Below are 72,089 nucleotides of genomic sequence, written 5' to 3'. Positions count from 1 at the left end.
ATATAGCCCATCAAAGGATGCAGCATTTTGCTTTTACTGCTGTTTCTTCTCCTCTAATGATGCAGCAAACAAAGGTCACACTGATCCAGCATTTATTGATAAGGGATTCAGAAACTGGCATAGGGCTAGCAAATGTTTTAAAAACCACCAAGTGTCAAAATCTCATGTGTTGAGCTGTTCTTCATGGTCAAGTTTTAATGAAGGGAAACCTATTGATGTATTGTTGGATGAAGGCAAGCAGGCTTATCTGTCTAAACAAGAAGAAGAACGGTGCCATAACCGAAGTGTAATGGAGCGGCTGATTGACAGTATTCTGTGTTTGGTGAAAGGTGGGAGACCATTCAAGGGTCACAATGAAAAAGCTGACAGTTTTGGAAAGATTCATAGATACTAAGGTCAGAAGGGACCATTATGATCATCTAGTCTAACCTCCTGCACAACGCAGGCCACAGAATCTCACCCACCCACTCCTGCGAAAAACCTCACCTATGTCTGAGCTATTGAAATCCTCAAATTGTGGTTTAAAGACTTCAAGGAGCAGAGAATCCTCCAGCAAGTGACCCGTGCCCCATCCTACAGAGGAAGGCAAAAAACCTCCAGGGCCTCTTCCAATCTGCCCTGGAATAAAATTCCTTCCCAATCCCCAAATATGGCGATCAGCTAAACCCTGAGCATATGGGCAAGATTCACCAGCCAGATACTACATAAAATTATTTCCTGGGTAACTCAGATCCCGCCCATCTAAATCCCATTACAGGCCATTAGGCCTATTTACCATGAATATTTAAAGATCAATTAATTACCAAAATCATGTTATCCCATTATACCATTTCCTCCATAAACTTATTGAGTTTAATCTTAAAGCCAGATAGATCTTTTGCCCCCACTGGTTTATTTCTAAATCTTGTCAATATGCTCCAAAAATATGATCCTATAATGGCAAAGCATGTGCAACAATCTCCTCGAAACGCTACCTATCTGAGTAATCGCATCCAAAATGATTTAATTGTGGCCTTGCACAACGTTGTGTAACAAAAGATTGTGTCTTCACTAAATGGAAAAATGGTCTCAATAATTGCTAACGACACTACTGGCTGTGGACACCATGAACAGATGTCCATTGTGGTGCGGTATTTTGACAATGAAAAACATAGTCCAGTTGAACATTTTGTGTCTGTTCAGAAACTATTAACAGTTGATGCTCAGTTTATTTTTGACCAGTTAAATGACATCCTTGGTATTCTTAAAATTGACTGGTCATCAGTGATATCTGTCTGTTTTGATGGCACATCTACTACGTCTAAATGTACTGCAGGAGTTCAAATGAAATGTAAAGAAAGAAACAGTGAAATACACTATGTACACTGCTATGCGCATTGTTTGAACCTCGTCCTAGTAGATGCATGCACTTCAAGTAAACAAAACAGAACTGTCTTTGATTTTTTTGGTGTTATTCAGACTCTTTATGCCTTGATGGAGGGGAGTCCTGTGTGACATGCAGTAATGGAGAAGATTTCACAAGAAGTAGGATCCCAGTTGAAAACTTTTAAGTCACTATCAAACGCAAGATGGGCATGCAGAGCAGAAGCAGTGGCTGCTGTAAAACAAAACTACTCAATCATTTTACAAGAGATTATCAAAACAACTCGCTTTGCTGATGCTAAAATAAAAGCCAGGGGCCTTATCCATTAACTAAATTCATTCAAGTTCATCTTTGCCCTTCACATGATGCACCCTATTCTCCAGATGGTGGTAAAAGTGAGTAAGGCTCTTCAAGCTCCAGATATCAACTTACTTACTGCAATGACGGGTGAAAAGCTTGCATAACTCTTTGGCTGCAATGAGAAGTGGCCCAGAATATTTTCAATCTATTTTCAATGACAGTACAAAAATGTGTGTAGACAATGATATATCAATTCCCCCAGTTAAGAGAAAAACGTCCACTCATATTGATGACGCGTTTGAGTCCCAGCATCACTTTGATACAAAAGAGGAGCAGGAGAGAATAACTTCATTTTACCCACTCCTAGGCTCAATGATTACTGGCATTTACCAGCGATTTGAACAGGAGACTTGTAAAATTGTGACTGCAACGGGAAAACTGCTGAGCTTAGACGTTGGCAGGGACGATATGAGAATCATTGCCAACAATTTAAAGTGCCCTTGGATGAGTTGGAAGCTGAAGTGGGATTGCTTCGGGGTTATGACGGATCTGTTCCTAAAAGTAGCACTACGAACACCACCAGAGAGTGGCTTGATTGGCTAAAGGAATCGAATCGGTCTTCCATGTTCCAGGCCTTTTACAAATCTATTCAATACTTTGAAGTCGTACGTGTTACAAGCTGTGCATGTGAAAGAGCCTTTTCAAAACTAGCACATGTAAAAAACTAAGAAGTACAATGTCCCAACAGCACCTCGACTCACTCATGATTTTGTACATTGAACAAGAATTGGCTTCGTCAGTTAATTACAATGATGTGATTGAGGAATTTAAGTCCATAACACCTGGTGAGCAACGTCTCATTCTCTAGGACAGGAAGATGAAGAAATCTTAATCTGTTCTGGTCAATTTGGGTTAGCTCATTATCTGGTTAAAGATAAAAATCATGAAAATTGACTGTATCTTTGTATACGCCTTGTTATCATCAAAGCAAAAATTTGGTATTTTGTGTCTCATTTTCTAAGTTTGTGTTTTTTAAGTAAAGTTTAGCTGTTAATTTTTTAAAAATTAAGTTTAGTTACGTTTTAGTTTCTTTAGTTTGTTTGATGGATAAAAATAATGTCCTTTATGATTGAGTATTCAATACATTTTTGCCTTTAAAATAAATAATTAATATTCCCTGGGTGCACACCCTAATGAAATGTGCTGTGCATGCCTATGATGCAGACGGAGGAGTGCTGTAAAGCAATATGTCTATGGCATTAGCTTGCATACAGGCACAAGAGTGGACCAATGATGTGATAAAAATACATCATAAAATATGGAATGAATGGTATTCTGCCTTTAGAAATAAGAAGTATAATGTGGAAACATGCTACTGTATTCCTGGTGGAAAATGTCAAACTTTACCTATGATTTACAGTTAAACCACATTACCACATATATAATAATGATGTCAAATGCTCAGATAAAATGAATATCCCCTACTGAGGCATTAGGATTAAATGTCAATAATAGTGTAATGAAACAAAAATTATGAATGAAAAAAATGAAAAAAAAATGAAAAAAAAAAAAAAACCTCTGTATGTAAAACAGTAGAACTTGAAGCTTGTACAGAAGAAAGTGAAATTGGATATGTTTGTAATAATCATGTTATATAGCCATGTGATATATGTTTGAATTCAGAAAAAAGGGAAATGTCATTACCAATTAGTTCCTTTTCCATTTCATGGATCTGTCGCTATATACATGGGAAGCATATGTGTATGTATTAGAAATTAGTGTAAACTGAAGTTAATCATTTGTCCAATGTAACTCATGATCCTCATGATAACCAATGGTTGTGTAATATAACTGTTGTAAAAGTATCTGATTTTAATTTTACATGACCTGAAGTTAAATATGGAAAAAAATTAAGGGTCAGAATCAAATGTATTCAAGTGTTAAGCCAGTACCATTAGGTACAAATATAAATTTAGCTAAACATTTACTTACTCATCTGTATTGCAGATGCAATTACAAAAAGAATGCACACAAAAAAAGTTATGGTCACTGTGCATCACTCAGTTAATGAGATTGAACAAATTATGGAATGAGTAAAAAGAGATGCTAAACATAAATGGTGGGAAGTATTTTTGGGATGGTCTCCCACAGCAACAGGATTCTTAAATGGTATTTTACATCGTGTTATAATAATTTTGCTATTTTAGGTTTTGGTGGTTTGTACACTCATCATCTTACTGTGTTGGATCAGAAGAAGGTTTAAGCAGCTAAAGTATATATAATCCTTGAATGTTCAACCTTAGTGAGGCAGAATCAGGGGAAGTAAGGCATTGTACCAACAAGAAAAGCTTGCTTGGTCTCGGAGGAGAGCCTTGAACTAATATTGGACAAAATCGAGCACCCACTGAACTCACGAATAAGATTAAGATGTGATGGTTAGATAGATTTATTTATTAACTATTAAGGAATGGAATGATACTGGAGATTTTAAGCAGCTCTATACTAAATCTTGAACATAGCACTAAAAGCGTTATGCTGGTACGATTAGCTGAAGATAGGGGAAAAATTAGTAAAAAAATAAACTGAACTGATAAAGAAATAGAGGGGTAGCAATAAAGCATAACATTGAGTTGAAGAGGGCAACAATTGGAATGTGAATGTGCATGCTATGGGGGGAAGTAATTGTTTACATTCTGGTAGGTGTGGAATGATGGCACACAGCCAAGTAGAATGAGTAAGCTGTTTGGAATGTTGCTGTGCAACATGCAAGAGAGAGGAGCATGCTCAACAGAAAAATGGGCTAAAGGTTGCTTGGGCACTAAGAGCAGAGTAAAGGCTGATCTGCTCAGTAGAAATCTAGAGGAAAGGTCACTAAGTACGTCAGGCAAGCTTGCTCAGTGTGACTACAGAGTAAAAGTTACAGTAACAGTCCAGACCATAATATTTGGCAGAACATAATAGTAAAACACGCCATAATATTAAGAAACAGGCCCAAACCATAACAGTCACTAAATATATCATAATAAATGTGATACCATAATATTTGGTATGATTGACAGCTGAGGGCCTGGACAAATATGACTGGAAAATAAAGTATGCTAATATCAGGATTGAAAAACAAGCCAATCAGAAAGGGTCTGATAGCTGGTGAAAATAAATATAAGGCAGAGAGCCTGAAGGGATTTTTCTGGAGTTATTCAAATGGTTGGAGAAGATGTTAGGGAGGAGATAGTGAAACAGGAGGTTTTGCTTTTAGCTTCTCTGAAAAACCTTGCAGCACCTTGGACAGAGATATGAGGAGAACAAAAATACAAGAGTCAGAGAGGTTTAAAACATCTTGAAAATCACCTCTCCAGATTTGAATAACAAGGGTGGTGGCAGTATCATAGTGCTTTAGCTTGCATTAAACAGTAAGTTTTAGGAATAAGGCTTTAGATAAATAATAATTAAGAATAGTTTATAGGAAAAAATCCAAAATGGTGGTTGCACTGATTTTATATTAGAAACTTCAAAAATGGAGAACACAGACATAATTGACCAAAATCAGATAGGAAATTGAGGTGAAATACAGTTCAGTAGCTATGACTCAACTCACTCCAAAATACCTGAAGGGTAGGAGGATGATCAGCTTGAATGACAGGCAGAGCTGATTCTTGAACAGTTGTCACCCATGCAGGGAGGATCCATGCTAATTACTAAGCTTGAGACAGAAACCAATCCGAGAAGGCCAGAAACTGAATATAAGGGGATAGCTGGCAGGCTGTTGTGTGTGAGTGTGAGCTAAGGAGAAGGAAGAAGCAGAAGATTGAGAAAGAACAACAGCAGTTGGAGAAGCAGCAATAGAAGCTGAAGAAGCTCCAGCAGCCACGGCACCTTGGAGACATAAAACCCAGCTTCTTTTTTATGACAGAGCAGAAGGACCATTAAGATGAATCAGAGGCAGTGTGAAGGAGTGTCAGTTTGATTATCTGTCTAATTTTAAGGAATAACTCGGTTGTTACCCACAAAAAGTCTAGGGCACCCTGCCTATACCCTACCAAGGGTTCAAGGCATGATCCAATCAATTTAGGCACCCCCACCCTTTCCCTTTCAAGGACTCAGGATGTAAGGCACCTATCCTTACCCACAGGGCTCAGGAAGAAACCTGGTCAATTTAAGTACCTGCCCTTTCCCTCAGAGCTCAGGGCTCTACAGGTCTGTTGAACCCCTTCCCAGTGAGAGAGCCTTACACAGCTGTGCTCTAAATATCTATTTATTAGCAACACACACATATACCAAGCAAATATTTTATGCTCACCACTCCCAATATACAGACAAAATTCACCCGATGGCCAGTCAGTCAGGATCCTCTCATCTGGGGGTTTCCGGCGATGCCTCTGCAAGTTACGGTCGTGCAGAGGAGTCAAAGTTCTAGCAGCTTGATGTTAAATTCCAGTCTGGAGATGGTTCCCAAATACCATTGCTTTTTTGTTACATTATATAGGTAAAAGTAGCTACCTCCTTTAACTTCAATCTATCACAGTATTCAGTACCCCAGGCAACAAAATGTAACCAAGCACACACTATGTTTTCTCCTCCCTGCTCAACTCTTTTTATATTGTATCTCTCGTGCCCAAATTGTAACTTATTTGTGACCTTTGTTTGTGCAGATGGTCAGCGTAAATTCACTGGTCAGAGCTTATTTTATCTATTTTACCAATTCTGGAGGTCTCTTTGTTTCCTCCCTAAACTTCCCAGCACCTGGGTGTCTCTACTTTACAACCGTTGGTATTATAACTCTTGTTAGGGGCATTCCTGAGGGGAGGGCACCTTAGCTGCAGTGGAGCATTTTTCCCGTAACTTTAGTGATAAAATCCCTGAGTTTCACCTAAGGCTGGTTTAGTAGGGGGTGAGTTAAATCTCAGGCCTACAGGAGTGGCTGTAAATAAAGCTGGATGCCTGTATCTGAGTGAGACTCACCCCACTCATCCTGTAATCGTTTGGCTAATGCTCCCAGGATGTTAACAATAACAAGTAATTATTTCTTTAACATGTAATACTGTAATGATTCTCCTGTGTTTATGTATGAAAGCCTTATATGCTATATTGTATCAAGCTGAGTACTACTGCAATGTTACATTGAGGCTTCATACATAACTGACTGGGTTTATGTGCCTTGAGTAGTACATTGTAACTGCTATGTGGCCTATGTATGCTATGCTTCCCATATCATCTATGTCTTTGTTTTATTGCACCACTTTAATATATAATTTCTAAATAAGAATTAATAGTACTTTACGATGCCTTATGTATTGCAATGTATACCTTCTTGCTTTATTAAATGTATTGTTACTGCCTGTTTCCTTTAAATAAATGATACTTTATTTTTTAAGAATTATTGCTTGAGTATCAATCCTTTCAGCGGAAGGCTGTATCTGTGTCCTCCCACAGGTTAGTCTGCTCTGCAGAGTGCTCTGAAGGTCAGAGACAAACCCCCTGGTAAAACCACAGCAAGTCTTATAGGGCAAGCCACCCCTTTATTACCCATTTGGATGGGGTTAACTGACAATTAGCTTATTGTTATAGGCAAGCCATTATTGAAATGCCTTTAGTCCAACCTTTGGGGTAACAATAAGAGTGGAAAGAAGAAATTAAATGAGAAATGTAAGTGGAAAGAAGAAAGTAAATGAGAATTAGAAGGGTCTGGGTGGTTGTGGTTTTTGCAACGGATCAAGAAACCAGCGAAAAGCAGCAGCCCTGAGAGCAACAGCAATTGCATCAACCATAGCAGCAGTAAGAAAAGGAGTACTTGTGGCACCTTAGAGACTAACAAATTTATTTGAGCATAAGCTTTCGTGAGCTACAGCTCACTTCATCGGATGCAGCAGTAGCAGCTACACTGACAGGGAAGAAGGTGCATTGACAGAGCAGAGGGAGAGAAGCCTATGTAGAATAAGCATGCTAGCTATAGTGTAAATATAGAATAGAAATAGTATTAATGAGGATGTGAATGTATGTCTGGATTAATACAGATGAGTGTTTATGTTATGAATGTCACATTGTTTTACATTGTATAAAGTTTAAACTCTAACACTGCTGTCAGCAACTGCCCATGGCTGATCACCGTATGCCAGGTGCAACACTTAGTACCATTCTAATTGTATGACATTGCAATTGGGATATTTTAAAATCTGTATTAAGGAATTATCTTGTTTAGAGTACATTATAGCCAGGGATCATCAGTGTGCTACTGTAATAAAAGATAGTTTGTTTTGGAAAAGTACTATCTGTGTGTCAATCAATCATATCGGAAGGCTATATCCATGTCCTTCCAAGAGTACTGGTCTGAGGAGTTTTTCTAAAAGGGAACCACTAGTAAACCCAGGTAATTCTTCTAGGTTGGACCTCCTTTCACCCTGCAAAAACATATTAAAAGTTTAGTAGGCTACCTTGAGGGGAACCTCTGGTAAACCCAGGAAGGGACCCTATATTGATGAGCTACTCTGGGGGTACCCTAGATCTGTTTTTGGATTTAGTGCCAATCTATAAAAAGGGAAATAAGGACAACCCAGGGCATTACAGACCTGTCAGCTTAACTTCTGTACCCAGAAAGATAATGGAGCAAATAATTAAGCAATCCATTTGCAAACATCTAGAAGATAATAAGGTGATAAGTAACAGTCAGCATGGATTTGTCAAGAACAAATTGTGTCAAACCAACCTGATAGCCTTCTTTGGCAGTATAACAAGCCTTGTGGATAGGGGGGTAGCGGTAGATGTGGTAAAACTTGACTTTAGTAAAGCTTTTGATACTGTTTCGCATGACCTTCTCATAAGCAAACAAGAGAAATGCAACCTAGATGGAGCTATAAGGTCGGTATAAAAATGGTTGGAAAACCATTCCCAGAGAGTATTATCAGTGGTTCACAGTCGCGCTGGAAGGACATAATGAGTGGGCTTCTGCAGGGATCAGTTCTGGGTCCAGTTCTGTTCAATATCTTCATCAATGATTTAGATAATGGCATAAAGAGTAAACTTATAAAGTTTGTGGATAATACCAAGTTGGGAGGGGTTGGAAGTGTTTTGGAGGATAGGATTAAAATTCAAAATGATCTGGACAAACTGGAAAAATGGTCTGAAGTAAATAGGATGAAATTCAACAAGGACAACTGCAAAGTACTCCACTTAGGAAGGAACAATCAGTTGCACACATAGAAAATGGGAGATGACTGCCTAGGAAGGAGTACAGCAGAAAGAGATCTGGGGGTCATAGTGGACCATAACCTAAATATGAGTCAACAGTGTAACACTGTTGCAAAAAAAGCAAAAATCATTCTGGGATGTATTAGCAGGAGTGAGTTAAGCAAGACACAAGAAGTAATACTTCCGCTCTACTCTGCGCTGATTAGGCCTCAAATGGAGTATTGTGTCCAGTTCTGAGCGCCACATTTCAGGAAAGATGTGGACAAATTGTAGAGAGTCCAGAGAAGAGCAACTAATATGATTAAAGGTCTAGAAAACATGACCTATGAGGGAAGATTGAAAAAATTGGGTTTGTTTAGTCTGGAAAAGAGAAGACTGAGAGGGGAAATGATAACAGTTTTCATATACATAAAAGGTTGCTACAAGGAGGAGGGAGAAAAATTGTTTTTCTTAACCTCTGAGGATAGGACAAGAAGCAATGGGCTTAAATTACAGCAAGGGAGGTTTAGGTTGGACATTAGGAAAAACTTCTTAACTGTCAGGGTGGTTAAGCACTGGAATAAATTGCCTAGGGAGGCTGTGGAATCTCCATCACTGGAGATTTTAAAGAGCAGGTTAGACAAACACCTATCAGGAATGGTCCAGATAATACTTAGTCCTGCCATGAGTGCAAGGGACTGGACTAGATGACCTCTCAAGGTCCCTTCCAGTTCTATGATTCTATGATTTATTCTAATTTATACTGTAGGACAAACATTAAACTTGTGTTATATGGCTTTACCATATTGTACGCTAATGTCTTTTCAGTACTCAGGTGAGAGGGAAAGTGTGGGCTCTTTCCTTTTTAGGGCCAGAAGTTCAGCTGGTGTAAATTGGTGTAGCTCCATTGAAATCAAGATGCTTAAAACAAAGCATATGCTGGATCAGGGCAAGAGTTCACAACATTTTGAAGGACTGAGGAAGCTTGACCACAGTCACACAGAAGTCTGTGGCAGACCCAGAAATTAAATCCAGATCTCCTGCGTTCCAGTGCAGTGCCTTAACCACATGACAACCTTCCTCTTTGAAGGATATCTCTGAGGTCATCTGTGCTTAAAAAGTGCTGCTTTCACTCAGCTTTCCATCACTTAGCTCCTCTTTAAGTGCTGTCTGCTTCTGCTCTTGGCTAATTATTTTATGTATCATATCTATCTAAATATGACTGTAAACTACTCAGGGCAGGGACCTATTTGTTTGTAAAGTGCCATATATGCCTATGGTACTATATAAATAAATAACAAGACTAATAGAGCTGATTCTATATATAGGATCTTAAATGTAGCACAGTCTTCTTAACATCAATCAACCACTTTATTAGCTGCCAGTGAATCTTGCAGATTCCTGGCCTAATGTGCATACATCAGCCACTTTCAGCTGGTAGCTTAACTTCAGGTGACAAAACATCTTTTCTGAGTAGCATAAAAATAAATCTGAAAGCAAAGAAAAATCAGAAGAAATATTATCTGCTAAAAAACCAAATAATACAATCCAAAAAAGAGATGTAGGACTGGGGGGGATATCCATCAAGCTGGTGATGATTCAGAAGTGCTGAAAGATGCTGGATTCACTGCTACTGAGGGTGATATACTGGACATTAGGCAACATGCATGTCATGTCATTCCAAGCTGGGTGTCTGAACTCCTATTCCTTTTGCCTCCTTCTTTTTTAACTTGTCAGTGGTGGGACCATGTGAAGAGAAACTGAATCCCTGATCTGACTGATAGCTAGAGCTACACCAAGTGGGCTGTGATAACGGGGTAAGCTGTTTCACCAGATGAATTTGTTAAATTACATTAAAATTGGCTTGGTGTTTGATTCATTTAATAGATTCTGGGGTCATTATGATAATCTAATCTGACCTCCTTGAAACACAGGCCAGAGGAATTCCCCAAAATAATTCTTAGGATACACCTTTTAGAAGAAACATCCAATCTTGATTTAAAAATTGCCGGTGATGAAGAATCCACCATGACCCTTGGTAAATTGTTCCAATAGTTAATTACTCTCACTGTTATAAATTTACATCTTATCCAATCTGAATTTGTCTACTTTCAACTTCCAGTCATTGGATTTCTCTGCTAGATTGAAGAGCCCATTATTAAATATTTGTTCCCCACATAGATACTTATAGACTGTAATCAAGTCACACCTTAACCTTCTCTTTGTTAAGCTAAATAGATAGAGCTTCTTGGGTCTGTCACTCTTAGGCATGTTTCTTAATCCTTTACTCATTCTCATACCTCTTCCCTGAACCCTCTCCAAATTATCAATGTCCTTTTTGAATTTTGGATACCAGAACTGGACACAGTATTCCATCAATGGTCACACCAGTGCCAAATACAGAATTAAAATAACCTCTCTACTCCTATTCAATATTCCCCTGATTATGCATCCAAGGATCACATTAGCCCTTTGGGCCACAGTGTCACACTGGGAGCTCATGTTTGGCTGATTATTCACCACAATTCCCAAATCTTTTTCAGAGTGACTGCTTCCTATGATAGAGTCCCCCATCCTGTAAGCATGGCCTACATTATTTGTTTCTAGATGTATACTTTTACATTTAGCCATACTAAAACTCCTATTGTTTGATTGTGCCCAGCATATCAAGCGAGCCAGATTTCTGTGTATCAGTGACTTGTCATCTTCATTATTTACAACTCCTCCAATTTTGTGCCATCTGCAAACTTTATTCAGTGATAATTTTGTTTTCTTCCGGATCATTGATAAAGATGTTAAATAGCATAGGGCCAAGAACTGATCCCTGCAGGAGTCCACTGGAAACACACCTGCTTGATGATTCCCCATTTACAATCACATTTTTAGACCTATCAGTTAGCCAGTTTTTAATCCATTTAATGTGTGACATCTTAATTTAATATCTTTCTAGTATTTTAATAAAAAAAGTTATGTGCTATCAAGTCAAATGCCTTACAGAAGTCTAATTATATTACATCAACATTACTAGTTTTATCAACTGAACTTCTAATCTCATAAAAAATATCTAGTTAGTTTGACAGGATCTATTTTGCATAAACCCATATTGATTTGCATGCATTACACTAGTCTTACCTTTAATTCTTTATTAACTGAGTCCCTTATGAGCCACTTCATTATCTTTCCTGGGACTGATATCAAGCTGACAGGCCCATAATTACCTGGGTCAGTCCCTTGTTTACCATTTTTAAAAACTGTCACACCACTAGCTTTCTTCCATTCTTCTGGAACTTCCCCAGTGCTCCAAGATTTACTGAAAATCAACATTAACAGTCCAGTGATCTCCTCAATCAGCTTTTTTAAAACTGTTGGATGCAAGTTATCTGGACATGCTGATTTTAAAATGTCTAACTTTAGTCGCTTATGCCTAACATCCTCCAGAGATCTAGTGGAATGGAAAGAGTGTTATATGATATGACTTTATCAACTGTTTTTTCCCCAAATATGGAACAGAAATGAACACTTCTGCCTCTTCTGCTTTATTATTGTTAAGTCTACCATTTCCCTCTAATAATGGAACAATAGCATTGTTAGGATTCTTTTTGTTCCTAAAAGACTTTAAAAAACCCTTCTTATTATTGTCAATTCTATGGGGCATAAATTTCTCCTTGTGTCCCTTGGCTTCCCTTATCAATTTTCTACACTTCCTAGCTTCTGATTTATATTCATTACTATCTGCTTCCCCTTTCTTCCATTTGTTATATATTATTAATATTTTATAGCTGCCTTCACTTCCCTTCTAAATTAGGTTGCTTTTTTAACCAATATGCCACCATTAGCACCAGACTAACTGGAATGCAGTTTCAATTTTCAATAAATTGCAAATTCAGGCCACAGTTTCAAAGGCAACTAGTGTTTTGGGGTCACTCAGTTTTGTTTGCCCAAATTGGGGCACCTTTCAAAAAGTGCTGAGATTTTCAGAGTCAGATGCCTGGCACATCATGAAAGTTATTGCAAATTGGGCATCTTAAAACCAAGTCACCTCAAAACGTTACTCAACTTGGGGAAAATCTTGTATACTGACCTACCATCTTATGGGGTGGGGGGTGGGGAGGGCAGAAGTGAAAATGAAACAGGATATTGTTTTACAAGGTCTGTTACCCACATTAGTAGAATAAACACACAAGCCTAATCAGGTTCTATAGCCATATAAATAAGAAAAAAACAAAGAAAGAATAAGTGGGACCGCTAAACACTGAGGATGGAGTGGAGGTTAAGGATAATCTAGGCATGGCCCAGTATCTAAACAAATACTTTGCCTCGGTCTTTAATGAGGCTAATGAGGATCTTAGGGATAATGGTAGCATGACAAATGGGAATGAGGATATGGAGGTAGATATTACCATATCTGAGGCAGAAGCAAAACTCAAACAGCTTAATGGGACTAAATCGGGAGGCCCAGATAATCTTCATCCAAGAATATTAAAAGAATTGGCACCTGAAATTGCAAGCCCATTAGCAAGAATTTTTATTGAATCTGTAAACTGAGTGGTTGTACCATATGACTGGAGAATTGCTAACATAGTTCCTATTTTTAAGAAAGGAAAAAATGTGATCTAGGTAACTACAGGCCTGTTAGTTTGACATCTGTTGTATGCAAGGTCTTGGAAAATTTTTTGAAGGAGAAAGTAGTTAAGGACATTGAGGTCAGTGGTAAATGGGACAAAATACAACATGGTTTTATAAAAGGTAGATAATGCCAAACCAACCTGATCTCCTTCTTTGAGAAAGTAACAGATTTTTTTAGACAAAGGAAACGCAGTGGATCTAATTTACCTAGATTTCAGTAAGGCATTTGATATGGTGCCACATGGGGAATTATTAATTAAATTGGAAAAGATGGGGATCAATATGAAAATTGAAAGGTGGATAAGGAATTGGTTAAAAGGGACACTACAGCGGGTGATACTGAAAGGTGAACTGTCAGGCTGGAGGGAAGTTACCAGTGGAGTTCCTCAGGGATCAGTTTTGGGACCAATCTTATTTAATCTTTTTATTACTGACCTTGGCACAAAAAGTGGGAGTGTGCTAATAAAGTTTGCATATGATACAAAGCTGGGAAGTATTGCCAGTTTAAAGAAGGACCGGGATATCATACAGGAGGATCTGGATGACCTTGTAAAATGGAGTAATAGTAATAGGATGAAATTTAATAGTGAAGTGTAAGGTCATACATTTAGGAATTAATAACAAGAATTTTAGTTGTAAGCTGGGGATGCATCACTTAGAAGTAATGGAGGAGGAAAAGGACCTTGGAGTATTGGTTGACCTCAGGATGACTATGAGCCACCAATGTGATATGGCCGTGAAAAAAGCTAATGCAGTCTTGGGATGCATCAGGAGAGGTATTTCCAGTAGAGATAAGGAGGTGTTAGTACAGTTATAAAAGGCACTGGTGAGACCTCATCTGGAATACTGTGTGCAGTTCTGGTCTCCCATGTTTAAGGATGAATTCAAACTGGAACAGGTACAGAGAAGGGCTACTACGATGATCCGAGGAATGGAAAATCTGTCTTATGAAAGGAGATTCAAAGAGCTTGGCTTGTTTAGCCTAACCAAAAGAAGGCTGAGGGGAGATATGATTGCTCTTTATAAATATATCAGAGGGATAAATACCAGAGAGGAAGAGGAATTATTTAAGCTCAGTACCAATGTGGACACAAGAACAAATGGGTATAAACTGGCCATCAGGAAGTTTAGACTTGAAATTAGACGAAGATTTCTAACCATCAGAGGAGTGAAGTTCTGGAATAGCTTTCCAAGGGAAGCAGTGGGGACAAAAGACCTATCTGACTTCAAGATTAAATTCAATAAGTTTATGGAGGAGATGGTATGATGGGATAGCCTAATTTTGGCAATTAATTGATCTTCAACTATTAGCGGTAGATATGCCCTATGGCCTGTGATGAGATGTTAGATGGGATGGGATCTCAGTTACTGCAGAGAATTCTTTCCTGGGTATCTGGCTGGTGAGTCTTGCCCACATGTTCAGGGTTCAGCTGATCGCCATATTTGGGGTCAGGAAGGAATTTTCCTTCAGGGCAGATTGGAAGAAGCCCTGGGGGTTTTTCGCCTTCCTCTGCAGCATGGGGCATGGGTCACTTGCTGGAGGATTCTCTGCACCCTGAAGTCTTTAAACCATGATTTGAGGACTTCAATAGCTCAGATATAGGTGAGAGGTTTATTGCAGGAGTGGGTGGGTGAGATTCTGTGGCCTACATTGTGCAGGAGGTTAGACTAGATGATCATAATGGTCCCTTCTGACCTTAATATCTAAGACTCTATGAGATCAGTAATCCTGAGGCCTTGTCTACATTAGAAAGCTGTCCTGGTAAAAGTTCTGCTGCATTGTGCCACCACCAAAGCTATTTCAGAAGAGTGTGTTCACACTTGGCTACTTCTGCCACTGGATTGTGTCCACAGAGCACCAGGCTGTACTGGCAAAAAGCGTATTCCATTGTGGGTATGTATCCAAGCTTCTGTGCTGCATTCAGGCTGCACTACTTTGTGCGTAATTGTCACTGTGTACTGTGGAGCAGCCACTGTGTGTTATGGGATACCTACACACTTCTCAGAGAATTGTGGCAGTTGGGGCTCAAATGCCCACAATCCTCTCTGTTATATCCCATAATCAATGGCTCATGTGTGTCATTTAAGAATCTGCTGCTACAAACATGGATGCATCACTGAGGAGCACAGCTCTCTTCTCCATTGTAAGATCAGGGCATACAAAACTGTTGTATTTTGCAAGGATGCAGAGCTCAGACAGACTCAACTGAGAATGTCTGAATAGTGAATAAATGTTTCACTGTTGGAACAGGACTTGGCATAAGACATTCAGACTGTGTCTGGGGGTCTGGCCGAGTATTGAACAGTTCCTGACTTTCAACTGTACTTTTCCATGCTGTCCACTTCCTGATTGATGCACATCCACCATACCTTGAGAGCTTCCTTCCTCCTCTCCAGGATGCAAAATATCTGCAGTGGCTACAGGGGAGGTGGTTATGGCTCTGGAATTCTCCTTCTCCTTCACCTTCTGGAAACCCTGCCTCAGTTCCTTTCCCGTTCAAAGGCACTGGGGCTCCTCTCTTTCCTTTGCTGTGTCATTGCAAATATTCTTGTTCCTATGGGAGTGCCATAGCTGTGTCTCCACATGCTCCTCCTCCCCTCAGTGCATTGAAATTGAGCACCTCCTTCCTGCACCAGTCAGCAGCACGGGATCCAGAGTGAGGAGCCATGCTTTCAGCAAAAAGGTAGTAGGTAACAGGAAAAGAAGGGGCTGAGAAAACCACACCGGTCCTTTAAGAGCAAGGTGGACTTCTGCACACTGTAGCCTGTGTGGGCTATGAGGGCTATGAGAAGGTCACTCCTAACAGCAATGTTGCATTGTGGGATTGCAGCTGGAGGACTGCTAAAACCGGTATGTGTGCGTCGAGACTGTCACTGTCCTGATAGAACTGTACTAGCAGGGGGCTTACATCATACCATAAAGGGGAATAACTGCCAGAAATCTCAATCTCTCCCATTTTATTTTCTAACATATTTACTCCTTTGCCTGGAATTCACCTCCTATTGAGAGTAAAACTTTTGTCAGTAAAACAACATTTTTAGGTAGGATGGCAATCTTTAATCTTAGTGCCCCTTTTTTGAAAGTCATGTCTTGTGTTTGATCACTAATCCCCTTCTGAGCATTTCTTACCTTGTGGGTGGCTTCACCAGTTAGCCCCACAAAGGGACTGCTTTTTAAGGTTTTTTGTTTGTTTGTTTTTGAACGAGGCTTCTCTGCCATTGTCAGACAGCACAGTGGGTCATCCAGAAACACAAGGAAGCTGCTGTGTCACTTTCAGAGCTTTACTTTAACTAGAGCCACACTGCCTACGACATAGGCATACAACTCCTGCATCAGAACCATTCTTTCCAGGTCTCTGCATTCCACTCAGCCTTCAGTTTCTTCTGTAGCCTTTGAAATTTCAGTTAGAAATAGTGACATGGGTATAGTTTCAGAAGAATCCTTTACATCTCTCCAACTAACAGTTGCAGTTTGTTCCTCAGTGGAGGACTTTACCCCTTCCCTTGTGGCTTAATGCTCATCCTACAGAGAAGGACAGTTTAGGTTTAGGGCACTGAACTCTCAAAATCTGAGTTCAGTTCCTAGCTATACTACAGATTTGCCCTAGTCACATAAAGTATATCTACACTGCATAAGAAACCAAGTCAGCTGACTCAGGCTTGCAGGGCTCATGCTAAGAGGCTAAAAAATAGCAGTGTAGATGTTTTGGACTTGAGCTGGAGCCCAGGCTTTGAGACCCTCTGTGACGGGTTGGATCACAGAAACCCCTTTGGGGCTGCCAACTGATGTGCCAAGACTACTTCTGCCCCTGCTTTCCTTCCCTGGCACTGTGGGACTTCAGTGCCCTGCCTGGTTTGAGCCAGACCCGCTTGCCTGCTGCAAATCCAGACCCAGGTCTGAACCACATCCCCTAACAGCTGTAGGCTTAATTGAAAGCAGTTTAAGAAGCGTTCCTGTCTCTAACACTCAGATGCCCAACTCCCAATAGGGTACAAATCCCAAATAAATCCATTTTACCCTGTATAAAGCTTATGCAGGATAAACTCATAAATCGTTCACCCTCTATAACACTGATAGAATAGAATATAGAGAGATATACATAGCTGTTTGCTCCCCCTCACCCCCCTCCCGTATTAATACATACCCTGGGTTAATTAATAAGTAAAAAGTGATTTTATTAAATACAAAAAGTAGAATTTAAGTAGTTCCAAGTAATAGCAGACAGAACAAAGTGAATTACCAAATAAACTAAAATAAAATAAAACACGCAAGTCTAAGCCTAATACAGTAATAAAACTGAATACAGATAAAACCTCATCCTCAGAGGTATTCCAGTAAGCTTCCTTTTACAGACTAGTCTCTTTCTAGTCTGGGTCCAGCAATCACTCACACCTCCTGTAGTTACTATCCTTTGTTCCAGTTTCTTTCAGGTATCCTTTGGAGGTGGAGAGGCTATCTCTTGAGCCAGCTGAAGAAAAAATGGAGGGGTCTCCTACGGGCTTAAATAGACTCTCTCTTGTGGGTAGAGACCTCCTCCTCTTTCCTATGCAAAATCCAGCTCCAAGATGGAGTTTTGGAGTCACATGGGCAAATCACATGTCCATGCATGACTCAGTTTTTACAGGCAGCAGCCATTGCCCACATGCTATCTTGACTGTCTCCAGAAGACTTCTTATGTGAATTGAAGCCTTCCAAGATCCATTGTTCATTAAGTGTTTCTTGATTGGGCACTTAATTTGCACATTCCTTTCTCAAGAAGCTGACCAAATGCTTTACTAAGGCTACATAAAAATCAAGCAAGTACACAGCCAATATTCATAACTTCAAATACAAAAATGATACATGCATACATATAGGATGAATAGATTCAGTAGATCATAACCTTTACAGAGATATGTTACATGGCATATGTAGCATAAAACATATTCCAGTTATGTGATATATATACATTCATAAGCATATTTCCATAAAGCCTTATGGGATGCACCGTCACACCCTCCTCCCTCACCGGGTTTCAGATCTTGGGGTCCAGCCCCAGCCCAAATGTTTAAACCAGTGTTTCTCAATGACTGGCCCTTGGACCAGTGCTGGACCCTGAGATCTCCCTGACACAGTCTAAGAAGGCAACAAGCTGGTCCTGGTATCAAAAAGGTTGAGAAAGTCTGGTTTAAACTACTATTACAAGCCCCATTAGCCTGAGTCAGTTGACCCAGGCTCTAAGATTTGCTGCCATGGGGTTTTTATTGCAGTGTAGACATATCCTTAAATTATCCATCCCTGATCCGTAAAATGGGGATAATAACCCTTTCTTTCTCCCATCCACTAGCTGTTTTGTTTATTTAGATTGTAAACCCTTTGGGACAGACTTGAGACTGTCTCCTACTCTGTTTGTACAGCACCTAGCACAATGGGGCCATCATCTCAGCTGAAGTCTCTAAACACTACTGCCATACAACCCCCCAAAAGTTCTTTGATAGTCCACAGTGCAACAACCTTCCTTATACAAGAAGGATGCAGCATTACACACTGCTCTTGTTCCTTGTCCAGCCAAAAGGGTTGCTGCAGAGTGACACAAATTGCTCTGTTCAAGAGTTCAGGACTTTTATGGAAGCATCTTGCTAGTCATTGTTCATGATTCCATATTTCAGTATTTTTAATTACTTTCTAGCTGTTGTCAGCCTGTTGTAAAACAAAAGCTTGGACCAAAGAATCAAAGCTGGTTCTCATATGTTACTAAAGTGCCCTGGCTACTTGAAGGTTTCTTTATTTTTTTTAACCAAGCCTCCTTAGGAACAATTTAAATAGATTTTCATGTAACTTCCTTAGCAAAACTGCCTAATTGGAATCTGCCAGAATTCATATCCCATGGGGGCATCAGTACAACAAAGAGCTGTAAGGGAACCAGATCTTTCATTTCAGGGGCAGAGGAAGTTTCACAATTTTGAAATTTCTTCCATTCTGGAATGAACTAAAAACAATACATTTCTAAATTTCCTCCCAACTGAAATTAAAAAAAAAAAGTTGCTTTGATAAAATTAAATGTTTTGTTCTGATTTCAACTTTTTATTTTATAATATAACAGTTCAAAAATGGAAGTCACTTTGCCATGGAAAATCAAAATGTTCCCGTAAGCACTTGCTTTTACTGCCGCAGCACCCACCCCTGTTGGCAGGAAGTGTCACTGAGGTGGTCTTCACTTTTAGTGCCCCCGGGTGACCACTTCCTTGGCCCCATGATGGCCTGTAAGTCCAAACAAATATCTAAACTAATAATTCTTCTGCCCCTTTTGGCTACGCTGATGTTATCTGCCTTTTTTGCCCCTGCTCCTGGGCCCTGCAGAGTTTCTCCTATGCTGCTTCTTCCCAGCAGGTTCTGCCACCAGGATCTCCAGCAGCTTATCTCAGGGATCTCCATGCTCTGTACAGGTCCTATCTCAGGGCCACCCCACAGGATCCTGTCCTGCTCCCCATATCACCCCCAACCTGACTCCATCAGGCCTGTTCCCAGAGAGGAAGAAACCCCTGGCTCCTCTCTCCCAGGTCTCCTCTCTAGACTGAGTTTAAGTAGTGCTCTCTGATCCTCCACCGCTGGGGTCAGCCATTATAATTAAGTCTCCATTACACTCAGCTGGGAGGATAGCTGGCTGGTCACAAGCAAGGCTGAGCCCAACTTGCCTTAAAGAGGTAGGCAGCCTGTGCCAGTTCCATTCCTTTTTCAATTTTTCTTTTGAAAGGAATTTTCATCGAAGGTGACACGTTTCTGACAAAATGTTTTGCTTGCAACAAATCAGCATTTTTTGACAGAAAAAATGTTCGACTGGGGAAATTTCTGAACAGCTCTAATCATAATGCAATGGATTTTGTGGCTGATAGGCTAAGGCAGCTGGAGTACAATGGTAGGTGTGGGAGAAATCAGTACAACCAAGCATCTGTACCAGTTCATGATCAAGAACTTCAGAATGCATTTGGAAATGTTAGTTCTACAAGTCAGGGTTAGACCAACCATGGGCCTTTTTAACTCACACAAGGATACAGCAATTGTCATAACAGGTCAGACCAATGGCCCAATTACTCCAAAATCCTATCTCTAGTGGAGTTCAGTAACAAAAACTTTAGAGAAAGACCCCATAATTGCAAATAATAGTCTTTTAACTCAAGTGGTAGAGGCTTATACTTTTAGTACTTAGTGGCCCCCAGTTCAAACCCTCCTCTTAACAAGTGGGGTCAACTCCATTCAGATCAGTGATTTTGGTTTGAGCCAATTTCTATGCTTCATTCCCCAATGAGAATGTGTATGAACCCAGAAGCAGTGATTATCACTACAGTGAAATTTAAGCCATTGGGAACAACATAATGAGCAGAGTTTGCTGAAGCAATTCTCTCATTTTGTGCCAGGAATCCAATCTGTTCTTGGCTCTTACCCACTTATGAAGGCTGTGTTCAAATTTAGGTCTTACCATATATGGTCAAATACGGATCATATCTGTGCCTAAGGAACATTTTATCTGACGTTGTTTTCTACTGTTTCTTTCTCCTCCAGCTAACTAACACTTCAGTTATTCTGAGAACACTCTCCCCATTATAAGCACATCAGTATATATTGGCATGTTTTCTTCATATATGTCAATATGGAGAATGTTAGCAGCAGCGATAGAATTCCCATAGTCCAATTACTCTCCTGACATTTACTAAATAACTAACAACCAAGACGAGACACGAATTGCTATAGTTTTCCTATAACCCTGTTAGGACAGATAGGCAAACATTTTTGCTCAGCCGTTTCTCAGAATTTGTCACACACGAACTAATGGAGTGGTCAGACAGACAATTACTTTTCCTCATCTAACTTTTGGACACCATGATTTATTTTTTAATGGTGACCAGCAAGTATAAAAAAAATTACCCCAAATCCTAAATATAGTTTTAATTATGGATGCCTTATATATGAGTTGCATTTAGCCACACATAGGTGATTTTAAATTCATACACATCTTCTGCCTCTGCAAGTTTAAAAATCACTTATGTGCTGAATGGCTTTCTAACCCTTTCTGTTTGAAAGGGTCAATATTCATCTGATATTAATCTGATTTTTCTGTCAACTTTATAGTGCAAAGCAAAACAATTTCAATAATAATATTACTTATTATTTAAAGTTAGATATTTACCTGTATTTTGAATCTCAATTGCTCAAAATTAAGCACATGCTGAAGTACTTTCCTGGATCAGGACCAAAGAGACCACCTGAGAGGAGGGATTCATTGAAGGGACCAGGAGTGGCAAGGTAGGCTTGTGAATTGTCAGCATACAGATGGTAACTGAAGCTGTGTGAACCGATGAGATTATGCACAGAAACTATATAGAGAAAGAGACGATACAGGGCACTAAGACCAAGCCTTATGGGATCATCACAGAAAGCAGAATTAAGGAGGAGGACCTGACAAAAGAGACATTGAATGGGCCTTTCTCTTCATCACCTGGCATCTTGTGTGCAGATCAGCATAGCAGTATTTTATACCCCTTTTGCACTCTATTGGCGTAGCTATATGTCAAGGTTCCTTCTCCACTCTGAACTCTAGGGTACAGATGTGGGGACCTGCATGAAAGACCCCCTGTGCTTATTTTTACCAGCTTAGGTTAAAACTTCCCAAGGTACAAACTTTGCCTTGTCCTTGAACCGTATGCTGCCACCACCAAACATTTTAAACAAAGAACAGGGAAAGAGACCACTTGGAGACGTCTTCCCCCAAAATATCCCCCCAAGCCCTACACTCCCTTTCCTGGGGAAGGCTTGATAAGAATCCTCACCAATTTGTACAGGTGAACACAGACCCAAACCCTTGGATTTTAAGAACAATGAAAATCAATCAGGTTCTTAAAAGAAGAATTTTAATTAAAGAAAAGATAAAAGAATCACCGCTGTAAAATCAGGATGGTAAATACCTTACAGGGTAATCAGATTCAAAACAGAGAGAATCCCTCTAGGCAAAACTTTAAGTTACAAAAAGACAAAAAACAGGAATATACATTCCCTCCAGCACAGCTTATTTTACCAGCCATTAAACAAAAGGAAATCTAACGCATTTCTAGCTAGATTACTTACTAACTAACAGGAGTTGTAAGGCTGCATTCCTGATCTGTTCCCAGCAAAAGCATCACACAGACAGACAGACCCTTTGTTTACCCCCCCCCCCGATTTGAAAGTATCTTGTCTCCTCATTGGTCATTTTGGGTCAGGTGCCAGCGAGGTTACCTTAGCTTCTTAACCCTTTACAGGTGAAAGGGTTTTGCCTCTGGCCAGAAGGGATTTTATAGCACTGTATACAGAAAGGTGGTTACCCTTCCTGTTATATTTATAACACTATGAATGATTACAAATGGTGCTAAGCAGTGGAGAATTAGGCCTACAGAATAGCCAGAGTACATAATACTTGACATTTGTAAAATCAAATTCCATTCATTATCTAAATGTGGATCCAGGTTTTGGAAGTGGCCTTGTATTTACTGTATTTCGCTGAACCAAATCCCTGGATTCAAAATTTCCCAAGCTTTGGAATGTTCCAAATCTCAATTTTAAATTTTGCAGATCAGATTGCAGCTCTAGTGAAACCTAGATGAGGTTTATCTATCATTATCCATCTCTCAGAGCTTGTCTACACTAGCCCACTGAATCGGTGCTGTTGCATCAATTTAGCGGGTCTGGTGAAGATGTGAGAAGTCAATGGGAAAGCACTCTCCCATTGACTTCAGTACTCCACCTCCCCAAGAAGCGGAAGCTAAGTCAGCGGGAGAGCATCTCTCAACGACATAACATGGTGTAGACACCACGTTTGGTCGATGTAAGCTATGTCGCTTAGGGTGTGTGTGATTTTTTCACACCCCTGAGTGACGTAACTTACATCGATTTAAGTCGCAGTGTAGACCAGGCCTCAGTCTCAGAAACATTTTAGCATAATACAAAATGGGACAGATGTTCAATTGGTGTAAATTGTCAAAACTTGTTTGGCTTCAGTAGATAACTCTATTTGAAGTCAATGGAGCTATGACAATTTACACCAGTGGAAGATCTGCTTAACGGTATTCATCCTTCTTTCTCTTTACACTGAATGTGATGCAGTATCTGTTAGTCAGTCCTATAGCCAGATTCCTAAAAAACTGAATCATTGAATATTGCCAAACAAACATGAGAAAAGTAACTTACAAAACTTACAAAACTTCTCATTTCATAAAGATGGTGGAGGAAATGTTTTTATCTTTTTCAACTTAACCAACAAATGATGAAACATTGACCTGTCTTTTGCACTGTAGTTTTCTTTTCTTGCTTTAGGATAAGCATTTCATTCTTCCCCATATATGCCATATTGCTTAGTAGATACCACCTGCTGAAAGGCCTCTTCCCACACCCTTATAATACGGTATGTTTGCTCTGTCACTTCTGACACTAATGGAAACAGCATTCTAAATACATTTTTACCTTTGAATATTAAGATTTTCTAGAAGAGAAAAACAGATGAGTGGTGCTTTGCATCTCTGCTTTTGTTCTGGCAGTGAGTTTGAAGAATATGAACATACAGTTCCAAGCAAAGAGTCTTCTTACAGCATGTGAAACACATATCAGACAGGTGAATTTTAATCTTTCCTGATAAAATTAAAATTCTTTTAATCTCAACTTCAGAAGCAGCAGCAGGACACTGACTTTTACCTGCATGCACTCTTTCTAGATCAAGGCTTTGATTCTGTAAAGGTTGTGAAAAGGATTTCACAGATTGTATGATTAAAGAAATAGCTCTTTTATGTGTTCTTTATATATGCCTTTTTATGTATGGTAATTTGGCATTTGTACCCGAGAAGCAGAGAAAAAGAGATTTAGGGTTGATCCTGCCTGGTTCTGAGCATCCTCAGCTCACCCAACAGGAGCTAAATATCCTGAATACCTCACAGAAAGCATTCAGTGCTTTGTGATAAAGCCCTTAGAAACTTATTTTATCTGTTCCTTTTTGCAGTGATGCATGGACTATTATTGTTGTTGCCAGTGTTGTGGGAAAGGAATAGGATTTCTTTCTTTTTTCATATATGATGTCCCTTTTGTTGATATCCACAGGGATAGTATTTATTGAAGTTTTTGAAAATGTATTATCTTAAAGGACCAGTGTCCGGTTAAAATGAAGTTAAACAAAACAAACAAACAAAAAAAAAATCCCACTCGCCCAAAGTCACAATTCCCATCACATGTTCCAGAGTATTAAAACAGAAGATTTCAAACATCTAGATGAACCCACACTATTTAGGCTGTTTATTTTTTGACTTCCTCTTTGCTTGAATCTTGATTACACAATTAGTCAATTTCATCTTCCTTTGTCACTTTTTAGTAAGTTTCACTTTAAGATGCTGTAATATTTGTGTCGCAAATAGTGCTAATCAAAAACTTTCCATCAAAACATTTTTAATGGAAAATGGCTTTTCAATTAAATGAAAATTTGTGTAGAAAAAAGTTGTTTTTTTAAAATCAGTTTGAACAAAAACAAACAAAAAACCCCCAACATTTGGGGGAAAACACCTTTAAGTGGCAACAGGCAAATATTCATTTTCACCAAAATCTTTCCAGAGCCAGGGTGGGGTGGGGAGAGAGAATATCGTTTCCTGACCAGTTCTAATTGCAAACACTACAAGAGAGTTTCTAATGGAATGTTGAAAACAAATAATGGCAACATCTCTACCGGGTTTATGTTTGGTAAAAACTAATTTTTACAAAACTTAAGTTTAGGGCCAAATGTGTTTTAACGGTGTTCTTCTAAATTCCAATAGTACTGTCCTGGTTTAAAAAATGATAGCATATAGGGATCCCTGTGACAGCTGCTCTAAGCCCTAGCACGACAGGGCATTGCACGTATGTACACTATGGTAGCTCTCTGCCCCCACGTTCATCCACCTCCTTATCCATGATAGTAGCCTTCAACAATGTGACCATGAAGCAACTTCCACCCCCAAGAAGGGCAACAGCGCTGAGGAATAGAAGAATGACCATACTGGGTCAAACCAATAGTCCATCTAGCCCAATAGCCTACCTTCTGATGGTGGCCTGTCAAATACAATCTGACTTGCAACAGAGATCTGCTTCAGAGAAATTGTTTGCTGTGAGAGCTTTAACAAATTTTGTTAAGATAAATTGTTGTATTTAAACTGGTTGAGCTTCCTTGAAATCCCCACTTTACTATATCACTGGTGGAATAATTTGAAAGTCTGCTGCCCTTCCACTTCATCTCTTCTATAGTCTCTGCTCCTATCCCTTGTGTGTCCTAAATACACTATCCCCAGCCTCATCTGTCTGCATCCCAGCCCTGCTCACCTCTGTAATTGCAGATGTGCTGCTTTGCACCGAGCAGTGATCCTGATACAACTGCCATGGGAGAACATGAGCCCCTGGAGAATAGATGTAGTCGTTTGCAATTATCTGTAGTGGCCATATACAAAACAAAATGATGTTGACTTTTGAGGTTTATATGAAAAGCATTCCATATCTTTCTGTTGTTGTTTTCAATGAATGGATTCAAGTGACAAGTTTTATTATTAAATGACTTGTGGCCAACTGTCCTAAATACATCTCTTCCTCTTCATCGTGATCTCTTGACATAGCACCATGGTTGGACTTTGCATCCAGCTCTCAACACTCTGCATGGCTAGATGAGGAGGAGAAATGATGTTCAGAAGCTGTCTGACAAGTGCTTAATAGTAGCACTAGAGCTACTAGAGCTACTTGTTTGGTCAAGTGGAGGTGAGTCTCAATGTGGTCACTAGAATGGAAAATTCAGCCGATGCTGGCCTGCATCCAGGACATTATGGAGGACCTATTACACCTTCAGTCTTCTGGGTCTTTCATTCAGTTCATTAAGAGTACACCTGGCAGCAATCTCAGCATTTCATCTGCTCATCCAACAAAAGTCAGTATTTTTGAACTCCATGGTAGTGAGATTTCTGAGAGGAGTTACTCGTCTCCACCTGCTAGTTAAAGAGACAGTTCCTTTGTGAGACCGTAATACTGTCCTAGCGGCTCTTCTGGGACCTCTGTTTGAGCCTCTGGCAACTTGTTCTGTCTCTTCTGTGTCCAAAAACAGCCCTCCTTGTTGCAATAACATCTGCAAGGACAGTGTGTGAGTTGTAGGTTTTGATCACAGAGCCGCCATACACAGAATTTTCCAAGGACAAAATGGCCCCGCAGCCATACCCTAAAGTTTTGTCTAAGATGTTTTTTCAGTTCATCTGAACCAAGTCATATATTTACCAGTATTCTTCCCTAAACCACATGCAAATGAGAGCAACTTCATTTGCTGGATGTCAGTCAATGTGTGGAGTTTTATTTGGATAGGACCAGACCTTTCTGTTCTTCACCTCACCTTTTGGTCTCTTGTGAGGGCCAAATGAAAGGTCAAGCAATCTTTGTGCAGACAGTCTCCAGGTGGATAACTTCCTGCATCATGACAGCATATGAAGTAGTTTGGACTATATCACCACAAAGATATAGATTACAAGCTCATTCCACAAGAGTCCAAGCAATGTTAATAGTGCTCCTAAGTGATGTTTCCATAATGGACATTTGCAGGGTCGTCACTTGGTTCTCTCTACATGCTTTTACCAAGCACTATGTCATTACTACTGTGTCTATATCAGATGCAAACTTTGGGAAGGCTGTCCTGCAGTCATTTAAACAGACCCCAAGACCCGCCTCCTATGAGTACTGCTTGTGAGTCACCTAAGTGAAATACATGTTTGCATCCACTCAAATTAGAAAAATAGTTATTTACCTGTACTGTAACAGTTGTTCTTTGAGATGTGGATGAAGATATGTCATGGAATACCCTGCACCCTTGGTCCCCTCCACACAACAGTCTCTACCATGGATGTGTGGTGCAAAGAAATTTAGCAGGGCCAGGGATATGCTGCCCTACTATTGCCAGGGGAGGGGTGAGTGGCACAAGGTATGAGTACTGCTAGGCAAAGTTGTCCAACATCACTGGGCATGCGCACAAAAAATAGGATGTACATCTGCACCCACAACTTGAAGAACAACAGTCACAGTATAGGCAAAAAGGAGTACTTGTGGCACCTTAGAGACTAACAAATTTATTAGAGCATAAGCTTTCGTGAGCTACAGCTCACTTCATCGGATGCATTCCGATGATGAAGTGAGCTGTAGCTCACGAAAGCTTATGCTCTAATAAATTTGTTAGTCTCTAAGGTGCCACAAGTACTCCTTTTCTTTTTGCGAATACAGACTAACACGGCTGCTACTCTGAAACTAGTCACAGTATAGGTAAATATCCACTATCAAAAATGGTTCACAAGTTGCATATGCATCAGCAATGTGAAAAGGCTAATATTCTGGGAGGCATTAATAGGAGTGTCATATGTAAGGCACGGAAGGTATTTGTCCCACTCAGCACAAATGAAGCTTCAGCTGAGGTCCAATTCTGGGTGTCACAACTTAGGAAAGATGTGAACAAATTGGAGAGAGTCCAGAAGAGCAACAAAAATGATAGGTTTGGAAAATTAGACATATGAGGAAAGGTTAAAAAAAACAGGGCATGTTTAATCTTGAGAAAATAAGACTGAGGGGAGACCTGATAATTGTTTTCAAATACGTTAAGAGCTGTTATAAAGAGGATGATGATCAATTGTTCTCCAGATCCACCAAAGGTAGGACAAGAAGTAATGGGCTTAAACTACATCAAGGGAGAGCTAGGTTAGAAATTAGGAAAAACTTTCCGACTATAAGGATAGTTAATCCCTGGAATAAATTTCTAAGGGAGGCTGTGGAATCTGCATCATTGGAGGTTTTAAAGAACAGGTTAGACAAACACCTTTCAGGGATATTTGATCCTGCCTCTGCCTAATGGGTTGGACTAGATGGCCTCTCAAGGTCCCTTCCTGCCCTACATTTATATTATTCTTATATTGGCAGCTCTCTCCCACTCCCTACCATGGGAAAATTTTGAATTTGGAAAATATTGGTCTTGCTAGTCTTGAGAGCACAGTTCAAGGGTAAATTGTTATGGACCTTTCCATTGGTAAAACTATGCACAACATTACTAGGAGGAAGGTGCACATGGGTATAGTTCCCAGAGCAGGGCACTTGATGCCTCCAACACAGTACAGCATGGTAACTGCAGGCATCTTGAGACACTCATGGTACCCACATTGGAATGCATCTAACTCTGCTCTGAATTGGGTTAAAGGACATGGTAATAAGACAATTGACAAGCTGCATCTCAGCCTATTTGCCTACTTAGGCTTAACACCTTTAAAAAGGGTGGGTTACTTTAATAAGAGGAGGGTTGAAATAGGGTAGAAAACTCTGAAGAAATATAGAAAGTACTGTGTTTAGATTCTGTTTATTATTTGTAATGCAGCTAGAGGCTTTTGCATAGATACTGTCAATGTGGGTCAATCCAGAATCCCTGAAGTGACACCCAACCTGCAGAGGGATGACTTGTGTTCAAACCTGTGCCTCCAGTGATTTTTTTTTCCTTTTATCATTCTACTCTATAGTCTTAGCGCATTGGAAGGCTATCACCAGTTTTTACTTCTTCATTGGAGAGATGATAGCTTCTTGGATGTGAGCTATTAAATTAAAATGTCTGTATTCTTATTACTTATGCTGCATTACCTTCTATAATGCTCACATCTTTTGTTCTAAATTAGGCCACTTCATCATCCTTATCCAGCTACCCCTAGGCCCTCCTTAGCCTATCCTCCTTTGTGCTCTGAAATAGACGATCTCTGGATTGTACACTACTCCGGGAGGGATTGTTTTTGCTGTGTTTGCACAGTTCCCAGCACAATGGGTGCTGCCATAATATAAATATTTACTACTAATAAAATAAGCCCTCACTTTTTTTAACAAATTGTAAAGCTACCACTAAAGGGGGAAAAATGAAGAGACAAGTGCACCTTGGGATGAATAAATTATGTTGCTGAAGGCACAAATAAGAGTGTGAGACAGAGAAGGGTTGCATATATGGGTGAGCAATTGAACAGAATGCAGAAAACTCACAGGACCAGATTTGTAGCATTGTCAGAGGCTGGTTTTACATGCTCATTATTAACTGTTTTACATGCTATTCAGGCTTTGCACACAAAATCTGATTCACTTGCAGCAAGGGTCGTGGAACCTGAAAATAAAACAAAGACCATAAAATCCAAATTGATTGACAGCGAATAAATAGCAAACCATGTTGTTTATAAGAATGATTTATAAGGTGAAAAGGCATTTTATGCCACTGTTACTGTGTGTGCCCTGGAGCAATAATGAGTCTAACTAGGCAGTTAGAAGGTGAACTATCTGTGCAATCCACTAGGGATACCCAACTCCTCAAAAGACAAAGCACTAGTGAACTGGAATGGGGTATATTGGCCTTTTAAGGCCAGAGTGGGAAGTCTCAGGGATCAGTCTACCCATTTCTGGAGTTCTAGGCCAGATAGAGAACAAGAGAATGACAGACACTGAGATGGAGGAAATGGTCCCCAGGTAACAACTGGTGTCTGGAAAAACTCCAGGCTACTGTTCCTTTCAGGGCCTAGAACTTATAGTGTAGAGCAGGGCTGGCCTCCCCTCTCTCAGCCAAGCAAGACAAGCTCCCCCTTGCTTTCACTAACATTTTGCAGAATACCACAGGATGATAATGATACTCACATTGCTGATTGCATGTCAACAAGACTCTCCACTTTGCTTTAGGCCACCAAAATGCACATTGTATCACCATTTTGCACCTGCTGAGTCTGTAGTAGAACCACCAGCTGTCAGGATTTGTATAGTTGGCTAGGGCTTCATAAACTGGGGGAGAAGTGGGTATGCATTGTCTCTGAGAATTATGGTGGAAAGACAGATACCATAATAGCTATGATGGAGAGCAGGAAAGAGTGCCATTTCTGAAAACCCCATGGTTCTTAAAATTCTTTGTTTGGCCATACTGTAAACATTCATAAACTGGCTAAAATGCCCCCGAGGCCCATATATCATACAAACATAGAAATTGCCAAATTTGCCATATTGATCAGACCAACGCTCCAACTAGTCCAGTATCCTGCCTCTGATAGCAGCTAGTTAGTGCCAAATGCTTCAGAGAAAAGTAAAAGAACCCTATAGTGGGCAGTTATGGAAAAAAATCCTGCTCACAGATGTTTCTTCCTAACCTCAGGTGGTTAATAGTTGCCTTATGTCCTGTAGCATGAGGTCTTATATCAGGGGTGGGCAAACTTTTTGGCCTGAGGGTCACATCAGGGTATAGAAATTGTATGGCGGGCCATGAATCCTCACAAAATTGTGGTTGGGGTGTGGGCTCTGGGGTGGGGCTGAGGAGTTTGGGGTGTAGGAGGGTGCTCTGGGCTGGGACCGAGGGGTTCGGAGGGCAGGAGGGGGATCAGACATGGGACAGGGGTGCGGGAACAGCTGCAGGTTCCGGCTGGGGGTGTGGGCTCTGGGATAAGGCTAGGGATGAGAGGTTTGGGGTGCAGGAGGGTGCTCCAGGCTGGGAAGAGGGGTTTGAAGAGCAGGAGGGAGGACTGGGGCAGGAGGTTGGGGCGTGGGGAGAGGTACAGGGGGTGCAAGTTCCGAGTGGCACTTACCTCGAGCAGCTTTTGGAAGCAGTGGTATGTCCCTTCTCCAGCTCCTATGCAGAGGTGCAGCCAGGCAGCTCTGCATGCTGCCCCATCTGCAGACACCGCTCCTGCAACTCCCATTAGAGCAGGGCTATGCTGGCTTCTGGCAGCTGCGTGGTGCGGCCCCGAACCAGCGCCTCAGCTGGAGCAGGGCCAAGCTGCTGGTGTGGCCCCCGACCCAGTGCCCTGGCCAGAGCACGGAAGCGGGACCAAGCCTTGTGGTGTGGCCCCAACCCAGCGCCCTGGCCGGACTGGAACCAAGCCGCATGGTGCGGCCCTGACCCAGCGGTCACTGAGCCATGTGGTCCAGCCCCGATTCAGCATCCCGGCCAAAGCGCCGGACCAGGACTGAGATGGGTGGTCTGGCCCCAACCCAGCGCCCCAGCCAGAGCGCTGGAGCAAGGCCGAGCCACTAGTCTGGCCCGCGGGCCAGTTTAAAATGGCTCGTGGGCGGTAGTTTGCCCACCCCCTCTTATATCCTTTCTACAATAATTTATCTAATATAGCCCAGCTGTGGATGTACTGTCTTTGTGATTATACATCTTCAATGGTGGAGATAAGACTGTGGCAGTAAGCTCTTCAACATGATTCCTTTGGCCTACCAGCAGCTCTGTTTGCATAGTGTTTGACTTCAGCCATCTTTTCCTCATCTCTTGTTGGCCAGACACTAAGATAACTGGGTGACATGGCCTTATCATACTTTAACAGACTTGTATGCTCTCTACATACTTTTGGCAGCTGAATCAGTGCAGTCTCACTGTTGCTCCTAGTAGCTGCATGTAAACCTTGCATCAGACACGAGGGAGACTAGAACCATGTGGTTCTTTTTAAAACATTTCCCTGTACCCTTGCCACTTCTCTCAGGCAGGATAGCAGCATCCAGTGATCAACTGTACAGAATCCTGTAGAGGGATCTTAGAGTATGAATATGGATGTTTCCTCTTTATTCATGGAAAAGAAAAGATTGTCCACCAACACCTTAAACCTGATTGGGAAGGATATAGGGGCAGACACGTGTTTGGAGACAGCTTTTTGCAAGATTTTCGGTGAGTCTCCTTAGATAGAGAAATAAGAGAGATTTGATGCTGTGTGGAAATTAGCAAAGACCATTGTATCCAGAGACACTAGTTGAACTAATGCCATAAATCAGATGGATGTGAAGGAGGGATTGTCTGAGCTGGACACATTTGGCCAAAACAGATAGACAGTATTGTGTGTATTTGTTTTCTGGTTTAAGCGGGGGGAAGAAGAGCAGTTCTGGTTCAAGCAGGGAAAGGTATGAGGCAGTTCCTGCTCCCTTGCATTGGCACGAAAGATTAGAAGGTGTAATCCTGACAAGATTCAGAGAATTCCAGACCCCTGTCATGTAAAAATGTTAGGATTCTGAGCAAGATTCTCCTGCAAGCTTCACACACCAATTTTGGACACTTAGATCAGGAAACCATGCCCCTTGTGCTCAGGCCAGCTGCAAAGCTAGAAAAGTGATTGCAGGCATCCCTATGTGCACAACCAAAAGCTTCCCAGCAAAGAGGGACTGAACTAAGTCCCTTGCAGAGAGGGCATGCTGTTTCTCTAGGTGCTGGAGCTACATCTGCCAAGTGTTGACCACCCAGGCATGGTGGGCAATATTTTTTATTTATTGTTAGTAACAGTGGGAGCCTGCTGGCCTGGAAATATATTCCTCTTATTTTTACACAGAGCCAACACACAATCAATTTACAAAAGCAGCTTTTTATTGAGAAGTTGTTTTTATCTATATCTCAATATACATACACACACACACACATATATATATTGTGGGTGGTTTACATATTTAAGCCATTAATATAAGAGGGCACTCAGTAAACTTTTTTACACAACTACTGACTTGACTATGGGAATCAAGTTTGATAGTTTAATCCTTAAATAGCTGTATAATCACTCTATACATCTTAGAAAACATTATATTGCACAGCTTGGTTAATGCTAATATCTTTGTTAGAATCATTTGTGCTGTGCTTTGGCTAGGGGAACGTTTTAGAAAGAAAACTACTATTTATTTAGTCCGCCAGGTCAAAGCTTTACTAATCTGTTTCAAGGGCATGAGGGCCAGATACCTAACCTCAGTAGCGCCTTAGTTCTGGGTGGCAAGTCTGTCCCTAATAATCTTTACTGCTTTCTTTCTTCCTCTTAAAACTGAGCATGGTATACAGCCTGACTTTCATTTGTTACCAGATTTACTAGCATTACGCATATCATACAGAAGACTGTACATGCCATCAGTATTAATATAGCACGAACACTTTAGCCCTGTACTTTGATCCAACACATTAAATTAGTAAAAAGCCACTGGTGTATAAATGCACGCTTCTGGGTTTTCATGTGGTCATTGTCAGAATCATTAGAACAACCGTCCTAACTATGATGATAATTGTAGAAACAGGAACTTTGATTGTTATCAAGCTAACACGTGCAGAAACTTGACCGCCTTTACAAAGAAAGGAAACAAACACTGGCATTAGTTCATTTTTCCACCATGTGGAGACAAGTATATTTATTAGTACTCAAAGACATTTTTATCAGTACTTCCGGCACTCTGAATTTTAGTTTTCTAATGTGATTGCATTTTTTACCCTAAATGTTTGTCTATATAGCCCTGTTCTTCAAAGGTGATGAAGCAAAAAATTTGGGAATAGGAATGGGGGGCAGGTTCCTGATATGTATTATATAATTTTTCTGGCAAAGCACACAATTTTTGGAGTAAATGCAAAGAGGATTCATACCCCACCCTGCTTCTTCCAGGCAGCGTATTTCGATTTTCAACATGCTAGAACCATCTCAGGCCTTGTCTGCATTCAATTATATCAACATAAAGGTGTTTGAGGGCTTGTCTACATTTGAAAGTAAACATTGATTAAGGCAGGGTATGAATTAAAGTGCAATAGCTGTTTCTAGTGGGGTAAAGTAAGCAGGAACTCTTAACCCCAAACCACTCTTAACCCCAAAGATAAGCGTTCTCACCCTGTTAACCAGGAAAAATTCCATGTGTAAACAAACCTGTAAGCTTATTCACATGCAAGAAGAGGAATACCCTATACCTGTATAAAGCACTTTTATACTGGTATAAATATATACACTGCAGGGATTGTACCAGTATAACTACATTAGTTTAAAAAAAAATCACTCCTCACCTAGTTATACTGGTTCAAAATCTGTATGTAGAGCAGGCCTCAGAGTGAGTTGCCAAAAACTTATGAGCTGCTATAGTAATATAATCTCACAGGAAAACTGACAGGCTTAAAGGCTAAATCTTATTTGTCTTATTCACAAGAACAATGTTATTTGGATGAGTCAGGTGAGAAGAATTTGATCCTAAATATTCAACCTAAAGAGACAGATGAAAAATAGCATCCCGTGTTGCCACCTCTTGCATTCATTGGGATCTTTCTTAAAGCCCCAGCTGCTAGAGTCATGGGAGTTCATGAGAAATTCAGCTTTCATTTTTTTTTAAAAGTGCACTTCTTTCTAGCCCTCTCTGTTGCAGAGAAAGGCATGAAGATATGAAACAAGTGCACCCCAAACCCCAGAAGGCCAATCACATGAACGGAAGGGTTGCTGTTGTTGTTTTTTTTAAAAATCCCACAATTTTTAAACCAATCGTATTTCAGGAGGCCGGTGTCTTTAAAAACAAAAGTACGTGGGTTTGGCCTCACACCAGCGCCTCCTGGAGCCCCAGCCCCTGGGTCCAGCCCACCAACCGAAACCTTCCATTTCTTCTCGGCCGTTGCTCTGTGGAGACCAAAACCGGAGCAGCTTGGAAGTTCGCATTCACACCAGGCGTCCTGCCTGCTCCGGCGCCCCGGGACAAAACGCTCCTGGACTGGCCAGCGCAAACGAACCCGAGCCACCGGGCTCTGGGGGCGGCCCCGATTCCGCCTTTCTCGGCCAACAAACATGTCGGGCCCCCGAAAAATCGCACCCTCCACCCCAGCCGGGACGCGGCCCTGGAGACCACAAGGGACAGCCCTGCCCGCGGCCCATACAACGCGCCTCGCGCCAACGCCCGCGCGCGCGCGCGCGCGCGCTCCGTTCCGCTCCGCTCCGCTCCCGCCTTCCCAGCCACGCGCCCCGCCCCGCCGCCCCGCCCCTTCCTCTGGCGTCACTTCCCGCGCGGCCTCGCTGCCGCTTCTTTCTCTCTAGTCCTGTCCTCTCCTTCCGCCTGGCTGTTTCCAGGGTAACGAGCCGCGCCGGTCGGAGACCGCTGCCGCCCGCCCGCCCGCCGTAAGTAGCTCAGCAGCGGGCTTGGGATGCAGCCTGCTCTCAGCGACTTCCTCGGCGGACAGGAGCCCTGCCCTTCCTCCCCGCGCCCCCGGAGTAGAGCAGTGCCCCTCCCGCAGAGGTGTTAGGACTGCCCCTCCCGGCCAGGAATCCCCCCACCCTCAGAGGCTGCTCTTCTTCCCTTCCTCCCCCCCTCAGTGTGATGCCAAACCCCCCGGTGTTGGGACAGCCCTTGCCCCACAAGAGATCAGGATCACCCTCCCCCCCCCCACCCCCAGAGGACTGCCTTCCCCACAGGGGAGAAATTCTCCCCTCCCTATGACGTGGAGGACCGTCCCAACCCTCCACTCCCCTCGAGCGGAGGGTCTCAACCTTTCCAGACTAATGGACCCCTTTCAGGAGTCTGATTTGTCTCGTGTACCCCGAAGTTTCACCTCACTTAAAAACTACTTGCTTACAAAATTGGATATAAAAATACAGAAGTGTCACAAAGAGAACGAGGAGGACTTGTGGCACCTTAGAGACTATCACATTTATTTGAGCATAAGCTTTCGTGGGCTAAAACCCACTTCATCCAATGCATGCAGTGGAAAATACAGTAGGAAGAGATATATACACAGAGAACATGAAAAAATGTGTGTTGCCATACACGCTATAATGCGAGAGATCAATTAAGGTGGGCTATTATCAGCAGGAGAAAAAAGCTTTTGTAGTGATAATCAGGATGGCCCATTTCCAACAGTTGACAAGAAGGTGAGAATGGGGGGTGGGGGGAGTAAGCATGCAGAAATAGTTTTACTTTGTGAAAAAGTGTCACAGTATGCTATTACTGAAAAATTGATTATGTTCTCCTTTTTGCCATATGATTATAAAATAAATCAATTGGAATATAAATATTTTACGTACATTTCAGTATATAGTGTATACAGCAGTATAAACGACTCACTGTCTGTATGAAATGTTAGTTTGTACTGACTTTGCTAGTGCTTTTTATGTAGCCTGTTGTAAAACTAGGCAATATCTAGATGACTTGATGTACCTCTGGAAGATCTTTGCGCATGGGCCGCAAGTATTGAAGGAGGGGAAGGCTGTGCCTCCCCAAACAGCCTTGCGTGGCCCCACCCATGCTCTGCTCCCAGACTCCTTCCTGCTTCCTGGGTTGTGCTGCAGGGGGCTGGAGGGCTAACAATGGCTGGTCTGTAATCTGGGGTTGGGGGAGGGACACCATGTTGCCCGCCCACCCAGCCCTCCGGGGCTGGGGGGGGTCTCTGCCCGCTCACCTGCCTGGCATTCCGGGGCTGGGGGGGTCACTGCCCACTCACCCATCCGGAGTTCCGGGGCTGGCGGGGGGGGCAGCACCGCCCACTCACCTGCCCGTCGCTTCGGGGCTAGCGGCACCTGAGTGGCTGGAGGCGTGGGGGGGATGCTGGCTGCCACACCAGGAGGGGGTGGGCTCGGGCGAGAGGGGCGGGGCCTCGGGCAGAAGAGGTGGTCCAGCCAGGGGCTAGCCTCCCTGAGCCAGGGATTCACCCACCACCCATGCCTCTCTCCTGGTTGAGAGCCACTGCCCTTGAGGTCTCTGACTGACACCTCCACCCCTCAGGACAGTGGTGGGCAACCTGCAGTCCCTCAGGGTAATCTGCTGGTGGGCTGCGAGACAGTTTGTTTACATCAATCGTCTGCAGGCAGGCATGCCTGCCCGCAGCTCTCAGTGGCTGCCATTTGTCGTTCCCAGCCAGTGGGAGCTGTGTAGAGCGGTGCGGGCCTGCGGACGGTTGATGTAAACAAACTGTCTTGTGGCCCACTAGCAGATTACCCTGACGGGCCACAGGTTGCCCATCACTGACTCAGGAGTAAAGGACTGTGCCTCCTGCCTCCCCTGGAACTGCCCCTCCCCCCGAGAAGCAGGAGCATAGGGAATTGGTCCCTTCCCCAGCCCAGCAGAATAGGAGACTGAGTCCCCACTTCAGTGCGAAGGACTTCCCGCCATCTTCCACTCTTCAGAGTCCGGTGACCTCAAAGTATGTTGCAGCCGGGAGGAAAGGATGGGGATTGATAACCCCCACACACTGGGTGTGGTACAGCCCCAACAGTAACTGAGTAATTGAGCCCATGTGTTCTCTCATCCTTTCCCCTAAGCTTCTGGTGGGCAACCCTACTGCTTTGACATTGTGCCCAGGCATCAGAATCATCTTCCTTGGGGTAGAAAGTTTTGGGCCTGCTTGCCTTTTTCTAGATGTTTGTACAGTGTGTAAAGCATCTAGAGTGCTAGAGAGGAGCTTGATAACCTAATGAAACAATATCTAGATATAGAATTTATTTTAAACTTTTTATTACACCTTTCATCCCAAAGCTGCTCATGGACTACACATATCGCCTGAAAAACAGCCACTTCTGAGGTGGAGAGGACAGCAATTGGGCTGACATCAGTCATACAAGACAACAGTGGAAGGAAAGGAGTTTCGGCCAAAGGTACTAGGACAAACTCCTACTTATAGGAAAAGTGCCCTAGGGTCTTTCATATCCACATAGAGCAGATAGGAGACAGGAGTCATCCAAATAATTCCTTTATAGTATGAACGGCATAGATATGCTAGAATTGAATTCGTCCTACTGAGTTACAAACCTATGGTTCAAGGAAGCTGAAGGTATTTCAAACGTGATTTTTAAAACACCAATCTGTCTTTTGCTTGTTTAGTAATGTAGTTTTGTTTTTCATGTTTGGGATAGGGATGTCATGAGGAAAGGAACAGTATAGTAACCATACAGAGTTTTAACTGAGAATTCATGAACTATACTTCAGCATCTCTTTCTCCCTGTCTGTGTGCAGCCTTATTTTGTGGGATTGATTGGAGTCAGATCATGTCCACTCCTCCTCTCGCTGGGGCAGGGATGCCTCCTGGTGCTTTCTCAGGACCACAGGCTCAAGCAGCCCGAGAAGTGAACACAGCTTCTCTCTGTCGCATTGGCCAAGAGACTGTGCAGGATATTGTATTTCGGACAATGGAAATCTTTCAGCTACTGAGGAATATGCAGGTGAGACGCAGAAAGACCTTCCCTTTTCATACTCTTCTGTTCCCTTCCCATCTCCTACCAGCTAGTTGTTTTAAAAAAAAAAAGAAAAAAGTAATACAGTTGGAGGTGATCGGGTACATCATTGCATGTGTAGAAAGTGTTTTCAGTATTTGAGGGGGCAGTTTAGCTTAGCGCAAGTTCTTGGCCAAACTGCTTTCAGGGGTGAGAATATGTTGTCTGTATATTGCTGTTGGATTATTTCTGTAAATCTGTTCTTCCATCCTGGTTGCATGAGCATTGTGAATTAGAGAAAATCTTCATTTAGTGTACTGTGGGTACACGCTAAATGTAAGACTTTTGTCTTTGTTTCTATTTTCTTTTAAGAAATAACAAAATTTGTTTGTATGCTAACTTCTTTTCTGTATTCTTGCTGGCGTTTGGGGATTATTTTGCCAGAGATCTTTTGATCATCTTACAATAGAATAACATTTTCCTTCCAAAACTGGGTGAAATTCTTAACACTCTTTTTATACTCAGAAAGTGGTACAAGTAATCTTCAGTGTGAGTCTGGTTACTGAGTAAATTTACAAATAAACCCCAGAAGTAATTGTATTTAAAGAATAGAATCTGAGAAGGTGAATTGGAATATAATCCTTTTATTTCTTCCTGTGACTATGATTATTTTTTGTAGTTGGAAGTTCTTATATTGTAATTTTTTATCTATATCTAGGTATTTATGTCAAAAATTATTGCTAAAGCATTTTGATACTGAGCTTGATAACATCTCATAAAATTTTAAGATGGCATCCAATATCACATCTTCTACATCTTGCATAACCAATTTAAGCATTCTGATGTTAAGAAGAATAGCATTGTGTTCATAATTAAACAGTCCCAGATCTTGGAAGGAGCTTTGCTCACGTAAACTCCTACACCTGCACAGAACCCTACTGACTTAAGTGATGGCAGGAGCGTTTCTATGAGGAGCACATTGTAGCGATGGGGTCTAAAAATAAACTAATGGCTGTTATTGTAAAAAGAAGCTGTTAGGGTATTTGTAATAACTGTTAACATCACTCTTCTCCTACTGTTTGAAATGACCCTTTGGAAGCTTGGATTTTATTTTATTTTTTTTAATTTTTTGGTTGCTTATGCTCTTCTCTTGCTGAGTTGAAGTCCTGTGCTTATTTTTATTTGTTTTTACTTGTACCAGCTGTATCGTAGCACTTGTTTTTGGAGGTGAGAGAAATACTAGAGGCCAGGTACTTGTATCTGTGGGAAGAATCCAACAATCATTGAAGTAAATGGGAGCTGAGTAGAAACATTTTTGAGTACAAGACAGAATTTGGCCAACAAAATGGAATAACCTTTGTAAATTAATATACAACAGATTAAAACGTTATAGCTTGAGAATTATTGCATTTCTAAGAGGTTTTCAGGAACTGTGCATCTTACTAGAGTTGCATAATTTTTTAATGAACAAGTTATTTTTTTTAAAAAATCCAGATTTAACTACGAAGATGTCTCATTTGAGCTTCTTCACTATATTTGAATAAAAGTAAAGTGAGAAGTTTTATAAAATAACTGCAAGAAAAATATATATCCTTAAGGAGTATTGCTTTTAGCAATGGCCAATACAATTAGATTAGGTATTGCAAATCCTCTATTATTGTAATGACATTAATATGATGCTATCCTTAAGTTAAAAGTAAAGATGAAAAAAGAACAATTTATTTGTGGACTAAATAAGAAAGTAGTACCAGTGTACAGGTTGTACACTATTATTAACAGGACATAATCTAGTTGTTTGAAAATGTTCTTTAGATCAGAAAGGAAGATACAAAAAAAATGTATGTGTAAATTATTTTTACAACATTTAAACACAGTGAAAGAAACCATGGCTTCTATGAAATTCAATCCAATTCACATAGCCTTAAGCTGTTAAAACACTTTGAGCTATAACTAGCAAATAATACAGTCTATCTTAGTTCTCTTTACAACTCTTAAAGAAATGCTCACGCATTCGGTACAGCTTAATGAAGTAATTAACTTAGATATAGGGGAAATAATTATATTCAAAAATAAATATTTTCTGTGTTATGTAACAGTACTAAAACCACTTCTGTAAAGTAAAATAATGCACATTGGAAAAAATAACCCCAACTATACATACAATATGATGGGGCTAATATAGCTTCAACTAATCAGGAGAAAGATCTTGGAGTCATCGTGGATAGTTCTCTGAAGACGTCCACACAGTGTGCAGCGGCTGTCAAAAAAGCAAACGGGATGTTAGGAATCATTAAAAAAGGGATAGAGAATAAGACTGAGAATATCTTATTGCCCTTATATAAATCCATGGTATGCCCACATCTTGAATACTGCATACAGATGTGGTCCCCTCATCTCAAAAAAGATATATTGGCATTAGAAAAGTTTCAGAAAAGGGCAACTAAAATAATTAGAGGTTTGGAATGGGTCCCATATGAGGAGAAATTAAAAAGACTATGACTTTTCAGCTTGGAAAAGAGGAGACTAAGGGGGGATATGATAGAGGTCTATAAAACCATGAGTGGTGTGGAGAAAGTGAATAAGGAAAAGTTATTTACTTGTTCCCATAATATAAAAACTAGGGGCCACCAAATGAAATTAATGGGTTGCAGGTTTAAAACAAATAAAAGGAAGTTCTTCTTCACTCAGCGCACAGTCAACCTGAACTCCTTGCCTCAGGAGGTTGTGAAGACTAGGACTATAACAGGGTTTAAAAGAGAACTGGATAAATTCATGGAGGTTAAGTCCATTAATGGCTATTAGCCAGGCTGGGTAAGGAATGGTGTCCCTAGCCTCTGTTTGTCAAAGGGTGGAGATGGATGGCAGGAGAGAGATCACTAGATCATTACCTGTTAGGTTCACTCCCTCTGGGACACCTGGCATTGGCCACTGTCGGTAGACAGGATACTGGGCTGGATGGACCCTTGCTCTGACCCAGTATGGCCTTTCTTACGTTCTCAGGATTTCATAGTAGAGTCCTTTTTGTAGAAAGTTATGACTGTATTTCCTTTCAATATTTGGTATTATGGAAATCCACCTTAGCCTCTTCTTTTCTGTTACGAACCACAGAAATGTGACACTGAGCCCTAGTCTACACTACAAACTTATGTCAGTATAACTACATCGCTCAGGGATGTGGAAAATTCGCACCCCTGAGTGCTGCAGTTATGCCAACCTAACTTGTGGTGTAGACAGCACTATGTCAATGGGAGGGCTTTTCCTATTGATATAGCTACCTCCTCTCAGGGAGGTGGAGTACCTATGCTGAGTGGAAAAGGTGTCCTGTTGGCAGGTAGCATTTTCATTAAGTGCTATAGCACAGCAAGTGTAGACAAGCCCTTTGTCCATCACTTTGATTCATGGCTGAGGTGGCCAGCTAGATGCAGAGATCTGACTATTCATGATTTAACTTCAGTTACAGAATTCATATTTGTAGTTGTGAGTATGATCACCTCCCAAATGAAAATAATAAAACAAATTCTTTCTCATTTCCATCGGTGGGGAAACTTGAAAAGTAGAAGACATTCTGTTGTGTGATGAACTTGTATATGAGTCTGTGTAGAGAGCTTATTGTGGAAAAGCTAAGTTGATGAGGTGTATTTTGTATTAAGTTCTAATTTTGGAAGTCCTGTAAGAGTGAGTTCCATAGTCTAGGTCCAGACACCCATTCTCTCATCTGTGTCATGATCCTCCTCTCTTGGTAAACAGTTTCATGGTTCCAGTAGAATTTAGGTTTCAGAGTAGCAGCCGTGTTAGTCTGTATTCGCAAAAAGAAAAGGAGTACTTGTGGCACCTTAGAGACTAACAAATTTATTAGAGCATAAGCTTTCGTGAGCTACAGCTCACTTCATCGGATGCATTTATAGTAGAATTTAGCAAAAAGAAAAGGAGTACTTGTGGCACCTTAGAGACTAACAAATTTATTAGAGCATAAGCTTTCGTGAGCTACAGCTCACTTCATCGGATGCATTTGGTGGAAAAAACAGAGGAGAGATTTATATACACACACACAGAGAACATGAAACAATGGGTTTATCATACACACTGTAAGGAGAGTGATCACTTAAGATAAGCCATCACCCACAGCAGGGGGGGGAAAGGAGGAAAACCTTCCATGGTGACAAGCAGGTAGGCTAATTCCAGCAGTTAACAAGAATATCAGAGGAACAGTGGGGGGTGGGGTGGGGGGGAGAAATACCATGGGGAAATAGTTTTACTTTGTGTAATGACTCATCCATTCCCAGTCTCTATTCAAGCCTAAGTTAATTGTATCCAGTTTGCAAATTAATTCCAATTCAGCAGTCTCTCGTTGGAGTCTGTTTTTGAAGCTTTTTTGTTGAAGTATAGCCACTCTGAGGTCTGTGATCGAGTGACCAGAGAGATTGAAGTGTTCTCCAACTGGTTTTTGAATGTTATAATTCTTGACGTCTGATTTGTGTCCATTCATTCTTTTACGTAGAGACTGTCCAGTTTGGCCAATGTACATGGCAGATACCACTCGATCCATTGTCTACAGCCAAGCGCTACGATATAACCGCATTTGCTCCAACCCCTCAGACAGAGACAAACACCTACAAGATCTCTATCATGCATTCCTACAACTACAATACCCACCTGCTGAAGTGAAGAAACAGATTGACAGAGCCAGAAGAGTACCCAGAAGTCACCTACTACAGGACAGGCCCAACAAAGAAAACAACAGAACGCCACTAGCCATCACCTTCAGCCCCCAACTAAAACCTCTCCAACGCATCATCAAGGATCTACAACCTATCCTGAAGGACGAGCCATCGCTCTCTCAGATCTTGGGAGATAGACCAGTCCTTGCTTACAGACAGCCCCCCAATCTGAAGCAAATACTCACCAGCAACCACACACCACACAACAGAACCACTAACCCAGGAACCTATCCTTGCAACAAAGCCCGTTGCCAACTCTGTCCACATATCTATTCAGGGGATACCATCATAGGGCCTAATCACATCAGCCACACTATCAGAGGCTCGTTCACCTGCGCATCTACCAATGTGATATATGCCATCATGTGCCAGCAATGCCCCTCTGCCATGTACATTGGCCAAACTGGACAGTCTCTACGTAAAAGAATGAATGGACACAAATCAGACGTCAAGAATTATAACATTCAAAAACCAGTTGGAGAACACTTCAATCTCTCTGGTCACTCGATCACAGACCTAAGAATGGCTATACTTCAACAAAAAAGCTTCAAAAACAGACTCCAACGAGAGACTGCTGAATTGGAATTAATTTGCAAACTGGATACAATTAACTTAGGCTTGAATAGAGACTGGGAATGGATGAGTCATTACACAAAGTAAAACTATTTCCCCATGGTATTTCTCCCCCCCACCCCACCCCCCACTGTTCCTCTGATATTCTTGTTAACTGCTGGAATTAGCCTACCTGCTTGTCACCATGGAAGGTTTTCCTCCTTTCCCCCCCCTGCTGTGGGTGATGGCTTATCTTAAGTGATCACTCTCCTTACAGTGTGTATGATAAACCCATTGTTTCATGTTCTCTGTGTGTGTGTATATAAATCTCTCCTCTGTTTTTTCCACCAAATGCATCCGATGAAGTGAGCTGTAGCTCACGAAAGCTTATGCTCTAATAAATTTGTTAGTCTCTAAGCTGCCACAAGTACTCCTTTTCTTTTTGCGAATACAGACTAACACGGCTGCTACTCTGAAACCAGTAGAATTTAGCTGTCAGTGGAGAGAGAAGTGATCTTAGGTAACAAATGTTAACCCCACAGAGAGCTGTGAATTTTAAAATTAAAGCTGGTCAAAAAAATGCCAAAAAAACACAAAATTATTTCATCAAAATGTTGAATTTTCAAAAAGTTTCAATCCTTTATAAATTGGTCATAAACAGAAACAATAATTGAAAAATTTAGAAATATTTTTCCTAAAAAATGTTGTTGAAACTTTTTTTTTTAAATAACTAACTAAAATGAATTGAATACAGACTCCAGTGCCTTTGCTAAGTGAGCAGACTGCTGCACTCTGCATTATGGAGCCTCTTTCCCTAATACAGTGAATATGTCTGGGGCATAAGTGTGTGGATTACTGTGGTCAGATCTGTGTATGATACCAGAGAGCACAGTTTTCTGATTAGTCACAATAAGAAAGATGCTAACATTTGAAAAACTATTTGAAGATATTAAATAAGAAGTTATTGACTTTATAAAGGGTCTGTGATTACATAGGACTTGGGTTTGGCATATAAAATCAGCAGATAAGGTGCAAATTTTTAATGTAAAGAAAGTGGCTGGAATATCCATGACTGTTAGTCGGAGAGAAAATGTAAAAAAATAGGTTTGTCAAGAGCTTAAAAAAATTAATCGCAATTAGTCACAGGATTAAAAAAATTAATCGCGATTATTATTGTTTAACAGCACGACTAGAATACCATTTATTTAAATATTTTTGGAAGTGTTCTACATTTTCAAATATATTGATTTCAATTACAACACAGAATACAAAGTATACAATGCTTACTTTATATTATTATTTTTATTACAAATGTTTCAACTGTAAAAAACAAAAGATATAGTATTTTTCAGTTCACCTAATAGAAGTTCTGTAGTGCAATGTCTTTATCATGAAAGTTGAACTTACCAATGTAGAATTATGTACAAAAAAATAACTGCATTCAAAAATAAAACAATGTAAAACTTTAGAGCCTAGACATCCACTCAGTCCTACTTCAGCCAATCACTCAAACAAGTTTGGTTACAATTTGCAGGAGATAATGCTGCCTGCTTCTTGTTTACAATGTCATCTGAAAGTGAGAACAGGCATTCACATGGTACTGTTGTAGCCAGTATCTCAAGATATGTATGTGCCAGATGCGCTAAAGATTCATATGTTCCTTCACGCTTCAACCACCATTCCAGAGGACATGTGTCCATGCTGGTGACAGGTTCCGCTCAATAATGATCTAAAGCAGAGCAGACCGACGCATATTTATTTTCATCATCCAAGTCAGATGCAGAAGATTGGATTTTCTTTTTTGGTGGTTCGGGTTCTGTAGTTTCCACATCAGAGTGTTCCTCTTTTATGACTTCTGAAAGCATGCTCCACAGCTTGTCCCTCTCAGATTTTGGACGGCACTTCAGATTCTTAAACCTTGGGTCCAGTGCTGTAGCTATCTTTAGAAATCTCACATTGGTACCTTCTTTGCGTTTTGTCAAATCTGCTGTGAAAGTGTTCTTTAAAATGAACACATGCTGGGTCATCAACCGAGACTGCTATAACATGAAATATATGGCAGAATGCAGATAAAACAGAGCTGGAGACATACAATTCTCCCCCAAGGAGTTCAGTTACAAATTTAATTAATAGGTTATTTTTTTAATGAGCATCATCAGCATGGAAGCATGTCCTGTGGAATGATGGCTGAAGCATGAAGGGGCATACAAATATTATTTAGCATATCTGGCACATAAATACCTTGCAACGCCAGCTACAAAAGTGCCATGCGAACACCTGTTCTCACTTTTAGGTGACATTGTAAATAAGAAGCAGGCAGCAGTATCTCCCATAAATGTATACAAACTTGTTTGTCTTAGCGATTGGCTGAACAAGAAGTAGGACTGAGTGGATTTGTAGGCTCCAAAGTTGTACATTGTTTTGTTTTTGAGTGCACTTATGTAACAACAAAAATCTACATTTGTAAATTACACTTTCACGATAAAGAGATTGCACTACAGTACTTGTATGAGGTGAATTGAAAAATACTATTTCTTTTTTTTTTACAGTGCAAATATTTGTAATAAAAAATAATAATGTAAAGTAAACTCTGTACACTTTGTGTTCTGTGTTGTAATAGAAATCAGTATATTTGAAAATGTAGAAAAACATCCAAAATACTAAATAAATTTAAATTGGTATTCTTATTCTATTGTTTAACAGTGCGATTAATCACTATTAATTTTTTAATTGCAGTTAACTTTTTTGAGTTAATCGCTGAGTTAACTGATTAATCGACAGCCATAGTAAAAAAAAGAACTTTTTATAAACACTTCATTTTAGTTGATGGGATAGAAAGTTTGTTTTAGTAACTTTTTTTTGTTTGTTTTATTTTGTTAACTGTTTTCCTTTTTAAATTGTTTGGCTTCTTAAGCTACCAAATGGTGTTACTTATCATACTGGGACATACCAAGACAGATTAGCAAAGCTGCAAGAACATCTCCGTCAGCTATCAATACTCTTCAGGAAACTGAGATTAGTCTATGACAAATGCAATGAAAACTGTGCAGGGCTAGATCCTGTTCCCATAGAGGTATGTATTTACTTTGATATGCATGATTGTTGGGTCTGATTTTTATTGTTTTTTTTATGTTACAGTAGCACCCGTTCCTTCAGATTGCTTGTTATACTCAGCTATTGTCTCTGATTTTAAACGAGACTGTAAACCAGTGGTCCCCCAACTTTTTCTTTCATGGCCTCTCTTACTCATAACGAAACCTGTCCACCCTCTCCCCCCACCCCCAGAACTACTGGGAGCAGGACCAGAGCCACAGTCAGGAGCTGGGGCCACGAGCAGAGCCACAGTTGGGGACTAAGAGTGGGACTGGGGGCCAGGGCTGGGTCTGGGAGCCAAGGCCAGGACTGCAGCTGGGGCTGCAGCCATGACCAGGACCCGAACTGAGGCTGGGGCTGAGGGTAGAGCCAGGGCGGGGCTGGGGGCAGAGCAGGGCTGGGTGGCACTCCCTCCCCACCCCATGCGGGCTGTCCTGGGCCCCACCATGCCCCCCACCCGACGTTCCTCTGCTCCCCCTAAGGGGGGCGCACCCCACAGTTTGAGGACCACTGCTGTAAACTCTTCAGGGGGACAGATTGTCACTTTGTGAGCTGGTTGAAATTTTGGAGCTGGTTTTTTAATTTAAAAAAAAAATTAAAAGAGAACTACATTTTTTTCATTTAAATTGAATGAGGGTTTTTTTACTTTTGGAGGGATGAAAAATTTGAAACATTTTTTTAAATGAAATTAAATTTCATTTCAGATTTTGGAGTAGTCTTTGCCCAGTAGAAAAAAAGGAGAAAAGGTTTTGGGGTTTTTTGTTTTAAAAAGTGGTAGAGAGTGAGACAGAGACACAAATTGGGGAAAAACTTACTTTCTGTGTATCTTTTTTTACACTTTTCCAGGGGAAAGAAATACATTTAGAGGGAAAAAAGTTAGAGTGGAGGTTTTTAGCCACTACTTTCTCTCATATTTTTTTTCCAATTATTTTCCAGTGAGGAAAAAATGAGAGGAAGAACACTGGGTGGAAAATCCTTTTCCATTCCAAAATTCCAAAAGTAAACAGAAAACCTGAGAGTTTCTCCTTGATTTTTTTAATCTTTGTCAAATCTACCTTTTTTTCCTTTGAAATTTAGACATGCTCTACTTACTCTGAGTTTACTGTGTAGCACAATGGGGCACCTATCCTCATTGGGCCTCTGGATACTATTGCTGCTGCTGTTACTACTACTAGTAGATTTTTGGATTTTCTACACCATTTTACTCTTGTATTTTGGGGCAGTTTAATATAAACATGGTGTTATACGTTTTAAAATATTCATTAAACAGGGACAAAGAAATATAGGAAATTTAGGATCAGACCAGTGGTCCATCTAGACCGGGGCGGGCAAACTTTTTGGTCTGAGGGCCACATCGGGTTTCTGAAATTGTATGGAGGGCCGGTTAGGGGAGGCTGTGCCTCCCCAAACAGCGAGGCATGGCCTGGCCTCGCCCCCTATATGACCCCACCACTTCTTGCACCTTGATGGCCCCCCCGGGATTCCTGCCCTATCCAACCCCCCCCGTTCCCTGATCGCCCCCCGGGAACCTGTGCCCCATCCACCCCCCTTCCCTCTGTCCCCGGACCCCCCGCCCCTAACTGTCCCCTGCACCCCATCCCCCCCTCCTTCCTGACTGCCCCCCTGGGGCCCCTGCCCCATCCAACCACCCCTTCTCCCTGACTGCTTCCAGACCCCTCGCCCCTAACTGACCCCCCCACCCCATTCCACCCCCCCTCCTTCCTGACTGGCCCCCCGGGACCCCTACCCCATCCACCCCTCCTGCTCCCTGTCCCCTGACTGCCCCCCACCGCCCCATCCAACTCCTACTCTCCTTACTATCTGCACCCCCAGAACCCCTGCCCCCATTCAGCCCCCGTTCCCTGCCCTCTGACTGTCCCAACCCCTCTCCATGCCCCTGATCACCCCCCCGAACTCCCCTGCCCTCTATCCAACCCCCTTCCCCCCCAGCCCCGCTCCTTACTGCCTGGAGCCGCGCCGCACAGCGCAGAGTTCTGCAGGCCTGCCACCCAAAGCATTGGGCCGTGTGGCAGCGTGGCTGCAGGGGAGGGGGAACAGCCTCCCAGTCCAGGAGCTCAGGGGCTGGGAAGGACAGTCCCATGGGCCGAATGTGGCTCGAGGACTGTAGTTTGCCCACCTCTGATCTAGACCAGTCTCTGACAAGATTACCACCTGCTTTAGGGAACAGTACATGAAACCCTTCAGCAGGCTGTTATGGGATAATCCTCTCCATGGAAAGTTTCCTCCCAATCCCTGATAGATGGAGTTGACTTATGCCCTGTAGCATGTAAATTTATATCCCTTCTTGGAGATTGTTTATGGAATTTGGGGTTTTTTTAAGCATTTGTTATTATATATCTGGATATTTTGTTATCCATATTAATGTCCAATCCCTTTCTGACTCCTTCTAATCTCATGATATCTTGTGCAATGAGTTTCATTGTGCTTTGTGTGGAAGAAGGTTCATTTTATTGGTTTTGAGTTTGCTACCTTTGAGTTTCATTTTGTTCCTCTTGTGTTTTATGAGACAGGGTGAATAGCAGCTGAATCTACTAGACCATTCATTATTTTGTGTCCCTTTGCCATATTCCCTCTTAGGGCCTTTAATTACCTTCTATCATGAAAGTGAAAAAGTGCTGTTGGTACACACAGTATCTTGAAGAGGTGGAATTTAGGCTGAATATAGAAAAATGGTATTGCATTGGTGAATGCAGAGAAATTGTCCTCAGGTTCAAAAGGAAGTGTGTGTATTAAGTCAAGCTCTCTACCAGTTTCCAGATTTCTATAACTAACATTCTGTCAATAAAACTAGATTAAGAAAAGGTTGCATAACCATAACTCTATCCCCTTGTGCATTGCTTTTGATGTAGTCTCTAATTACATAGTAATACAATATAGTGTTCTACACTATTTTTTATATTAATTTAGCTCCCGTCCTGCCACTGATTCCATCAGAACCAGTTGCAGGATTCTGGCTTTAGATTACATGTGAAGCATCTTGGAAAAAAAAAATTTTCTTTGTTGCTATACTCTGTTTTCATTAAAAAGAAAAGGAGTACTTGTGGCACCTTAGAGACTAACAAATTTATTAGAGCATAAGCTTTCGTGAGCTACAGCTCACTTCATCGGATGCATCCGATGAAGCGAGCTGAAGCTCACGAAAGCTTATGCTCTAATAAATTTGTTAGTCTCTAAGGTGCCACAAGTACTCCTTTTCTTTTTGCGAATACAGACTAACACGGCTGCTACTCTGAAATCTGTTTTCATTGGCAATCTTTATTTACTTAAATGTTCTAAAATAAATTTCTCTTCAATTTATATATGTTAATATAGTTGGTATCCTTGTCCTGTTCAACTCCTTTTTAACCAACAGATCAGTACATGAGGCAATTAACTATGAAGCTGCCTAGCTACCAACTTTCTTCGCCTGAATTTCCTGAATGTTGAGTGCTTAACTGTTCAATTTGAATGTTCTTAGTCACTTGTATTAAAAATTCCATTAGGTTTAGAGAGAAAAGAAATTTCATAGTGTAGAATATTTGGCTGTATGCTACCAGAATGCCTTCTCCTTGCCTTGCAGAGTAGTAAAGGAAGCTCTCCTCCAGAGAACCTTGGTAGCTAAGTAGTTTCTGCCTTATAGGATGCAAATATTATAAGTTATGCACTTTCATTACATTTTCACTGTACAGCTTAGATGCACATATGCAGTGTGGAATTCATTGGCTGTCCACTTTAACAAGATTAATGAGAATTCTGTGCAAAATGTATTTCACATGCATGAAATTCAATTTTCAATAGGTTAAATCAGAGCTAGTTTTCACCAGTATATTCAAAGGTGGTAATTCTAGAATGAGGACTCCTACATGCCAAATTTAAACTTCCTACCCACATCCATTTTACTCCTAAAGATGTAAAAAAAAAAAAAAAAAGCATTTGATTTTTTTTAAAATTGGGAATGTCTGAGGAAGATGGGAGGTTCCACTCTTGTTCTTTAAATTCCATTTAATGTCTTTGTTCAACTTAAAAAAAAAAAAAACTCCCTTAAGCAGAGACCAATCCTGCAAAGTTATGGTACAAGGGGTAACTGATTCAGTATGTTATGAATGTCTGAAAATGGGTTAGGATGGAAATTATCATGCTATCTGAGGTTAAACAGATATATTTGGACTGCATAAATGATTTAGTATTCATGATTTCTCTTCCTTTCACATTCCCTCAGCATAAATGGTTCAGTTTCCAATGTAGCTGAGTAACAGATGAATGTGCACTTGATTGAGAACCTATTCCCTAATCCTTAACCCTTCACATACAAGTTCCATTAACTCTGAGATCTAATTCTAAGTTGTTGTAGGGTACTGCTTTTGAATCAGAGTAGTATTTTTTTGCTATGCAGAAAAATACTTTTGTCTGTAATTTTTATATGCAAATTGGTTGGATTTTCTTTTAAAGGAAGGATATGGGTGTTAAAATTCATTTAGGACTGCTTCATCAGATTTTGTGTTCAGACTGTTCCTCTTTACAATGGCAGTTTGTAGGAAATGATGAAACATGGATTATTTGATCTGATCACAATGGAAAATATTTAAGACAAAATTCATATTTGAAAATTCTATTTTTCTGTTAAGATCTTTCTATTTGAATCAACCTATAATGGTCAAAAATACAAAGACATCATAATATAACTTTTTTTAAAATATTAAAGGCTAGATTTTGCCTCTTTGTAAACCACAGCCCATGTTGAGGCCTGCATAAAGCTGCAATGGCCCAAGCATATGTCTGTGAGGCATTGTGCCTATTTGAAGCACAATACCCTTCCCTGGTGTACGGGGGTGCTTGCTGGAGCCATTCTGTGGGCCTTTGCGGGGGAAGGGAGGTGTTGAGTAAGCCATGTCCCCACCACCTCCCTTTAGGCAATTTGAACTCGCAGAGAAAGCAGTGATGTCTTTGCTCTCTTATGCACCTATCCAAAGGCTAAGGACAATCTGGCCCTAATATTGCACACCTGTAAAAAGAAACTTTCCTTATCCTCTGTCTGCCACTGTTCCTCTTTCCCTCTTCTCGCTTACTTCCCCTTCCTTCTCTTCCTCCCCCCCAAAAAAACAAAACAAAGGAGTGTTTCAGATTAAGAACTCTGTATTTGCATATATTCCAGTGCAGAGCTCCCATTGCCCACTGAATGAGAGCTGTAGGGTTAGCATATTTTAAAATCAGCTTCTTATGTTCCTTGATTCTGTAAAAAATACTGTTTACAAACTTGACAGTATTAAAATAATAATACTAAATAGTCCTTTACAAACATAAGCTTCAGATCAGGAAACTTGTTAAGATTTCTGTTTAATATATTTAAACTACTGAGAGCAGAGGTTTATAATGGAAATGACATTGGCACAGAAATGCTTCATTTTGACTGTATTGCGATAAATGTAGATGAGAAGTTTATTTTGGCTCCATAGTTCGGGAGCATATACTATCGTTCTCTTCAAATTTTTAGCATACATAGCAAAAAATAGTTTTTTACTTGAACTTTAACATTTGGTTCACCTTCATAGCAACTTATTCCATATGTTGAAGAGGATGGATCCAAGCATGATGATCGTGGTGTTGCAAGCCAGCTTCGTTTTGCTAGTGAGGAAAGAAGGGAAATCATGGAAGTAAATAAGGTAACAAAGTTGAGATTGACTTGCATGATGCAGAAAATATGTTGCTTTATCTGTGTGTAGCTTGTATTGCTAGATTGCTCCATAAAATGCAGTGTGTTTGCTATTTGGGCCCAAGTAACAAATAGTTCAGTAGTAAACATTTCTTGTATATCAGGATTTCAGCATTCTCCATCATAGAATATCAGGGTTGGAAGGGACCTCAGGAGGTCATCTAGTCCAACCCCCTGCTCAAAGCAGGACCAATCCCCAACTAAATCATCCCAGCCAGGGCTTTGTCAAGCCTGACCTTAAAAACTTCTAAGGAAAGAGATTCCACCACCTCCCTAGGTAACACATTCCAGTGTTTCACCACCCTCCTAGTGAAAAAGTTTTTCCTAATATCCAACCTAAACCTCTCCCACTGCAACTTGAGACCATTACTCCTTGTTCTGTCATCTGCTACCACTGAGAACAGTCTAGATCCATCCTCTTTGGAACCCCCTTTCAGGTAGTTGAAAGCAGCTATCATTCTTCATTCTTCTCTTCCGCTGACTAAACAATCCCGGTTCCCTCAGCCTCTCCTCATAAGTCATGTGTTCCAGTCCCCTAATCATTTTTGTTGCCCTCTGCTGGACGTTTTCCAATTTTTTCACATCCTTCTTGTAGTGTGGGGCCCAAAACTGGACACAGTACTCCAGATGCGGCCTCACCAATGTCGAATAGAGGGGAATGATCACGTCCCTCGATCTGCTGGCGATGCCCCTCTTATACATCCCAAAATGCCATTAGCCTTCTTGGCAACAAGGGCACACTGTTGACTCATATCCAGCTTCTCGTCCACTGTAACCCCTAGGTCCTTTTCTGCAGAACTGCTGCCGAGCCATTCGGTCCCTAGTCTGTAGCGGTGCATGGGATTCTTCCATCCTAAGTGCAGGACTCTGCACTTGTCCTTGTTGAACCTCATCAGATTTCTTTTGGCCCAATCCTCCAATTTATCTAGGTCCCTCTGTATCCTATCCCTACCCTCCAGCATAACTACCTCTCCTCCCAGTTTAGTGTCATCTGCAAACTTGCTGAGGGTGCAATCCACACCATTCTCCAGATCATTAATGAAGATATTGAACAAAACCAGCCCCAGGACAGACCCTTGGGGCACTCCACTTGATACCGGCTGCCAACTAGAATGGAACCATTGATCACTACCCATTGAGCCCGACAATCTAGCCAGCTTTCTATCCACCTTATAGTCCATTCATCCCATACTTCTTTAACTTGCTGGCAAGAATACTATGGGAGACGGTGTCAAAAGCTTTGCTAAAGTCAAGGAACAACACGTCCACTGCTTTCCCCTCATCCAAAGAGCCAGTTATCTCGTCATAGAAGGCAATTAGATTAGTCAGGCATGACTTTCCCTTGGTGAATCCATGCTGACAGTTCCTGATCTCCTGAACTGTTTACTCTCCTCTAAGTGCTTCAGAATTGATTCCTTCAGGATCTGCTCCATGATTTTTCCAAGACTGAGGTGAGGCTGACTGGCCTGTAGTTCCCCGGATCCTCCTTCTTCCCTTTTTTAAAGATGGGCACTACATTCGCCTTTTTCCAGTCATCCGGGACCTCCCCCAATCGCCATGAGTTTTCAAAGATAATGGCCAGTGGCTCTGCAATCACGTCCGCCAACTCCTTTAGCACTCTCGGATGCAGCGCATCCGGCCCCATGGACTTGTGCTCGTCCAGCTTTTCTAAATAGTCCCAAACCACTTCTTTCTCCACAGAGGGCTGGTCACCTCCTCCCCATGCTGTGCTGCCCAGTGAAGCAGTCTGGGAGCTGACCTTGTTCGTGAAGACAGAGGCAAAAAAAGCATTGAGTACATTAGCTTTTTCCACATCCTCTGTCACTAGGTTGCCTCCCTCATTCAGTAAGGGGCCCACACTTTCCTTGACTTTCTTCTTGTTGCTAGACATACCTGAAGAAACTCTTCTTGTTACTCTTAACATCTCTTGCTAGCTGCACCTTCAGGTGTGATTTGGCCTTCCTGATTTCACTCCCGCATGCCCGAGCAATATTTTTATACTCTTCCCTGGTCATTTATCCAATCTTCCACTTCTTGTAAGCTTCTTTTTTGTGTTTAAGATCAGCAAGGATTTCACTGTTAAGCCAAGCTGGTCACCTGCCATATTTACTATTCTTTCTATACATCGGGATGGTTTGTCTCTGTAACCTCAATAAGGATTCTTTAAAATACAGCCAGCTGTCCTGGACTCCTTTCCCCCTCATGTTATTCTCCCAGGGGATCCTGCCCATCAGTTCCCTGAGGTTGTCAAAGTCTGCTTTTCTGAAGTCCAGGGTCCATATTCTGCTGCTGTCCTTTCTTCCTTGTGTCAGGATCCTGAACTCGACCTTCTCATGGTCACTGCCTCCAGTGTTCCCATCCACTTTTGCTTATCCTACTAATTCTTCCTGGTTTGTGAGCAGCAGGTTAAGAAGAGCTCTGCCCCTAGTTGGTTCCTCCAGCACTTGCACCAGGAAATTGTCCCCTACACTTTCCAAAAACTTCCTGGATTGTCTGTGCACCGCTGTATTGCTCTCCCAGCGGATATCAGGGTGATTGAAGTCTCCCATGAGAACCAGGGCTTGCAATCTAGTAATGTCCGTTATTTCCCGGAAGAAAGCCTCGTCCACCTCTTCCCCCTGGTCCGGTGGTCTATAGCAGACTCCCACCATGACATCACCCTTGTTGCTCACACTTCCAAACTTAATCCAGAGACTCTCAGGTTTTTCTGCAGTTTCATACCGGAGCTCTAAGCAGTCATACTGCTCTCTTACATACAGTGCAACTCCCCCACCTTTTCTGCCCTGCCTGTCCTTCCTGAACAGTTTATATCCATCCATGACAGTACTCCAGTCATGTGAGTTATCCCACCAAGTCTCTGTTATTCCAATCACATCATAATTCATTGACTATTCCAGGACTTCCAGTTCTCCCTGCTTATTTCCCAGGCTTCTTGCATTTGTGTATAGGCACTTGAGATAACTTGCTGTTTGTCCTGCTTTCTTGGTATGAGGCAGGAGCCCTCCCCTCTCGCGCTCTCCTGCTCGTGCTTCCTCCCAGTATCCCACGTCTCCACTTACCTCAGGGCTTTGGTTTTCTTCCCCTGGTGAACCTAGTTTAAAGTCCTCCTCACTAGGTTAGCCAGCCTGCTTGCAAAGATGCTCTTCCTTCTCTTTGTGAGGTGAAGCCGGTCTCTGCCTAGCACTCCTTCTTGGAACACCATCAAAGAATCCAAAGCCTTCTCTCCGACACCACCTGTGTAGCCATTCGTTGACTTCCACGATTCGACGGTCTCTACCCAGGCCTTTTCCTTCCCCAGGGAGGATGGACGAGAACACCATTTGAGCCTCAAACTCCTTTATCCTTCTTCCCAGAGCCACATAGTCCACACTGATCCGCTCAAGGTCATTCTTGGCAGTATCATTGGTGCCCACGTGGAGAAGCAGGAAGGGGTAGCGATCTGAGGGCTTGATGAGTCTCGGCAGTCTCTCCGTCACATCATGAATCCTATCTCCTGGCAAGCAGCAGACTTCTCGGTTTTCCTGGCTGGGACGGCAGATAGATGATTCAGTCCCCCTGAAGAGAGAGAGTCCCCGTCCACTACCACCCGCCTCTTTCTGTTGGGAACGGTGGTCGTGGAACCCCCATCTCTAGGACGGTGCATTTCATGCCTTCCAATCGGCGGAGTCTCCTTCTGTTCCCTTCCCTCAGATGTATCATCTAGTCCACTCTCCGCATTAATACCTGTGGAGAGAACATAAAAACGGTTGCTTATCTGTATCTGCGTTGCTGGTACATGGATGCTCTCCTTTCTTCTTCTGGAAGTCCCATGCTGCCAAATTTCTTTACCGTCCTCCTGTCCCCACTGCGTAACCTGCTCTGAATCTTCAGAACATTGTGTCTGTAGAAGCATATCCTGACATCTGTCCAGGAAATCTTCCATTTCTCTTATGCAACGCAGGGTCGATACTTGTTTCTCCAGATCTTGAACCTTCTCTTTCAATATGGAGACCCAGCTTGCCCTTTGTACAGACAGAGTCGTTTCTGTCCTGTGGCAGAAAGACAAACATGGCACATCCGGTTTGTTCAGCAATTTTTGATTTTGTTCTACTGGTTGATTGCAGAGTTAAGGCACCCCAACTATCAAAACTATGTTACTCTCTACAGGATTTCCTAGCCAGTGCTGTGAGATTTTCATGAATGAGGTACATTTGGGTTTGTACCTCGTAGTTCTATTTAGTGTTTGGCGAGTAGATTGGGATGAGATCGTAGTTGGGTTCTCTGTGGCTTTGAAGCTTCTCCAGGAATGGTGGATAGCAGAATGTATATACAATGTAAGATGTGAAAATATTATCAGAACTATGTTGTGGATTAATAATGAACTGTAGGGCTGCCACTCCAACACCTTTCATGAGTAATAAATTCCTTGTTTGAAGAAAAAAAAAAGGGTCTGTTGTTTGTATTTCGAGAAATTGAAGAAGAGCTTTTCTTTTGTCAAGCGTAAGATTTATGAAACACTAACTGGTTCAAGCAAAATGTATCAAATATGCTAAAGATGCTGTTAAATTTTCACTCTGAAGGCAGGTATAGTCACTAATTAAAATTTTATTCAAATCAGTGTACAAAGGTTACTAAAATATACAGCATCACTAAAGCACAAGTAGTTGGTCCTTCAAATTGTAAAACATAAAGATAGGATTAAATATTTGAAGGGCTGGAATAGACATATGTGTAAATACTAAGCAGAAAGCAGTACAGGTATATATAAAATAGACAGAAAACTACTGAACAAAAGAAGTATCTAGATTCCAAGTAATTAAAATAAGTGGTAGAGAGAAATACCAGAAAATCCACTGAAAATATTTCTTTGATGTTTCAACTTTTCAATTCCCAGTTAGAGAGGGAAAGATATTACATAAAACCCTATATTAATTCACACGCTATATAGGCAAAAACATGAAGACAGCATGTGAATTGAGAGAAAAGCAACTGAAAGCTTTTCTGTTGTATTTTATCTTCTTATATGTTGATGTAGCATGATTGTATATATTAAATCCTGTATAATGTTATACTGTGAATTTATGCACATTTATTTGCAATCTTTAACTGTTAATAAACATAACTGTCTGTATTTACTGTGTGTTTGATAGTTTTGTGACATGTTTTTACCCTTGTTGTTTTACTTGTATGCAAATTTGTTTTTTAAACCTCCTTGGCATGATCTTGTGGAATTTCATAAAAGTTTAAGCTTTCTTTTAACAAAATAAATTAATAATAATAGAAATGTAGGACTGGAAAGGATCTCAATAGGTCATCTAGTCCAGCCCCCTGCACTAAGGCAAAACTGAGTACTATATCTAGACCTCCCTGACAGGTGTTTGTTTAACCTCTCCTTAAAAACCTCTAATGACTGATTCCACAACCTCCCTAAGTAATTTGTTTCAGTGCTTAACTACTTTGAAGTTTTTCCTAATGTCTAACCTAAATCTCCCTTGCTGCAATATAACCCCATTACTGCTTGTCTGTCCTCAGTGGATAATGAGAGCAATTTATCACCCTCTTCTTTATGACAATCTTTTATGTACTGGAAGACTGTTATCCTGTCCCCTCTGTCTTCTGTTCTCCAGACTAAACAAACCCAATTTTTTTCAATCTTTCCTTGTAGGTCATATTTTCTAGACATTTAGTCACCTTTGTTGCTCTCCTCGGGACTTTCTCCAGTTTATCTACATCGAAGTCTGGTGCCCAGAACTGGGCACAGTACTTCAGTTGAAGCCATATCAGTGCTGAATGGAAAAATTACATCTAGTGTCTTGCTTGCAACACCCCGTTAATACATTCCAGAATAATGTCTGCTTTTTTGCAATGGAATTACATTGTTTACTCATATTTAGTTTGTGCTCCCCAGATTATAACACCCAGATTCTTTTTTTTCAGTACTCCTTCCTGAGCAGTCATTTCTCATTTTGTTTTTGTGTAGTTTATACTCCTGGGGAAATTCTGCACACAATATTTTAAAATTCTGCAAAATTCTGCATATTTTATTTGTCAAAATAACACAATATAATGATGCCAGTTTCCATTATTTCGATAATTTATTTCAAAATATCCGCTAGCAAGTATGTCTATAACAATACAGTCCAAAAAACCTGATTCTGGTAGAGTTTTTTTGACAAATAGATTCCTTATTAGGCATATGAATACAGAACTTTGAGTAATTCATTTAAATTAAAATACAGAACTGTATTTCCTGCACCTGTCAGAAGCAGTGCAAAGGCTTGGGGGGCGTCAGGGGTAATGGAGGAGTTGAGGGAGAGGGAAGGAGCCTGGAGTGAACCTGGAGGGTTGTGGGGTGTGGGTGGGAGAAATATAATACAGGTTTTTCATGGGGGGAAGGGTTGGGCTTGTTAGGGAATTGGGGAGCCTGCCCCATTCAGTCAGGCACATCTGCCCCTGTCCCCATACTCCCCATCCCCATGGGTCTCTGCAGCCTCCTCCCCCATCTTCAGGCTCAATGCTGTCACCCTACTAGCTCCTGAGCCCATGCCTCAGTCTGTTCCCCCACTAGCCATTCTGAACCCCAGTCTCTGACACCTCCGCAGCAGCCCTGTGTGCCCCACTCTGTCCTAATCTGGCTCTGCAGGCAGGGTGCTCTGATGAAGTTCTACTCCTGGGGGAATTCTCTGCCACTGGGCATGCACAGATTCCCCCCCCACAGAAAATGTATTCTGCCCCAGGAGTGCTGCAGTTCCACCTTTTGCCCACCAGAGGCTGCTGTGGAGCCAGAACAGCCAGCGGCATTCACGCTGCTAACTGTTCTGATGCCACAGCAGCCTCTGGTGGGTGAAAGGCAGAACTGCAGCATTTCTTGGGCAGAAATATATTTTCTGCGGGGAAGAACTTAGTTTGATGGGAGGGCTTCTGCTGTCGACATAGCTACTGCCTCTTGGGGCTTGTCTACACTATCCGCTGGATCGGCAGGCAGTGATCGATCCAGTGAGGGTCGATTTACCGCGTCTAGTATAGATGCGATAAATCAACTGCTGAGTGCTCTCCTGTCAACTCTGGTACTCCACCAGAACGAGAAGCGCAAGTGGAGTTGACGGGAGATCGTCAGCTGTCGACTTACCGCAGTGAAGACACCACAGTAAGTAGATCTAATTACGTCGATTTCAGCTACACTATTCACGTAGCTGAAGTTGCATATCTTAGATTGACCCTGCACAGTAATGTAGACAAGCCCTTAGAGCGGTGGAGTATGTACGCTAATGGGAGAAGCTCTCCTGGCATAGATAGCATTTTCACTATGCACTAGAGCAGCACAGCTGCAGCACTATAAATATAGACAAGCCCTGATTTTGCTGGTCCCCTAACCCTACGGTATTTGTGCACCGCAGAATGTTGAATGAATAGGATGCCCTATTTGCTGGCCTGCACATCAGTTGTAAATCGGGGTTGAGCTGCTTTGGGAGAGCTGTTGAAAAAACTTGAACAGCTCTTTTCCTCACACTATGCCTGGTTCAGACCACCTCAGTTACAAACCCCTCGGGAATGGAGGTTGTTCAGAACTCTGAAATGTTCGTAACTCTGAACAAAATGTTATGGTTGTTCTTTCAAAAGTTTACAATTGAACATTGACTTAATACAGCTTTGAAACTTTACTATGCCAAAGAAAAATGCTGTTTTTAACCATCATAAAGTAAATGAAACAAGCACAGAAACAGTTTCCTTACCTTGTCAATTTTTTTAAACTTTCCCTTTATATTTTTTAGTTTGTTTAACACAGAACTGAACTGTATTTTCTTTCTTTTGGGGGAGAGGGGGGAGTCTATGCTGCTGCCTGATTGCGTACTTCCAATTCCAAATGAGTGTATGGTTGTCCGGTCAGTTGCTTAACTGGTGTTTGTAACTCTGAGGTTCTACTGTACTACTAATCCACCACTTTTCTGAGCACTCAATTCACACAAAATATGCTCACATAAATTTACCTGTTCCCCCTTACACCTTTTAACTAGTTCAGACTGTGCAGTTTTTTCTTCCTACAGAAACATGCTTTTGTTGCTTTAAGGGCTTTGCTAATACCTTCTGATGCCCACAGTCACTCAGTTTTTAAAGGAGCTTGTTTGTGTCGTGAGAGACAAGGGTTCTGACCAAAAGTCTATTGTGAAAAGAAACAGTATTCCCACAGCACTCCTTAATTCCTGGTTTTTCTAATCCTCTAAGAATACATTTTGAAGAGAGCATGGCATTCAGTTGATGACGATGGGAGCACTGGTGTGTGAGAATAAACCCCTGTGCTACATTATGTAGTATGATTATTTTTTTTAATTGAAATTCCAATTACATAGTCTGGGCTTGATCAAACACCACTTGATAAAATCTTTCTTTTCACAGAAACTGAAACAGAAGAATCAGCAGCTGAAGCAAATTATGGATCAATTACGGAATCTCATTTGGGACATAAATGACATGTTGGCAATGAGGAACTGAACTATGATACAATTTAAGTATTTTTTGTAATTATGAAAATAGACTCTTTATTTTTTTTTGAAAATACATAATTTCTTTTTTCTAAAAAGCCATTCATTTTCCCCTCTCCTAATCCCATTGGTATACAAAACTCCTTTAATATTACTATGTGGTTTCTTTTGTGATATTTAAATGTATTGGTTCTGTTTATGTAGACAATTCATTATGTAATTTGTACACACAATAGAGACTCATTTGTGTTTACGACAATAAGCTTTGTAACCTGTAGTCATATTTTGGTTAGCATTCCAATTCTGTTGGTTTTGGGTTTTTTTAAAGCTGACTTCAAAACTTGTGTTTTTAAATAAATTTCTCAATGTTTAAACAAATAAAGCTTTTGTTTAAAATATAGTCAGTATTCAAATATGTTCAATGTATTTTCAATATTTTCAGTGGTCTGTAGTGAAAAACACTCAGGTGGGAAAGAAGGGAATGTAAGTGATACTAAGGAAATTTAAGATAAAGAATTATGGTTCTTATGTAAGTAATAATTGGATCCTACGATGATTCATAATGGGAACATACGAATTGCCATGCCAAATCAGATGATTAGTTCATTTTGTCCAGTGTTGTGTTTCTGACAGAGGACAGAACTGGATGTTTCAGAGCAAAGTGCAAGAAGCCACATACAGAACAGTACTGGAATAACCTGCCTTTAGGGGATGCAGTAGTTTCTTCCTAACCCTTGTCCTTGACTAAAGAGTTACACATCCTGAAACATAAACATTTCTGTCTCTGATTTTTATCTTGTCTACTGTAATTGTAGATGTTCTTATTATCCTTTTATATATGTCTAATTTTCTTGAATCCTTCTAAGCTGTTGAATTCAGTGTTGTCTGTGGCATTGAGTTGGACAGATTAATTACGTAATTTGGTTTAAAGATAGTATTTCTTTTTATCAGTTTTAAATATATTGGCTTTCAGTTCATTGGATAGCACTCTTATTCGTATATTCTGAGAAGGGATAACCATGAATGCCTGATTTCTGTTCCTGTATGTCATTCATTTGTTCTATATTTATGAAAAAAGAAAAGGAGTACTTGTGGCATCTTAGAGACTAACAAATTTATTAGAGCATAAGCTTTCGTGAGCTACAGCTCACTTCATCGGATGCATTGGGTGGAAAAAGCAGAGGAGAGATTTACACACACACACACACACACACACACACACACACACACACACACACACAGAACATGAAACAATGGGTTTATCATACACACTGTAAGGAGAGTGATCACTTAAGATAAGCCATCACCAGCAGCAGGGGGGGGAAAGGAGGAAAACCTTTCATGGTGACAAGCAAGGTAGGCTAATTCCAGCAGTTAACAAGAATATCAGAGGAACAGTGGGGGGTGGGGTGGGAGGGAGAAATACCATGGGGAAATAGTTTTACTTTGTGTAATGACTCATCCATTCCCAGTCTCTATTCAAGCCTAAGTTAATTGTATCCAGTTTGCAAATTAATTCCAATTCAGCAGTCTCTTCTTGGAGTCTGTTTTTGAAGCTTTTTTGTTGAAGGATAGCCACTCTTAGGTCTGTGATCGAGTGACCAGAGAGATTGAAGTGTTCTCCAACTGGTTTTTGAATGTTATAATTCTTGACGTCTGATTTGTGTCCATTCATTCTTTTACGTAGAGACTGTCCAGTTTGGCCAATGTACATGGCAGAGGGGCATTGCTGGCACATGATGGCATATATCACATTGGTAGATGCGCAGGTGAACGAGCCTCTGATAGTGTGGCTGATGTGATTAGGCCCTATGATATCCCCTGAATAGATATGTGGACAGAGTTGGCAACGGGCTTTGTTGCAAGGATAGGTTCCTGGGTTAGTGGTTCTGTTGTGTGGTGTGTGGTTGCTGGTGAGTATTTGCTTCAGATTGGGGGGCTGTCTGTAAGCAAGGACAGGCCTGTCTCCCAAGATCTGTGAGAGTGATGGGTCGTCCTTCAGGATAGGTTGTAGATCCTTGATGATGCGTTGGAGAGGTTTTAGTTGGGGGCTGAAGGTGATGGCTAGTGGTGTTCTGTTGTTTTCTTTGTTGGGCCTGTCCTGTAGTAGGTGACTTCTGGGTACTCTTCTGGCTCTGTCAATCTGTTTCTTCACTTCAGCAGGTGGGTATTGTAGCTGTAGGAATGCATGATAGAGATCTTGTAGGTGTTTGTCTCTGTCTGAGGGGTTGGAGCAAATGCGGTTATATCGTAGCGCTTGGCTGTAGACAATGGATCGAGTGGTATGATCTGGATGAAAGCTAGAGGCATGTAGGTAGGAATAGCGGTCAGTAGGTTTCCGATATAGGGTGGTGTTTATGTGACCATCGCCTATTAGCACCGTAGTGTCCAGGAAGTGGATCTCTTGTGTGGACTGGTCCAGGCTGAGGTTGATGGTGGGATGGAAATTGTTGAAATCATGGTGGAATTCCTCAAGAGCTTCTTTTCCATGCGTCCAGATGATGAAGATGTCATCAATGTAGCGCAAATAGAGTAGGGGCATTAGGGGACGAGAGCTGAGGAAGCGTTGTTCTAAGTCAGCCATAAAAATGTTGGCATACTGTGGGGCCATGCGGGTACCCATCGCAGTGCCGCTGATTTGAAGGTATACATTGTCACCAAATGTGAAATAGCTATGGGTCAGGACAACGTCACAAAGTTCAGCCACCAGGTTAGCCGTGACAGTATCGGGGATACTGTTCCTGACGGCTTGTAGTCCATCTTTGTGTGGAATGTTGGTGTAGAGGGCTTCTACATCCATAGTGGCTAGGATGGTGTTTTTAGGAAGATCACCAATGGACTTTAGTTTCCTCAGGATTGACAGAGCCAGAAGAGTACCCAGAAGTCACCTACTACAGGACAGGCCCAACAAAGAAAATAACAGAACGCCACTAGCCATCACCTTCAGCCCCCAACTAAAACCTCTCCAACGCATCATCAAGGATCTACAACCTATCCTGAAGGACGACCCATCACTCTCACAGATCTTGGGAGACAGACCAGTCCTTGCTTACAGACAGCCCCCCAATCTGAAGCAAATACTCACCAGCAACCACACACCACACAACAGAACCACTAACCCAGGAACCTATCCTTGCAACAAAGCCCGTTGCCAACTCTGTCCACATATCTATTCAGGGGATACCATCATAGGGCCTAATCACATCAGCCACACTATCAGAGGCTCGTTCACCTGCGCATCTACCAATGTGATATATGCCATCATGTGCCAGCAATGCCCCTCTGCCATGTACATTGGCCAAACTGGACAGTCTCTACGTAAAAGAATGAATGGACACAAATCAGACGTCAAGAATTATAACATTCAAAAACCAGTTGGAGAACACTTCAATCTCTCTGGTCACTCGATCACAGACCTAAGAGTGGCTATCCTTCAACAAAAAAGCTTCAAAAACAAACTCCAAGAAGAGACTGCTGAATTGGAATTAATTTGCAAACTGGATACAATTAACTTAGGCTTGAATAGAGACTGGGAATGGATGAGTCATTACACAAAGTAAAACTATTTCCCCATGGTATTTCTCCCTCCCACCCCACCCCCCACTGTTCCTCTAATATTCTTGTTAATTGCTGGAATTAGCCTACCTTGCTTGTCACCATGAAAGGTTTTCCTCCTTTCCCCCCCCGCTGCTGGTGATGGCTTATCTTAAGTGATCACTCTCCTTACAGTGTGTATGATAAACCCATTGTTTCATGTTCTGTGTGTGTGTGTGTGTGTGTGTGTATATATAAATCTCTCCTCTGCTTTTTCCACCCAATGCATCCGATGAAGTGAGCTGTAGCTCACGAAAGCTTATGCTCTAATAAATTTGTTAGTATGTAAGGTGCCACAAGTACTCCTTTTCTTTTTGCGAATACAGACTAACACGGCTGCTACTCTGAAATCTATATTTATGCTGTCTCTAAATTGAACGGTCTTATTCTTTTCAATCTCTCGCTATATAGGTCTCACTAGTCCTCATTTTTTGTCCTCTTCTCTGACGCTCCCCTCTGCCCCACCTTTTTTTTTTTTTAGATGAGGTGACCAACCAGAAGTTGAATGCAGTATTCCAGGTGAGCCATGTACTAGTGTGTAATGGAATTCGTATACTCCTACCTGAGTGTTTTGGTTGCTGCTGTTACTGTTGTGCTCTGAGCAAATTTTTCATTAAATTGTTCAGCATGACTTCCATGTTTTTCTTAAGTGATTACCATTCATTTAGAAACCAGCAATGTATGTGACTAGTCCATTGTCTTGCATTAGTCACCACATTTCATTGGTATTTGTGCTGCTCATTTGCCTAAATTGGTTAGGTCACTCTGGCATTCCTCACAGCTTTTCTCTAGTCATAAAACTATCCGATTTTTAAATAATCTTGTGTCATCCACAGATTTTGCCACTTAACTGTTAACCCCCTTTTCCAGACCAATGAATGTTAAACAATATTGTTCCCACTGCAGATTGTTAGGGCACTCTACTGTTAATATTTAGCCATGTTGAAAACTGACCATTTATTCCTACTCTGTCTCGTGGCCAGGTTATACTATTACTTTACTTTTCATCCCATGTCTAATTAGTTTCCTGAATAGGCTCTTGTGAAAGACTTAGTCAAAACGTTTTTGAAGTCCACATATATCTACCAGCAGTCCTTTACTCATAATTCACTGATAGATTCAAAGAATTCCAGTGGATTAGAAATACACAATTTTTCTTTACAGAAGCTGTGCTGCTTTGTTCTTGCATCATGTGCAAGGTGTCTGTTTGCATCTGACTATCTCAGCAGAGGATTCATTATTGTGTCCTTTCCTCTCAGTAGAAGATGCCCTCTTTATTTCCTGTTTCAACCAACTTACCTCTTATTGGAAGTAAGACCATTGGTGTGTAATTCCCAGGTTCATCACTAGCATCTTTTTTTTTTAACTCATTCAGTTTTTCAATAGCTCAGTTTGTTTTAAAATGCCTTCAGAACTTTTGGATATATGCAATTCAATCTTGGTGGCTTGCTATCCGTTTGTTTCAGTCTCTTCTTTTATTACCTAAAAAGAGGAGGTCTGAGGTAGGTACTTCCCAACCTCAGTGTTGAAGGCTGTTACAGATATATCATTTAGGTCCTCTGCAGTGTCCTTTGCTGCCTTAAGCATGTCTTGTCTAGGAAACAAAGCTGAGTTTAGTTCAGGTTTAGCTAATGGAAGTTATAATCTAATTTGACCTGCTGTAGTAAAGCTAGTGGTTTTGCCCTATATCTGCATTAGGAAAAGTGGTCAAATTTAGATCAGCTGAGCTAGCTCATGTTAACTAAACACAACCTAAATTCATCCAAGTTTCCTAGTCTAAACAAGTCATTAGTTGTTCCCTTTACTTCTCCTTTGGTGTCTGAAAGTTTATAAATAGCAGGTGCCCAGATTATTTTGTCTCTGGACTCGCAGATTTAGTGGACACACTGATTGGATTTAGGTTCAGATTAATTTAGTTTTGATTAGAGGCCTAATTAGAAGTAAAGATACTAATAACTAATGAACTAATAATATGCCAGGTATCTCAACAGAAACAATACTGCTGCTCAGCTCAACTGAGCGAGGGTGAGCTCTTGGTGATGATCTGGAGTTGTACCAAATATAATGGCAAGTTTGTCTGCCTCTGGACGCTGCTGTTGCTGTACTGTGAAAAAAGTTAGTGAAGATCCTCTTCAGAACAATAGAAAGAGAGTTGCACATGGGTGACAGTGTTTGGGCCTCTTTAAAAAATGCACACTCTGGTCTACACCTTGCTTCTAATTTATGGTGCAGTAGCACTTCTTTTCCAGTTGCTTGGGTGAGTGTGTGGGCATGACTATATGCCCATTAAGTGCACAACAGGCTGGTGCCCTGTAGATTTTCACCCTGGCTCACTGCACTCTAGATCACTGTTTAGACAACCCCCCTGTGTGTTTGTGTGTCTATGTAATAGAGTAGGAAGGGAGAGTGTGACAGGGACTGGTCCACTCACTGCTTGGCTGCACCACCTTGTGGCTTATCTGGGGAATTAGCTCTGGCACCTGGTCTGACGCCACTTCCTGCTGTTACTCAATCAGTTGTTCCTCACTCATTCTGTAGCCTCTCGTGCAGCGCTTTCCTCTTCATAGCTTAGTCCTCCAGCCAAATCACATTAAAGTCTTCCCCCCTTCTAGAGTAATACAAGTCCTTTGAGGCAAAGTGTCCCAGGCAGTCCGCTGCTCCCCCCAGTGGCTGGTAGGGGAACCCAGGCCTGCCCTCCACTCCAGATTCTAGTCCAGGGACATTCAACCCAGCGCCTCTGGGCTTTTACTCTCCAAACCCTTACTGCTCCTTCCCTGGACTGCTTCCTATTCTGTCCTTGCAGCTCCCTGCTCTTCCTCCTTCTACCCAGGAGTGCAGCTGCAAGTTTCCTCCTACAAGCCTGCCAACCTCCTCCCTTTATGGGTCCTGCTTAGCTCTTTCCCGCAGCTGGACTTCATCTGCCATTAGGCCCTCACACTCCCTAGGTTTTCTCCAGGTGCAGACTAAGGTCAATTGGCCTAATTTACCCCTTCAGGGCTTGTGTGGGATGGACACTCCATCACAGAGACCTTTTCTTTGTGTTGTTGCCCATAGGAGAGGAATTCACAATGGGTGTAAAATGATGCCACCAGTATAAGTGAGAGGGGAACTCTCATTTGCTGATATTTTATACTCACTTTGTTATTGGTGTAAATGACTATAGGACAGGGGTAGGCAAACTTTTTGGCCTGAGGGCCACATCGGGGTATGGAAATTGTATGGCAGGCCATGAATGCTTACTAAATTAGAGGTAGAAGTGGGGGAGGGGGTGAGGGCTCTGACTGGGAGTGCAGGCTCTGGGGTGGGGCCAGAAATGAGGAGTTCAGGAGTGGGAGGGATCTCCGGGTTGGGGTGCAAAGGGAGGGAGGGTTGAGGGCTCTGGGGTGGGGCTGGGGATGAGGAGTTTGGGGTGCAGGAGGGTGCTCCAGGCTGGGCTCGAGGGCTTTGAGGGCAGGAGGGGGATCAGCGCTTGGGTAGAGGGTTGGGGTGAGGGGAGAGGCTCAGGGGTTCAGGCTCCGAGTGGCGCTTACCTCAAGCGGCTCCTGGAAGCAGTGGCATGTCCCTTCTCCAGCTCCTACGCAGAGGCACGTCCAGGCGGCTCTGCACACTGCCCTGTCTGCAGGCATCACCCCTGCAACTCCCACTGGAGCGCCAGAGGGGGGCCACACCGCTGCTTGTGGGAGCAGCGTGGAATGGTGGAGCGGGGCCATGCGACTGCTTCCAGGAGCCATGTGGAGCGGCCCCCAACCCCACGGCCCAGCATGGGGAAGGGATAGCTCAGTGGTTTGAGCATTGGCCTGCTAAACCCAGGGTTGTGAGTTCAATCCTTAAGGGGGCTATTTAGGGATCTGAGGCAAAAATTGGGGATTGGTCCTGCTTTGAGCAAGGGGTTGGACTAGATGACCTCCTGAGTCCCTTCCAACCCTGATATTCTATGAAAGCATTTGATCTATGAAAGCACGGCCATGTGGCTGCTTCTGGGAGCCACGTGGAGTGGTCCTCCCCCCCTCGACCCTGCTCCCTGGCTGGAGCGCCAGAGTGGGACAAGGCCCAGACCCCGCTCCCCAGCAGAAGTTCGAGGGCTAGTTTAAAACAGCTGGCATGTCGGATCCGGCCTGCGGGCCATAGTTTGCCCACCCGTGCTCTAGGAGATGCAGACTAGTGGAGATTAAGGCCCATTATGTGCTTGTATTTTTGTTAAAATTTCCTTGAAGCTAGTTGGATTCTTTTTTGTGGTAGTTAATCAGTAAAAAACAGCCTAATACAGGAATAAAAGTGCAACAGACTGTTAGGAACCATTAGGAATGTTAAGGAATTGGCAATGCGTTTGTGTGGGAGCCCTGCACAGGCAAGTACATTCCTTTATACATTTTCATTCTCTCTGTTCTAAAGGTTAGTACATTCACTCAGAAAGTTGTGGTGTTGATCCAGTGCTTCCAGAGACAGTACTACATGCCTGAATTCAACTCAAAGTGACAATATAACAAAGTTAGAAAGATAGCTATTGGGTAACAAACAGTCAAATGTGTATCTACAGAGGTTCCAAGTTACATGCAAGACAAAGTACAAACCTATGCCACTTTCAAGAAGGCTGATGAAAGCCTACTTTTGCGCTGCCATAGAGGCAGCAAAGCCACACCCTATTGAACTTTTCTAGACCATAAATTTCTCCATTAAACACAGATTGCCTTCACTCAGCTAGAGGAGCCTCGCTAGCCTTGAACTTCTTCCAACTGATAATTAAAAGGGAAGTTGGAACCTGTACCCAAGTGCTACTTGAATTCACTATGGTAAAATAGTGGGTTCACACAGTGTGGCAATATAACGGTGTTGGACTTTAGGAAAGCAAGAATCCAGCAATATGCAAGATGGCTGAGCAAGCCTAAGCCCATAATAGTTAGGGCACAACAGACAATTGCTCTGAAAAAAAAATGCTAATATTGTTTCATGAGTAGTAGCTGTTCAAAGATCTGAAGTTAAGAAAAACTGTTCTGGCAATGGAAAAAGGAGAGAGGCAAACTCAAACATGAATACTATGAGTTAGTTAAACTTTACAGGAAATAGATTAAAAACTAATTATATAATGCTAACCAAAGGAGTCATAGGTAATAAGGGAATTCACAAATACAGCAGGCTAGAAAGAAGTACTTGGGGAAAAAGTAAGTACTGTATTAGTAAATGAGGGGGATAAAATTAATGAGGACTGAAATGGCAGAGAGAGAGAACTTTTTAAAGATTTATCTTCAACAAGAAAAATGTCTATAAATGTAGGTATGATAGGGTATTGAGGGAATTAGCAAACAAATCTATTGTACCACTGACAATTATTTTTGAAAAATCATGGAAAACAGGATGCACTGAAAGTGTGGAGAAAAGTAAATAAAGTACCTTGAAAATTACCGCCCAGTAAATGTAACTTTTATTCCTAGTAAAATAATGGACTGTGAAAAGAATAAATCCCTAAGCGACTAATTCTGGGCTCTGTTACAACAGTAAGTCATGAGTAACTACACTAAAGTCAGCACAGTTATTCTGGATTTACACCCAGGTAATTAGAAGCAGAATTTTTGGGTTTCTAAGAGCAGATATTACCAGACAAAGTAGATTTTATATATATAATATAGAATTACAGTACATGTGAACTTATTTTGATTTTATTGTAAAGAAATAGATACTATCACATGAAATGTTATTTGAAAAATTAATTCAAATTGGCTTGGACAGGAAGACATGTGGCTTGAAAATTGTCTGAAGGACTGTAAACAAAGAATAATGACAAATGTAAAAAAAATCAAAGTGGGGAAGATATGTAATTGTGTCATGCAGAGATCAGTATTGGATGTGGTTTTATTTAGCATTTTCACTAATAATCGGGGTGGGAGGGGGGAGTAAAAACAGCCCATTAATGAAACTTGCAGATAAAGTGAGTGGAGCTTGCAAACAGTAATGAGGCTAGAGAAATAATACAAAGAAACAGTTGAGAAATAAACTGAAATACAGACAGTTAAAAAGAATTTTGGGGAACAGTAATGCCAAGAGAGACACAGAAGTGGTAATAAACAACATATTAGACATGAGATTGGAGTAATATGGGTGCAAAAAAGGCCGCTGCAATTTTGGGGTACACATACAGAGATGACGTGTTAGAATACTGAGCAATAGTCCCACTCTGCAGGGCCCTGATGTAATTCCACCTGAAATACTGCATTCATTTGGGGGCACCCAGTGGCAGCAAGTTACTGATAAATTAGGTAGAAGTCAAAGGAGAACAACAAAAATTCTTAGTGGAAATAATGTGTGAGGCAGAATTTGAAGAGCTAAATAATATAGTTTGGAGAAGAGAGGACATAACACAAATCTACAAATATTGATGGTGTACACAAATGATGGAGAATTATTATTTGGAGTGGTTCACGAGGCTTATAACCGAGTAATGGAAAGAAAGTAAGAGGTGAAATTTAGGCTGAATACCAAGAAAGACTTTTCTGTCAGTGAAATATACAATATTAATCTCCTAAAGTGTGTGGTAGAAGCCCTACAATGTGCTTGGGCCATTTAAAACTAAATGGCACAAAAGCCTACCTAAATATGTTGTAGACAACTATCTTGCTTTAGCAGAAAGATTATGTGGATTGAGCTAACTTGTCTTTCCCATCTTTAATTTCTCTGACTATAATGACATTTGTGTGTCAAATGAATATTTCTCAGACCATTAGCTCTTCAAAGCATCTGAACCAGCCAACACCTGCTGGTGTTAAACAAGCTTCTATGACTTCTTTTGTGTAAAAAGAAAAGGAGTACTTGTAGCACCTTAGAGACTAACAAATTTATTTGAGCATAAGCTTTCGTGAGCTACAGCTCACTTCATCGGATGCATTTGGTGGAAAATACAGTGGGGAGATTTATATACACACACAGAGAACATGAAACAATGGGTTTTATCATACACACTGTAAGGAGAGTGATCACTTAAGATGAGTCATCACCAGCAGCGGGGGGGGGGGGGGACGACGGGGGGGGGGGGGGAGAGGAGGAAAACCTTTCATGGTGACAAGCAAGGTAGGCTATTTCCAGCAGTTAACAAGAACATCTGAGGAACAGTGGGGGGTGGGGTGGGGGGGAGCAATAGTTTTACTTTGTGTAATGACTCATCCATTCCCAGTCTCTATTCAAGCCTAAGTTAATTGTATCCAGTTTGCAAATTAATTCCAATTCAGCAGTCTCTCATTGGAGTCTGTTTTTGAAGTTTTTTGTTGAAGGATAGCTACCCTCAGGTCTGTAATCGTGTGACTGGAGAGATGGAAGTGTTCTCCGACTGGTTTTTGAATGTTATAATTCTTGACATCTGATTTGTGTCCATTTATTCTTTTATGTAGAGACTGTCCAGTTTGACCAATGTACATGGTAGAGGGGCATTGCTGGCACATGATGGCATATATCACATTGGTAGATGCGCAGGTGAACGAGCCTCTGATAGTGTGGCTGATGTGATTAGGCCCTATGATGGTGCCCCTGGAATAGATATGTGGACAGAGCTGGCAACGGGCTTTGTTGCAAGGATAGTTTCCTGGGTTAGTGGT

General features: G+C 41.5%; 1 protein-coding gene across 2 annotated transcripts; it reads left to right on the top strand.

Annotated features, from left to right (window-relative positions):
* Nucleotides 1–35,241: 35,241 nt before the first annotated feature.
* On the top strand, nucleotides 35,242–61,315 carry MED30 (mediator complex subunit 30). 2 transcript variants are annotated; one of them, XM_038390844.2, is made up of 6 exons: nucleotides 35,245–36,109; nucleotides 37,710–37,828; nucleotides 38,187–38,392; nucleotides 46,568–46,726; nucleotides 52,296–52,406; nucleotides 60,830–61,315. In XM_038390844.2, exons 3-6 carry the CDS (start codon nucleotides 38,219–38,221, stop codon nucleotides 60,923–60,925), a joined length of 540 nt encoding a protein of 179 aa, XP_038246772.1. In that variant the 5' UTR covers nucleotides 35,245–36,109; nucleotides 37,710–37,828; nucleotides 38,187–38,218; the 3' UTR covers nucleotides 60,926–61,315. The 2 variants fall into 2 exon arrangements, with proteins under 2 accessions (XP_043363343.1, XP_038246772.1); XM_043507408.1 differs by lacking the exon at nucleotides 37,710–37,828 and having other exon boundaries at nucleotides 35,242–35,355.
* Nucleotides 61,316–72,089: the final 10,774 nt, after the last annotated feature.

The sequence above is a fragment of the Dermochelys coriacea genome, chromosome 2 (assembly GCF_009764565.3).
Source record: "Dermochelys coriacea isolate rDerCor1 chromosome 2, rDerCor1.pri.v4, whole genome shotgun sequence".
In the NCBI taxonomy this organism is placed as follows: domain Eukaryota; kingdom Metazoa; phylum Chordata; order Testudines; family Dermochelyidae; genus Dermochelys; species Dermochelys coriacea.
Note: the sequence above shows the minus strand (reverse complement) of the source record. Positions and strands in the feature narration are given on the sequence as shown.

Excerpts from the sequence above, each read along its gene's own strand:
- MED30 (XM_043507408.1), top strand. The coding sequence starts at position 38,219 with ATGTCCACTCCTCCTCTCGCTGGGGCAGGGATGCCTCCTGGTGCTTTC. Across the intron at positions 38,393-46,567 it reads AGCTACTGAGGAATATGCAG|CTACCAAATGGTGTTACTTA; the intron begins GTGAGACGCAGA and ends TGGCTTCTTAAG. Across the intron at positions 52,407-60,829 it reads AAATCATGGAAGTAAATAAG|AAACTGAAACAGAAGAATCA; the intron begins GTAACAAAGTTG and ends TTCTTTTCACAG.